Here is a 64,492-nt window from a genome sequence, read left to right on the forward strand (position 1 = left end):
GCCCAATTGAAAGACATGGGTGACATAGACGGGTTCCTCAGCTCCTTTGAGAGGGCCTGTGGACTGCAAAGGGTCCCCCCAGCTGACTGGCTGCAGGAGCTCATCCCCGCACTGAACCAGGAGGCGGCCGGAGTGCTCAGTCAGCTGGAGGACCTACAGCCAGGGGATTACAACCGAGTCAAGGAGGCCCTGCTGCACAAGTTCGGGCTGACCCCCGAGATGTACAGGAAGAGGTTCCGGGGGGTACAGAAAGGGCCACGGGAGACCTATGTGGACCTGGCCTCCCGCCTGTCACAATACGCCGCAAGTGAGTGTCTGGAGTCGGAGCCCAGACCGCAGAGGAGCTGCTCAAGCTGGTCCTGATGGAGCAGTTCTATGAAGCGTGCCCACCCAAACTGAGGCTGTGGCTCAAGGACCGGAGACCAGAGAACCCCCAGGAGGCCGGGAGACTGGCGGATGAGTTCACGGAGAGCCGGTCCGGGTGTGAACGGGAGTCCCGGAGAGAGAGGGAACCGCGCAGAGACCGGATCTCGGCTGAGCGACGGAGGGAGTCAACTACGGGGCGAGACCAAGGAACAGGTCGTCTGCGCCCCAGCGAACCAGCCAGGGCCTGGACAGAGACAGCCCAAAGCCTAACTTGCCAGCGCTGTGGGCAAAAAGGCCACAAGAGGGCTCAGTGCACCAGGTCCCAGGACCGGGGACTTTCCAGGGTTAACTGGCTGGGGCGGGAGGAAGGGCAGGCTGCCCCAGAGGCAGGGGCTGGCAGGCAAACCTCAGCTCAGAGAGAGGGGAAGGATGCTCAGTGCACCGTCCCTGGGAGGTCTGATTCTCAGGAGGCGGATTTCTCCGTGTACCGGGTGGGGGCAGGACGGCCCCTGCGGAGCGAGTGCCTCATACCCCTGGAGGTGGATGGTAGGAAGGTGACGGGCTTCTGGGACACGGGGGCGGAGGTGACTCTGACCCGATCCGACATAGTGACCCCAGAGCGGATACTACCGCACACCCAGCTGACCCTGAAGGGCATAGACGGGTCCCCGTTTAAGGTGCCTGTAGCCAGGGTGCATCTGAAATGGGGGGCGAAGGAAGGCCTCAAGGAAGTGGGGGTGCACCCGCACTTGCCCACCGAGGTGCTGATGGGGAATGACCTAGAGGAGTGGCCCCATGAATCCCAGCGGGCTCTAGTCACTACCCGGAGCCAGAGCCAGCGGGGGGCTGACAACGTGGGTCCAGGGAAGGACTCCCGGCAGAGTCCTCAGGGTCCCATCCCAGTGGACACGGAGTCCAGCCAGAATGGGAATCCGGACCTAGGCAGAGGTGGGGGACAGGTCCCGATCCCTACCTCAGCAGCTGAATTCCAGGCTGAGGTGCAGGCAGACCCCTCCTTGCAGAGGCTGAGGGACCAGGCTGGCCTCCATGCAGCTCAGCCCCGGGGGAGAGGTGGCCAGGAGAGATTCCTGCGGGAGCGTGGGCTCCTGTTCCGTGAGTGGCTTCCCCCCAGGAAGGCGAGGGCATGGAGGGTCCAGCGGCAGCTGGTCGTCCCCCGAAAGTATCGCCTCAAGCTGCTGTATTTGGCCCATGACGTCCCCGTTGGGGGCCACCGGGGGATCCGGAGCACCCGGCTGAAGCTGCTCCAGCACTTCTATTGGCCGGGAATCTTTACAGCCGTGCAGTGGTACTGCCGGTCCTGTGACTCCTGCCAGAGGGGCGGGAAGGCCCAAGACAGGAGGAAAGCGGCTTGGGGGTCTCTACCCCAGATAGACCCTCTGGGCTTGCTGAGAGAGTTATGGGAGGGGAAGTCCTCCCTGGATGGAGCGTCGGGGGTGGAAGCCGCCCTGGCTGTCCAGAGAAGGCTCGCTGGGCTCATGGCCCCGGCCCGAGAGACCCTGGCCAGAGATCAAGGCCAGCGGAAGGGTGGGTGTGACCCCCGAGGACAGGCCTGTGCCAGTCGCCCTGGAGCGGGGCGGCGAGTGGACAGAGGGAACCCAGCTCATGTGGGGCCTCGCCGCGGCCGGCCGAAGTCAAGGGGAGCACCCGTGTCTCCAGGGCGGGTTCCCACGCAGAGGACCCGAACTTCCCTAGGTCACGAGCGGAGTGACCCTGCTCAGTTCGCTCTCGGAGGGGGGAGAACTGTGACGTAGTGGGGGTACCTGGCTGGTTTCTACGCTGCTGGCTCTGGGGTAACCCCCCCTGGCTGCCATGGGTACCACGACCCAGCAAAACAGGATGAGTCACTATGCAAACCAGTGACCAGACACCCCCCATGGAGAGGAACAAAGGAAGGTGGAATGCTGCCCTGGCTGGGGGACAGGGCTGGAAGTGAGAGAGTTGGTGGCTGGCTGTCTGTGAGGATGGAGGAGACAGCCTAGGGAGAGGAGCTGGAGTTTAGGGGCCCAGTCTCCCCCCAACTCAAGGGTACACGGAGAAATCCGCCTCCTGAGAATCAGACCTCCCAGGGGAGGTGCCCTGAGCATCCTTCCCCCCACTCTGAGCTGAGGTTTGCCTGCTGGCCCCTGCCTCTGGGGCAGCCTGCCCTTCCTCCCGCCCCAGCCAGTTAACCCTGGAAAGTCCCCGGTCCTGGGACCTGGTGCACCGAGCCCTCTTGTGGCCTTTTTGCCCACAGCGATGGCAAGTTAGGCTTTGGGCTGTCTCTGTCCAGGCCCTGGCTGGTTCTCTGGGGCGCAGACGACCTGTTCCTTGGTCTCGCCCCGTAGTTGACTCCCTCCGTCGCTCAGCCGAGATCCGGTCTCTGCGCGGTTCCCTTTCTCTCCGGGACTCCCGTTCACACCCGGACCGGCTCTCCGTGAACTCATCCGCCAGCCTCCCGGCCTCCTGGGGGTTCTCTGGTCTCCGGTCCTTGAGCCACAGCCTCAGTTTGGGTGGGCACACTTCATAGAACTGCTCCATCAGGACCAGCTTGAGCAGCTCCTCTGCGGTCTGGGCTCCGACTCCAGACACCCACTTGCGGCAGTATTGCGCCAGGCGGGAGGCCAGGTCCACATAGGTCTCCCGTGGCCCTTTCTGTACCCCCCGGAACTTCTTCCTGTACATCTCGGGGGTCGGCCTGAACATGTGCAGCAGGGCCTCCTTGACTCGGTTGTAATCCCCTGGCTGTAGGTCCTCCAGCTGACTGAGCACTCCGGCCGCCTCCTGGTTCAGTGCGGGGATGAGCTCCTGCAGCCAGTCAGCTGGGGGGACCCGCTGCAGTCCACAGGCCCTCTCAAAGGAGCTGAGGAACCCGTCTATGTCGCTCATGTCCTTCAGTTGGGCCACCACGAGCCTCTCCAAGCATCTGGCAGTCCTGGGTCCCTGGGGCCCATCCACTCTTGGCACAGCCGGTGCCCCGCCGGTTCTCCGCTCTGCCATGGCCAGCTCATGCTGCCGCTGCCTCTCTCGATCTTGGCGATCCCTTTCTCGGTCCTGGAGGTCCCTTTCTCGGTCCTGGCGGTCCCTCTCTCGGTCCTCTACTTCCAATTCCTTGATCCGCAGCTGGATCTCCAGCCGCCGCAGCTCCGCTGGGCTGGCCCCTGCCCTAGATGGGCTGCAGCTTGCAGGCCTCCTAGGGGAAGCTGTCTCATCTCTCCAGTGAGTTCCAGCACTCCTCCCCCTCTCTGAGTCTGACACTGTGACGGCGCGTTGGGGGTTCCCCGTCTCCTGCTCTCCGAAATGGCACAAACAGACTTCACCAGCCGGTGGAATAGAGGAAGTTTATTGCCTCTCTAGGATACAGCACAGCACAGATGTAGTCTGGTCCCAGAGCTGGGCTAGGATGCCTCAGGCCCCCTTGAGATGGGGGAGACTGGGCCCCTAAACTCCAGCCCCTTCTCCTAGGCTCTCCTCCATGCTCTCCCACAGTAACTAACTCAATTCCCTTGCAGCCCTGCCCCCCCAGTCAGGGCCGCATTCCACCTTCCTTTGTTCCTCTCCATGGGGGGTGTCTGGCCACTGGTTCAACCAGTTTGGCCTTACCTCTGCCTAGCGAGGTTTTCCCTGCTGGGTCTTGCTCCAGACAGCAGGGGTCACCACAGCCCAGCAATTACCCCCACTACGTCACAGTTCTCCCCCCTCCGAGAGCGAACTGAGCAGGGTCACTCCGCTCGTGACCTAGGGAAGTTCGGGTCCTCTGCGTGGGAACCCGCCCTGGGGACATGGGTGCTCCCCTTGACTCAGGCCGGCCGTGGCAAGGCCCCACATGAGCTGGCTTCCCTCTGTCCACTCGCCGCCCCGCTCCAGGGCGACTGGCGCAGGCCTGTCCTCGGGGGTCACACCCACCCTTCCGCTGGCCTTGATCTCTGGCCAGGGTCTCTCGGGCCGGGGCCATGAGCCCAGTGAGCCTTCTCTGGACAGCCAGGGCGGCTTCCACCCCCGATGCTCCATCCAGGGAGGACTTCCCCTCCCATAACTCTCTCAGCAAGCCCAGAGGGTCTATCTGGGGTAGAGACCCCCAAGCCGCTTTACTCCTGTCTTGGGCCTTCCCGCCCCTCTGGCAGGAGTCACAGGACCGGCAGTACCGCTGCACAGCTGTAAAGATTCCCGGCCAATAGAAGTGCTGGAGCAGCTCCAGCCGGGTGCTCCGGATCCCCCGGTGGCCCCCAACGGGGACATCGTGGGCCAAATACAGCAGCTTGAGGCGATACTTTCAGGGGACGACCAGCTGCCGCTGGACCCCCCATGGCCTCGCCTTCCTGGGGGGGAGCCACTCACGGAACAGGAGCCCGCGCTCCCGCAGGAATCTCTCCTGGCCACCTCTCCCCCGGGGCTGAGCTGCATGGAGGCCAGCCTGGTCCCTCAGCCTCTGCAAGGAGGGGTCTGCCTGCACCTCAGCCTGGAATTCAGCTGCTGAGGCAGGGATCGGGACCTGTCCCCCACCTCTGCCTAGGTCCGGAGTCCCAGCCTGGCTGGACCCCGTGTCCACTGGGATGGGACCCTGAGGACGCTGCCAGGAGTCCTTCCCTGGACCCACGTTGTCAGCCCCCCGCTGGCTCTGGCTCCGGGTAGTGACTAGAGCCCGCTGGGATTCATGGGGCCACTCCTCTAGGTCATTCCCCATCAGCACCTCGGTGGGCAAGTGCGGGTGCACCCCCACTTCCTTGAGGCCCTCCTTGGCCCCCCATTTCAGATGCACCCTGGCTACAAGCACCTTAAACGGGGACCCGTCTATGCCCTTCAGGGTCAGCTGCGCGTGGGGTAGTATCCGCTCCGGGGCCACTATGTCGGATCGGGCCAGAGTCACCTCCGCCCCTGTGTCCCAGAAGCCCGTCACCTTCCTACCATCCACCTCCAGGGGTATGAGGCACTCGCTCCGCAGGGGCCGTCCTGCCCCCACCCGGTACACGGAGAAATCCGCCTCCTGAGAATCAGACCTCCCAGGGGAGGTGCACTGAGCATCCTTCCCCTCTCTCTGAGCTGAGGTTTGCCTGCCAGCCCCTGCCTCTGGGGCAGCCTGCCCTTCCTCCCGCCCCAGCCAGTTAACCCTGGAAAGTCCCCGGTCCTGGGACCTGGTGCACTGAGCCCTCTTGTGGCCTTTTTGCCCACAGCGATGGCAAGTTAGGCTTTGGGCTGTCTCTGTCCAGGCCCTGGCTGGTTCTCTGGGGCGCAGACGACCTGTTCCTTGGTCTCGCCCCGTAGTTGACTCCCTCCGTCGCTCAGCCGAGATCCGGTCTCTGCGCGGTTCCCTCTCTCTCCGGGACTCCCGTTCACACCCGGACCGGCTCTCCGTGAACTCATCCGCCAGTCTCCCGGCCTCCTGGGGGTTCTCTGGTCTCCGGTCCTTGAGCCACAGCCTCAGTTTGGGTGGGCACGCTTCATAGAACTGCTCCATCATGACCAGCTTGAGCAGCTCCTCTGCGGTCTGGGCTCCGACTCCAGACACCCACTTGCGGCAGTATTGCGCCAGGCGGGAGGCCAGGTCCACATAGGTCTCCCGTGGCCCTTTCTGTACCCCCCGGAACTTCTTCCTGTACATCTCGGGGGTCAGCCCGAACTTATGCAGCAGGGCCTCCTTGACTCGGTTGTAATCCCCTGGCTGTAGGTCCTCCAGCTGACTGAGCACTCCGGCCGCCTCCTGGTTCAGTGCGGGGATGAGCTCCTGCAGCCAGTCAGCTGGGGGGACCCGTTGCAGTCCACAGGCCCTCTCAAAGGCACTGAGGAACCCGTCTATGTCACCCATGTCCTTCAATTGGGCCACCACGAGCCTCTCCAAGCGTCTGGCAGTCCTGGGACCCTGGGGCCCATCCGCACTTGGCGCAGCTGGTGCCCCGCCGGTTCTCCGCTCTGCCATGGCCAGCTCATGCTGTCGCTGCCTCTCTCGATCTTGGCGCTCCTTCTCTCGATCTTGGCGCTCCCTCTCTCGGTCCTCTACTTCCAATTCCCTGATCCGCAGCTGGATCTCCAGCCGCCGCAGCTCCGCTGGGCTGGCCCCTGCCCTAGAGGGGCTATGGCTTGCAGGCCTCCCGGGAGACGCTGTCTCATCTCTCCGTTTGGTTCCAGCGCTCCTCCCCCTCTCTGAGCCTGACACACTCTCAGGGGGGGTCTGGCTGCTTCCCCTGGGGACAAGATCCTGGCCCTGTGGCTGGTCATTCTCTTCCAGCTGGGTAATCAGCTGGGCCTTGGTTGCTTTCCGCACAGGCAAGCCCCTCTCTCTGCACAGCCCCACCAGCTCTGCCTTCAAGAGTCGGGCGTAGGCCATCTGCCCACTGGGCCTCTCGGTGCAGACTCACCAGTCTAGTGCTGCAGCGCCCCACGATTCCCAGGAACCGCTTCGCTCTGTCTCCAGCACGCCTGGCTCCAGGGCTCTTGCTTCTACTGCGCCTTGTCGCTTGCCGCTGGAAGCTCCATCCACGGGGTGCAGTGCATCCCACTTCTGACACCAGTGTGACGGCGCGTTGGGGGTTCCCCGTCTCCTGCACCCTGAAATGGCACAAACAGACTTCACCAGCCGGTGGAATAGAGGAAGTTTATTGCCTCTCCAGGATACAGCACAGCACAGATGTAATCTGGTCACAGAGCTGGGCTAGGATGTCTCAGGCCCCCTTGAGATGGGAGAGACTGGGCCCCTAAACTCCAGCCTCTTTCCCTAGGCTCTCCTCCATCTCCCAGACAGTAACTAACTAAATTCCCTTCCAGCCCTGCCCCCCAGTCAGGGCAGCATCCACCTTCCTTTGTTCCTCTCCATGGGGGGTGTCTGGCCACTGGTTCAACCAGTTTGGCATTAGCTTTGCATAGTGAGGTTTTCCCTGCTGGGTCTTGCTCCAGACAGCAGGGGTCACCACAGCCCAGCAAGTACCCCCACTACGTCACACCAGCTACCCCTCAGGAGGAGGAACAAAGGAAGGTGGATGCTGCCCTGGCCGGGGGGCAGGGCTGGAAGAGCGTTAGTTAGTTTCTGTCTGGGATCATGGAGGAGACAGCCTAGGGAAGGGGGCTGGAATTTAGGGGCCCAGTATCCCCCATCTCAAGGGGGGCTGAGGCATCCTAGGCCTGCCCTGTAACCAGATGACATCTGTGCTGTATCCTGGAGAAGCAATCAACTCCCTCTCTTCTACTGGCTGGGGGAGTCTGTTAGTGCCATTTAGGGGGTGCAGGAGGCAGGGAAACCCCAACACGTCATCACAGCGCAACAAGAACTTTTAAGCCAGCAGCTGTAATATCTCTGCTAGAGCCTGCACCAAGAACTGGGAGATTCGGTGCATGTAACATACTATCCTTTAACAACCTCACTCTCGTGCTTTTCTGTATTGTAGTAATAAACCTTTAGTTTTAGATTCTAAATGATTGGCCCAGCGTGATTTGTGGGTAAGGTCCAGAGGGTAAATTGACCAGGGATCTGTGGCTGGTTTCTTGGAACCGGACAGGACTTGTTCGGGGTAGGTGGGATTGGGTGCTAGGACCCCCCACCTGTATATGAGGCCCGGGGCCATCTGGGGCACGGATATTGCTGGGGTGTCAGAGGGGTTTTGCTCGGGAGGCTTCAGGCAGGCAGCTGAAGCGCTCTGTGGGACTGGTGTGTGGCCTGTTAGGAGAGGTCACCAGTCTGGGGGCTGTAAGGAGCCCCGGATTTGAGCAATTCACCCTGAGCGGACACCCTCAGCTGTGCCCAGACACGGCCCGGTCCGTCACAGCCTCACGCACCACGTCCCCCACCCAGACTCCACCGGCCCGGGGCCGCGAGCATGGAGCCAGCCCAGCACTAGCTCTGCCAAGACCCCTCCCGCCAATGTGCACAGGGCTTGGGCCATTCTCCGCCGGGTGCCACCCTGGGCTGCTTCTTTGCCCCAGATCCGGTCACGTCCAAGGGCCTCATGGGAACGGAGGGACGGCAGCGCCCGGCGGGAGGGGAACGGGGTCCCGGGTCCGGGGAGGGGCAGGGGGCGCAGAGAGACCCGGCCGGGAGATGGGGGAGTCGCAGGGGCCCACACGGAGCTTGGGGGCAGGAACGGCCGCATCCTGCCAGGATCCCTCCCGCTGTGCCAGGGCTCCCTGCCCAGACAGATCCTGACGCCCCCCTCCCTCTCCTAGCCCCTGGGGTGGGAATGTTTCCCCTCGAAAGTCAGACAGGCCCAGCCCCGTCCCTTCCCCCCGCACCTCCGCCGACTCCCCCAGCCCCAGGCTGGGACAGCAGCTTCCCACCCCCCCGCTGACAGCTGCCTACCCCAGACCACACGGGCCAGAGGGGTCCTGTCCGGCATCCCAACCGTCAACCAGCCCAGGGCTGGCAGCTGGGATCGGCCCTGGGGCCCCCTCCCTGCCCGAGCTGGGGCCGCTCCAGGCCAAGGGGTTGTGGGCAGCCCCCTAGGGCCGGATCTGGGCCTGCCCCGGCACTGGGGCGTCACAGCCCTAACCCCACAATCACGGCGGTCCCTGCGGGAGAGGGGGCAGGAGCTGGCACAGAGGGGCTGGGCAGGGCCCCAGAGCCAGGGCCAGTGGGGGGGGCTGGGAACCCGCCCTGGGACCAGCCCCTCCCGGTCGTTATCTGCGGGGTCCAGGCGGGACGGGGGAATAAGAACATGGGAGGGGCCAGGCGGGGTGAGGTCAAAGGTCCAGCCAGCCCGGCCTGTCCCCAATCCCCCTGGGCCTAGCCAGCCCAGCCTGTCTCCAATTCCCCTAGGCCTAGCCAGCCCAGCCTGTCTCCAATTCCCCTAGGCCTAGCCAGCCCCCAATTCCTCTGAACCAAGGCCCCCGATCCCCCTGGGCCCAGCCAGCCCCCGATCCCCCTGGGCCCAGCCAGCCCCCAATTCCTCTGGACCTAGGCCCCTGGGCCCAGCCAGCCCCCGATCCCCCTGGGCCCAGCCAGCCCCCAATTCCTCTGGACCAAGGCCCCCGATCCCCCTGGGCCCAGCCAGCCCCCAATTCCTCTGGACCTAGGCCCCCGATCCCCCTGGGCCCAGCCAGCCCCCGATCCCCCTGGGCCCAGCCAGCCCCCAATTCCTCTGGACCAAGGCCCCCGATCCCCCTGGGTCCAGCCAGCCCCCGATTCCTCTGGACCAAGGCCCCCGATCCCCCTGGGCCCAGCCAGCCCCCGATTCCTCTGGACCAAGGCCCCCGATCCCCCTGGGCCCAACCAGCTTGGCCGCACCCCAGACAGGGGGTCCGGTGCCATTTGCAGTCGCAGGCCGGGCTGGGAACCGCCCGCTGGCTCCGGACGTGCGAGAGAATTTGGGGGGGCTCCCGGAAACGCAGCCACTCCTTGGAGCGGGCCCGTGGCTGCAGGCCGGCGCCCGCGTGAGGAATGCGCAGCCCGGGGCAGGCTGACTCAGCCAGGCAGGCAGGACGCGCGGCGTTCCCGAACACGCTCCGAGCGGGAGATGTTATCTGGTCCCGGGCGGGCAGATCCCTCTCTCCCAAGGGAGAGCTGCCCACGGCGCCCGCCCGCCCGCGTCGCCAGGACTCGCCGTTTGCCCCCCGCGTTAAATCGGGGCATTTCCTGGGGCTCAGTTTTATCCCTTCTCCTGCGCCTGCGACTCGGCCACCCGCGAGGAGGAGCCGGCTCGTGCGCAGATGGCAGCGTGGCCGGCTCACGACCTGGCCCCCAGTTCCGCAGCCGTTTCTGGGGGCCGGAAGCCCAGGGCTGCGGGTGCTTCCTGCTCTCACTCTAGTCCTTGGGGCGGGGGGGAAGCGCCAGGGCAGCCGCCAGGCCCCCGGAGCAGAAGGCGAATGTGAAGAGCAGCCCTTCCGCGCGTCGCCGTCCAGGTGCAGAATAACGGGGTGTGTCGCCGAGAACGGGGCGCCCCCAGCAGCCACGCAAACCTGGCCATGGGCGCGCTGCCCATCAGCTGGGGGGCGTCCCCACCACTCCCCGCGGCCGCAGGGACCCCAGCTGGCCCAAACGCTGCCCCGGGGTTAGGTACACCCCCGCGTGATTGTCAGCCGATCTCCGGAGGTTCGGGGAGCCTGACTGGTGCTTTCTGAACCCTCAGGGCCGGCGATCGGGACCGAAAACGTCTCCGTGTCACGCCCCTTTAGTCCCTGTGACGGCGCGTCGGGGTCCCCCGTCCTGCACCCCGGAGCAGCCAGAACAGACACCCGAGCCAGTGGAACGGGGGGGGGTTCATTGCTCCTCCAGGACACAGCCCAGTGTGACGGCGCGTTGGGGGTCCCCTGTCTCCTGCACCCCCGTAGAGGCAGGAACATACTCCCCCAGCCAGTAGAACAGAGGTGGTTTATTGCTTCTCCAGGACACAGCACAGCACAGATGTCACCAGGTTACAGGGCAGGCCTAGGATGCCTCAGCCCCCCTTGATATGGGGGGGTCTGGGCTTCTAAACCCCCCAGCCTGTTGCTGAGGCTGCTTCCTCCATGCTCCCAGACAGAGACTAACTCCCTCTCCTCCAGCCCTGCCCCCCAGCCGGGGCAGCATCCACCTCCCTTTGTCCCTCTCCATGGGGGGTGGCTGGTCAGACAGCTTGAGACCTTCTTTGCATAGTGACTCATGGCCTGTCCTTCTGGGTGGCGGTACCCACGGCAGCCAGTGGGGTTACCCCAGAGCCAGCAGCATAGAAACCAGCCAGGTACCCCCACTATGTCACACCCGGCACAGACGGGAGGTGGCTGCAGGAGCCAGGGCCAGGACACCTCAGACCCCTCGGGGCAGGGTCCATCCCCCCCAGCCCTCAGCACCCAGCTGAGTCTGTCCCCTCCAGGCTCTCCAGCCAGAAACTGCCCTTCCCCCCACACTCCCTCTGCTCCGTCCCTTCCCTTCTCTGGTAGGGCCGGTTCGGTCCCTGCCATGGGACCCTCCAGGCGCCCCCACCGCCGTGCTTGCAGACAGGGGCCAGGAGGGGTCACCCACCAGCGCGTGGACCTGCTTGGAACCCCCTCTCCCCCCAGCCGAGGTCCCTGGGGCAAGGGCAGCTCACGTCTACGTCAGTGGCTAGAGATTTCGGGGGCCAAGTGTGACGTAGTGGGGCTACCTGGCTGGTTTCTATGCTGCTGGCTCTGGGGGAACCCCCACTGGCTGCCGTGGGTACCACGACCCAGCAAAACAGGATGAGTCACTATGCAAACCAGTGACCAGACACCCCCCATGGAGAGGAACAAAGGAAGGTGGAATGCTGCCTTGGCTGGGGGGCAGGGCTGGAAGTTAGTGAGTTGGTTGGTGGCTGTCTGTGAGGATGGATGAGACAGCCTAGGGAGAGGAGCTGGAGTTTAGGGGCCCAGTCTCCCCCATCTCAAGGGGGCCTGAGGCCTCCTAGCCCAGTTCCTGTGACCAGATTACATCTGTGCTGCGCTGTGCTGGAGGAGCAATAAACCACCCTCAATTCCACTGGCTGGTGCAGTCTGTTTGTGCCATTTCGGGGTGCAGGAGACGGGGAACCCCCAACGCGCCGTCACACTGGTGTCAGGAGCGGGATGCACTGCACCCCGTGGATGGAGCTTCCAGCGGCAAGCGACAAGGCGCAGTAGAAGCAAGAGCCCTGGAGCCAGGCGTGCTGGAGACAGAGCGAAGCGGTTCCTGGGAATCGTGGGGCGCTGCAGCACTAGACTGGTGAGTCTGCACCGAGGGGCCCAGCGGGCAGATGGCCTACGCCCGACTCTTGAAGGCAGAGCTGGTGGGGCTGTGCAGAGAGAGGGGCTTGCCTGTGCGGAAAGCAACCAAGGCCCAGCTGATTGCTCAGCTAGAAGAGAACGACCAGCCACAGGGCCAGGATCTTGTCCCCAGGGGAAGCAGCCAGACCCCCCCTGAGAGTGTGTCAGGCTCAGAGAGGGGGAGGAGCGCTGGAACCCACCGGAGAGATGAGACAGCGTCTCCCGGGAGGCCTGCAAGCCGTAGCCCATCTAGGGCAGGGGCCAGCCCAGCGGAGCTGCGGCGGCTGGAGATCCAGCTGCGGATCAGGGAATTGGAAGTAGAGGACCGAGAGAGGGAGCGCCAGGACCGAGAGAAGGAGCGCCAAGATCGAGAGAGGCAGCGACAGCATGAGCTGGCCATGGCAGAGCGGAGAACCGGCGGGGCACCGGCTGCGCCAAGTGCGGATGGGCCCCAGGGTCCCAGGACTGCCAGACGCTTGGAGAGGCTCGTGGTGGCCCAACTGAAGGACATGGGTGACATAGACGGGTTCCTCAGCTCCTTTGAGAGGGCCTGTGGACTGCAAAGGGTTCCCCCAGCTGACTGGCTGCAGGAGCTCATCCCCGCACTGAACCAGGAGGCGGCCGGAGTGCTCAGTCAGCTGGAGGACCTACAGCCAGGGGATTACAACCGAGTCAAGGAGGCCCTGCTGCACAAGTTCGGGCTGACCCCCGAGATGTACAGGAAGAAGTTCCGGGGGGTACAGAAAGGGCCACGGGAGACCTATGTGGACCTGGCCTCCCGCCTGGCGCAATACTGCCGCAAGTGGGTGTCTGGAGTCGGAGCCCAGACCGCAGAGGAGCTGCTCAAGCTGGTCATGATGGAGCAGTTCTATGAAGCGTGCCCACCCAAACTGAGGCTGTGGCTCAAGGACCGGAGACCAGAGAACCCCCAGGAGGCCGGGAGACTGGCGGATGAGTTCACGGAGAGCCGGTCCGGGTGTGAACGGGAGTCCCGGAGAGAGAGGGAACCGCGCAGAGACCGGATCTCGGCTGAGCGACGGAGGGAGTCAACTACGGGGCGAGACCAAGGAACAGGTCGTCTGCGCCCCAGAGAACCAGCCAGGGCCTGGACAGAGACAGCCCAAAGCCTAACTTGCCAGCGCTGTGGGCAAAAAGGCCACAAGAGGGCTCAGTGCACCAGGTCCCGGGACCGGGGACTTTCCAGGGTTAACTGGCTGGGGCGGGAGGAAGGGCAGGCTGCCCCAGAGGCAGGGGCTGGCAGGCAAACCTCAGCTCAGAGAGAGGGGAAGGATGCTCAGTGCACCTCCCCTGGGAGGTCTGATTCTCAGGAGGCGGATTTCTCCGTGTACCGGGTGGGGGCAGGACGGCCCCTGCGGAGTGAGTGCCTCATACCCCTGGAGGTGGATGGTAGGAAGGTGACGGGCTTCTGGGACACGGGGGCGGAGGTGACTCTGGCCAGATCCGACATAGTGGCCCCAGGGCGGATACTACCCCACGCGCAGCTGACCCTGAAGGGCATAGACGGGTCCCCGTTTAAGGTGCCTGTAGCCAGGGTGCATCTGAAATGGGGGGTGAAGAAAGGCCTCAAGGAAGTGGGGGTGCACCCGCACTTGCCCACCGAGGTGCTGATGGGGAATGACCTAGAGGAGTGGCCCCATGAATCCCAGCGGGCTCTAGTCACTACCCGGAGCCAGAGCCAGCGGGGGGCTGACAACGTGGGTCCAGGGAAGGACTCCTGGCAGCATCCTCAGGGTCCCATCCCAGTGGACACGGGGTCCAGCCAGGCTGGGACTCCGGACCTAGGCAGAGGTGGGGGACAGGTCCCGATCCCTGCCTCAGCAGCTGAATTCCAGGCTGAGGTGCAGGCAGACCCCTCCTTGCAGAGGCTGAGGGACCAGGCTGGCCTCCATGCAGCTCAGCCCCGTGGGAGAGGTGGCCAGGAGAGATTCCTGCGGGAGCGCGGGCTCCTGTTCCGTGAGTGGCTCCCCCCCAGGAAGGCGAGGGCATGGAGGGTAGAGCGGCAGCTGGTCGTCCCCCGAAAGTATCGCCTCAAGCTGCTGTATTTGGCCCACGATTCCCCCATTGGGGGCCACCGGGGGATCCGGAGCACCCGGCTGAAGCTGCTCCAGCACTTCTATTGGCCGGGAATCTTTACAACCGTGCAGCGGTACTGCCGGTCCTGTGACTCCTGCCAGAGGGGCGGGAAGGCCCAAGACAGGAGGAACGCGGCTTGGGGGTCTCTACCCCAGATAGAGGACTCTCTGGGCTTGCTGAGAGAGTTATGGGAGGGGAAGTCCTCCCTGGATGGAGCATCGGGGGTGGAAGCCGCCCTGGCTGTCCAGAGAAGGCTCACTGGGCTCATGGCCCCGGCCCGAGAGACCCCGGCCAGAGATCAAGGCCAGCGGAAGGGTGGGTGTGACCCCCGAGGACAGGCCTGGGCCAGTCACCCTGGAGCGGGGCGGCGAGTGGACAGAGGGAAGCCAATTCATGTGGGGCCTCGCCACGGCCGGCCCGAGTCAAGGGGAGCACCCATGTCCCCAGGGCGGGTTCCCACGCAGAGGACCCGAACTTCCCCAGGTCACGAGCGGAGTGACCCTGCTCAGTTCGCTCTCGGAGGGGGGAGAACTGTGACGTAGTGGGGGTACCTGGCTGGTTTCTATGCTGCTGGCTCTGGGGGAACCCCCACTGGCTGCCGTGGGTACCACGACCCAGCAAAACAGGATGAGTCACTATGCAAACCAGTGGCCAGACACCCCCCATAGAGAGGAACAAAGGAAGGTGGAATGCTGCCTTGGCTGGGGGGCAGGGCTGGAAGTTAGGGTATGTCTACACTACAAAGTTAGTTCGAACTAACTTAGTTCGAATTAGTTAATTCGAACTAAGCTAGTTCGAACTAACGCGTCTAGAACTAAAAACTAGTTCGAACTAGCGTTTTGCTAGTTCGAACTAGCAAGTCCACATTGAGTGGACTCTGAACAGGGCTTAAGGATGGCCGGAAGCAGTGCCGGCAGGGCATAAAAGGAGGACTTAGAGCATGGAGATGCTGTCTCAGGCTAGCCGAGGGCTGCGCTTAAAGGGTCCCGACCCCCACCCCGGACACACAGTTCTAAGGGGTGCCCCGCTTGCAAAGAAGTTCTGGCTTGGAGTGCCCTGAGTGCCCACACTGGGCACATCACACCACTCGGCCATCAGCCCAGCTGCACTTGCCGCAGGCTGCCATCTGGGGAGAGGGAGTAATTGGGGGGCTGCAGGAGAGCTTCCACCCCCAGAAGCCCGCAGAGCCAGCCCAGTCCTCCCCATCGGGGGCTCATACCCCATTCCTCCCTCACCTCCTTCCACTTACCCTTCCTTAGCCCCCCTTCTTATTGATGTACAAAATAAAAATAACGTTTCTTCCAACATTGACTCTGTCTTTATTGAAAAAAAACTGGGGGAGACTGGGAAAAGGAGGTGGGAGAGGGGAAGAGAAAGGCTGGGAGAGGGGAGGGCAACTAACATGATCAGGGGTTGGGAACAGGTCCCAGATGAAGAGAGGCTACAGAGACTGGGACTGTTCAGCTTAGAAAAGAGGAGACGGAGGGGGGACAGGATAGAGGTCTCTAAAAGCAGGGGTTGGGTGGAGAGGGTGCATTCAGAAAGTTCTTCCTGAGTTCCCATAAAGAAGGACTAGAGGACACCAAAGGAAAGGAATGGGTATCAGGCTTCAAACTAGTAAGAGAAAGTTGTTGTTGTTGACAAAGCAAATAGTTAACCTGTGGAACTCCTTGCTGCAGGAGGCTGTGAAGGCTACAACTAGAACAGAGTTTAAAGGGAAGTGAGATAAAGTGATGGAGGTTGGGTCCATGGAGTGGTATTAGCCAGGGGGTAGGAGTGGTGTCCCTGCCCAAAGTTTGTGGAAGGCTGGAGAGGGATGGCACGAGACAAATGGCTTGGTCATTGTCTTCGGTCCATCCCCTCCAGGGTCCCTAGGGTTGGCCTCTGTCGGCAGACAGGCTACTGGGCTAGATGGACCTTTGGTCTGACCCAGGACGGCCATTGTAAGCTCAGGGCTCAGTGTCGGGGGTCTCAGTGGACCCCCTTGATTTTCATGCACACCTGGTCCTGGGTGGCCAGGCTGGCAGCTCTCCTGCCCTAGACGGCCACTTTCCTGTGCCTAGTGCGGAGATCGTGGACAAGGTCCACGATGTCCGCACTAGCCCAGGAAGGTGCCCGCCTCTTGCGGTCCAGGGCAAGCTCCCGGGAGCCGCCAGCCTGGTCCCGGCAAGAGGGGGTGGGCTGGGGGGCATCGGGTGGGTGGCTCTGTGCCGTGCCAGGTGCAGGGTCTGCTAGCTGGGTGCTGGCAGGCTTGCACCTGGCACGGGCACCGTAGCCAGCCCGTGCCCCTTTAAGGGGTCCGGGGCCGGGAGGGGGGCATAGAGTTTCCCTGGTGTTGGCCAGAGTGGCCACCAGGGAAACCTGGGGAGGGCTAGCCTCCCACTAGTTCGAACTAAAGGGCTACACAGCCCTTAGTTCGAACTAGCTAGTTCGAACTAGGCGTTAGTCCTCGTAAAATGAGGTTTTCCTAGTTCGAACTAAGCGCTCTGCTAGTTCGATTCAAATTCGAACTAGCGGAGCGCTAGTGTAGCACCTATTAAAGTTAGTTCGAACTAACGTCCGTTAGTTCGAACTAACTTTGTAGTGTAGACATACCCTTAGTGAGTTGGTTGGTGGCTGTCTGTGAGGATGGATGAGACAGCCTAGGGAGAGGAGCTGGAGTTTAGGGGCCCAGTCTCCCCCATCTCAAGGGGGCCTGAGGCCTCCTAGCCCAGTTCCTGTAACCAGATTACATCTGTGCTGTGCTGTGCTGTGCTGGAGGAGCAATAAACCACCCTCAATTCCACTGGCTGGTGCAGTCTGTTTGTGCCATTTCGGGGTGCAGGAGACGGGGAACCCCCAACGCGCCGTCACACAAGTACCCCACGGGCCCCCATCGGGGTTACCCCCCCCGATCCGGAATGGCCCCCCTGCGCGCTGCCCGGGCCTGCTAGGGTGGGACGTGTGGGGTGCCTGTGGGGCAGGGCGGGCAGCTTTCGCCAGGACTGTTGGGGAACCAGGCGCTGCTTTGCCAACCGGGGCCAGGCCTGGGGCACGGCTGGGAGTAAGACGGAAACGTTTACACCCCCGGCGGGTAGGGGTGGAGCAGGATGGGGGTCCTGGCACGGTGAGGCCAGTCCTGCCCCCAAGTGCCATGTGGGCCCCGTGGGCCTCTGCGACTCCCCATCTCCTCCCCGCCAGACCTCCATGTGCCCCCCCGCCCGTCCCCCTGCCCTTCCCCGGGACCCCGTTCCCCTCCCGCCGGGCCTCCCTTCCCCCCTGCCCTTCCCCGGGACCCCGTTCCCCTCCTGCCGGGCCTCCCTGCCCCTCTGCCCTTCCCCGGAACCCCGTTCCCCTCCCGCCGGGCCTCCCTGCCCCCCTGCCCTTCCCCGGGACCCCGTTCCCCTCCCGCCGGACCTCCCTGCCCCCCTGCCCTTCCCCGGGACCCCGTTCCCCTCCCGCCGGGCCTCCCTGCCCCCCTGCCCTTCCCCGGGACCCCGTTCCCCTCCCGCCGGACCTCCCTGCTCCCCTGCCCTTCCCCGGGACCCCGTTCCCCTCCCGCCGGGCCTCCCTGCCCCCCTGCCCTTCCCCGGGACCCCGTTCCCCTCCCGCCGGGCCTCCCTGCCCCCCTGCCCTTCCCCGGGACCCCGTTCCCCTCCCGCCGGGCCTCCCTGCCCCCCTGCCCTTCCCCGAGACCCCGTTCCCCTCCCGCCGGGCCTCCCTGCCCCCCTGCCCTTCCCCGGGACCCCATTCCCCTCCCGCCGGACCTCCCTGCCCCCCTGCCCTTCCCCGGGACCCCGTTCCCCTCCCGCCGGGCCTCCCTGCCCCCCTGCCCTTCCCCGGGACCCCGTTCCCCTCCCGCCGGGCCTCCCTGCCCCCCTGCCCTTCCCCGGGACCCCGTTCCCCTCCCGCCGGGCCTCCCTGCCCCCCTGCCCTTCCCCGGGACCCCGTTCCCCTCCCGCCGGACCTCCCTGCTCCCCTATCCTTCCCCGGGACCCCGTTCCCCTCCCGCCGGGCCTCCCTGCCCCCCTGCCCTTCCCCGGGACCCCGTTCCCCTCCCGCCGGACCTCCCTGCTCCCCTGCCCTTCCCCGGGACCCCGTTCCCCTCCCGCCAGGCCTCCCTGCTCCCCTGCCCTTCCCCGGGACCCCGTTCCCCTCCCGCCGGGCCTCCCTGCTCCCAGCCTGCATAACCACAAGCTGCCACTTGCTCTTAGTGTGCGCACACACACACCTCCACACACAAACCACACACCCCACACACAAACCCCACACACTACACACACGCACACCACACACACCCCCATCGCACACACACTGCATACACACACACCACATACACAAGACCCACATGCTACACACACACACCACACCCACACTGCACACACACACACCACATACACAAGACCCACACACTACACACACACACCACACACACACCCCTCCCCTCTCGGCCTGCATGGTGCTGCAGTCCCTCTGTGGACGGGCAGAGGCCGGGAGCCAGGCCAGGCTGGCCAGAGACGGGTCACTAAGGTGCCAGGTGTCCAGTTTTGAACCAGACGGTCCAGTATTTGAGCTTTCTGTGCGGGAACAGAACAGTGACAATGGAACGGCAACAATGGAACGGCGACAATGGAACGGCGACAATGGAACGGCGACAATGGAACGGCGACAATGGAACGGAGACAATGGAACGGAGACAATGGAACGGTGACAATGGAACGGCGACAATGGAACAGCGACAATGGAACAGCGACAATGGAACGGAGACAATGGAACAGTGACAATGGAACGGAGACAATGGAACGGAGACAATGGAACGGCGACAATGGAACGGTGACAATGGAACAGCGACAATGGAACCGTCGGGTATCGTCCAGGTCCGAGGGGCTGTCGATTGCGCCGTAGCGCCCAGTGTGTCCGGGACTGTTGGTGACACCGTCTGGCAGCCCCACGGGTCACCCGCTAAGCACCCGGCTCCGTCCAGCCCCTGGAGCCGCCTGGCACCGGCTGCTGGCAGAGCTGGACCACCGGGCCCTGGTGCTGCCCCGGGGCGGCTGCTGTGGAACACCAGGGACCTGCCCGCCAGCCCCGTCTCCATGTGGCCTTCCCAGACCCCAGCTCCCCCTCCGGGCCCCGCCCCGGGAGCAGGGCGGGGGCTAAAACAAGCCCTGGTAGCGCAGGGCTGGGGTGGGGCCTGAGGGCTGAGCGCTGTCTCTCCCGGGGCCCCTTGGGGTCCCCTCGCTCTGGGCCCCGGGCCCCACGCCCAGAGGGAACCGCGCAGCCCTGGGCTCCAGCCGGGAGCGACTCCCAGCCGGCCTCACACGGGGGTTTACGGAGCCTGGAGCCCAGCCCAGGAGCCCTTCGGCCGGTCGAGATGGGTCTCCGGGCACCAGTCGCTGGGTCCCGAGCTCTGTGCTGGTCCCTGCCACAGCCAGCTCCCCCTTGTAACGCCAGCGAGCCCCAGCACACCGAGTGCCCCTGCAGGCGGCCGCCGCGAGCCCCCCGCCCTCACGTCGGCCCAGCGCGGACAGGCGGCCCCAGGGTCCGAGGTGGGTTGCTGAGATCAGAGCCCACAGACTAGGTAAGGGGGAGCTCGCTGCGTCGGAGCACCGGGCCCGCCTGTGCAGAAAGGTGACTTTCGAGGGGCTGCCTTTGCCCGGCCCGGGGCTGTGGGACCCCACGGACGGAGCCGGCCACACGTGGAGCCTGACTCGGGCCCTGTGGCGCTGGGGGTTCGCTGCGGGGCCGGCTCCCTGCACAGAGCCAGGATGGCCCATGGGGCGCGCGCACACACAGCTCCCGCACAGAGCCAGGCCACGCCGGCAAACTTGGACCCCGGCACCCTGCACCCAGCACGGGCGGGGTCACCTGGCACCCGGCGCCCAGCACCCAGCACGGGCAGGCTCACCTGGCATCTGGCGCCCAGCACCCAGCACCCAGCACAAGCAGGGGCACCCGGCATGCGGCACCCAGCATAGGCGGAGTCACCCGGCACCCAGCACCCAGCACCCAGCACGGGCGGGGTCACCCGGCATCCAGCACCCAGCACGGGCGGGGTCACCCGACACCCAGCGCCCAGCACGGGCGGGGTCACCCGGCATCCAGTGCCCAGCACGGGCAGGGTCACCCGGCATCCAGTGCCCAGCACAGGCGGAGTCACCCGACACCCAGCGCCCAGCACAGACGGGGTCACCCGGCATCCAGTGCCCAGCACGGGCAGGGTCACCCGGCATCCAGTGCCCAGCACAGGCGGAGTCACCCGACACCCAGCGCCCAGCACGGGCGGGGTCACCCGGCATCCAGTGCCCAGCACGGGCAGGGTCACCCGGCATCCAGTGCCCAGCACGGGCGGGGTCACCCGACACCCAGCACCCAGCACGGGCGGAGTCACCCGGCATCCAGCGCCCAGCACGGGCAGGGTCACCCGGCATCCAGTGCCCAGCACAGGCGGAGTCACCCGACACCCAGCACCCAGCACGGGCGGAGTCACCCGGCATCCAGCGCCCAGCACGGGCAGGGTCACCCGGCACCCAGCGCCCAGCACGGGCGGGGTCACCCGGCATCCAGCGCCCAGCACGGGCGGGGTCACCCGGCATCCAGCGCCCAGCACGGGCGGGGTCACCCGGTATCCAGCGCCCAGCACGGGCAGGGTCACCCGGTATCCAGCGCCCAGCACGGGCAGGGTCACCCAGTATCCAGCGCCCAGCACGGGCGGGGTCACCCGGTATCCAGCGCCCAGCAGGGGCAGGGTCACCCGGTATCCAGCGCCCAGCAGGGGCGGGGTCACCCGGTATCCACCAGGGGCAGGGTCACCCGGTATCCAGCGCCCAGCAGGGGCAGGGTCACCCGGCATCCAGCGCCCAGCAGGGGCGGGGTCACCCGGTATCCAGCGCCCAGCACAGGCGGGGTCACCCGGTATCCAGCGCCCAGCAGGGGCGGGGTCACCCGGTATCCAGCGCCCAGCACAGGCGGGGTCACCCGGTATCCAGCGCCCAGCACGGGCAGGGTCACCCAGTATCCAGCGCCCAGCACGGGCGGGGTCACCCGGTATCCAGCGCCCAGCAGGGGCAGGGTCACCCGGTATCCAGCGCCCAGCAGGGGCGGGGTCACCCGGTATCCACCAGGGGCAGGGTCACCCGGTATCCAGCGCCCAGCACAGGCGGGGTCACCCGGTATCCAGCGCCCAGCACGGGCAGGGTCACCCAGTATCCAGCGCCCAGCACGGGCGGGGTCACCCGGTATCCAGCGCCCAGCAGGGGCAGGGTCACCCGGCATCCAGCGCCCAGCAGGGGCAGGGTCACCCGACACCCAGCGCCCAGCAGGGGCAGGGTCACCCGGCATCCAGCGCCCAGCAGGGGCAGGGTCACCCGACACCCAGCGCCCAGCAGGGGCAGGGTCACCCGGTATCCAGCGCCCAGCACGGGCAGGGTCACCCGGCATCCAGCGCCCAGCAGGGGCAGGGTCACCCGGCATCCAGCGCCCAGCAGGGGCAGGGTCACCCGGCATCCAGCGCCCAGCAGGGGCGGGGTCACCCGGTATCCACCAGGGGCAGGGTCACCCGGCATCCAGCGCCCAGCAGGGGCAGGGTCACCCTCACACCAGGGACCAGCTGACAGCAGCGGCTGGGCAGGACCTGACCCGGCGTCGGCCCAGCTGAGCCCAGAGGGAGCCCAGCTGCCCGGTTCCTGCCCTGAGCAGTTTTTTCCTCCCGCCCTCCCCAGCGTTTGCTGCCGCGCCCAGGCGGGCCGGCACCCTCCCGTCAGACACCGGCCATGCTGGGGTGCGTCTGCTGGGGCACGGTCAGGGTGCGCCTCAGTGTCCCCATGACACCCCCTCCTCCGCCGCCCATCCCCCTCCCCCCATCCCCAAGACACGGACTCTGTGGTTGCCAGGAAAGGGTTTTATTGCAGGAAGCAGCGCGGGAACCAAACTCAGCGAGAGCTTCCCAGGCCCTGCCTGAGACCATCTTCGCCCCACGCCCTGCCCCCCAGGCCCCACAGGTGAGGGACGGGAGGGGGTGGCTGGGCTGGGTCACGGGCCCCAGGCCAGGCAGGCGCTGGGCTCAGGCGGAGGGTCTCGGGGCCAGGGACGATGCAGGAGCGGCCCCAGCGAGAGGCTGCCCCGGAGCGAAGGGAGAGGCAGGACTCCCGGCTCCCGGCCGGCGCCCGGCACTACAGGACCCTCTCGAAATGCACAGGCAGCCGATTGCGACAGCCCACGCGGATCCGGCGGTTCAGGACCCGGCCGCGGTAGGAGCAGCGCCCCGGGCGGGAGCCGGGCGCTATGCGGCAGATGGTGAGGGAGAAGGCCGCGTTACTGTCGCAGAAGTTGCGCCCGTGGCACCGCCCCGCCCCGGTGCACACGGCCTGCACCTGGCCGGTGGGCGCGTGGATGAAGGTGTTGGTGGGTTTGCAGACGGGGCGGGTCAGGCCCCGGCGCGCCATCATGCGGTTGCAGTAGGTGCGGCTGTTGGGGGCGCCGGTCTTGGGGAAGTCGATGTGGCGGGTCACGAAGTTGCGGTAGCTCCCTTCGCAGAGCTGGGCCAGGCAGGCGGCCAGCAGGGCCAGGGTCAGCAGGGGCAAGGGGCGGAGTCCCCGGGGGGCCATGGCGTGTCTCGCGTCTGTCCGGATCCACCTGCACGGAGGAGAGGGGGAGACCTAGCCACGGAGGGGAGGGAGCCGGGAGAGGAACGGAGGCGGCGCCGCGGGAGTGGGAGCAGGGAGGGGCTCAGCTCTGCCAGGTGAAGCAGAAAACCTGCGGAGGGACTAAGTGTGGTTTGCGACCTGCCCTGGCCGGGGCTGGGCGAGAGCGAGCGTGAGGCCAGCACTGGGCGGGCGCGAGAGGCGATCCCGGCGCTCACAGGCCGGGCAGGGCCGGGCGCGGTGCTGGAGCCTCTGGCACCGCAGAGAATGGCCGGGCAGGGCCGGGCGCGGTGCTGGAGCCTCTGGCACCGCAGAGAATGGCCGGGCAGGGCCGGGCACGGTGCTGGAGCCTCTGGCACCGCAGAGAATGGCCGGGCAGGGCCAGGCGCGGTGCTGGAGCCTCTGGCACCGCAGAGAATGGCCGGGCAGGGCCGGGCGCGGTGCTGGAGCCTCTGGCACCGCAGAGAATGGCCGGGCAGGGCCAGGCACGGTGCTGGAGCCTCTGGCACCGCAGAGAATGGCCGGGCAGGGCCGGGCACGGTGCTGGAGCCTCTGGCACCGCAGAGAATGGCCGGGCAGGGCCGGGCACGGTGCTGGAGCCTCTGGCACCGCAGAGAATGGCCGGGCAGGGCCGGGCGCGGTGCTGGAGCCTCTGGCACCGCAGAGAATGGCCGGGCAGGGCCCCGTGGGGCTGGAGCCTCTGGTACCGCAGAGAATGGCCGGGCAGGGCCCCGTGGGGCTGGAGCCTCTGGCACCGCAGAGAATGGCCGGGCAGGGCCCCGTGGGGCCGGGCGTCCCCGACGCAGCAGGACAGGCTGGCCGAGCTCGGGCGGGGCGGGACGGGAGGGGTCCCCGGGGCTGGCCTGCCGCTTTGGGGGGCTTTGCTCGCCTCCTCTGCAGAAACCGGGGAATGTCCCCAGAGCTCCCAGCCCCCGTGGAAACCCGCGAGCAAAGCTGCCAGCCCCAGTCCGACCCCCCCACGGTGCCGCTGTGCTCGGCCCCTTCCTGCCCCCTCCCCCGCCGGGTCTGTTCTCAGCTCACCCGCGTCCTGCCCGTCAGAGATGGAGCCAAGCGCCGGCACCGCTGAGCATCCTGCGTCCCCTTCCCCTCCTGGCCCTTATGTAGAGAGAGTTGGGCACTCGAGGGGGTGGAGTGGGCCGGCTCCGCCCACTGAGGGGCCCAGAGGGTCCGTGAGGGGCAGGGCAGTGGGGGGAGGGAGGCCCAGGGCAGGGGTCTGACACACGGAGAACAGCTCTGCCCCGGGCCCCTGCTCCGGGGCCCCTCGGCACAGCACTTCCCCAAAAGAGCAGGAGCCCTGGCCCTCGGCCCCGCCCCCGCCCTGCTTCCTGCTCCATCCCAGCCCACCCCACGGCCCCCCAGCACCGGGACTGAGCCCTGAGCCCCCTACGGGGAGAACCGGGTGCCCCAGGGACCCCGCGCAGCCCCCAGCCCGCCAGGCAACCCGCGCCCTGCCCCCAGCCCCCAGCCCCCAGCCCCCAGCCCGCCAGGCAACCCGCGCCCTGCCCCCAGCCCCCAGCCCCCAGCCCACCAGAAAACCCGCGCCCTGCCCCCTGCCCCCAGCCCCCAGCCCACCAGAAAACCCGCGCCCTGCCCCCAGCCCCCAGCCCACCAGAAAACCCGCGCCCTGCCCCCAGCCCCCCGCGCCCTGCCCCCAGCCCCCAGCCCCCAACCAACCAGGCTCCCCGCTAGCTGGAATGAGGGTCTCTGATTGGAACTCCCTACTCGGTGCCGTGTGGAGCCGCGGGCAGGGAGTTTGGACAAAGGGGGATTTAAAAATGGCGGCGCCTGGGAACATGCAAAGCAAGCCTGGGATAGTGAACTCCCGGCTTCATTTGTAACTCCGCTTGCCCTGATTCCCCTGCCGAGCTCGAACTAACGAGCTAGTGTAGACGTACCCTAACACGGCTAATCTGCTCAGACACCCCAGTGCTCCCTGTGCCCCCCAGCCCCCCTTACACAGGGGAGAGGTTATAACCCATCCCCCACCTCCCCTCAGACACCCCAGTGCTCCCTGTGCCCCCCAGCCCCCCTCACACAGGGGAGAGGTTATAACCCATCCCCCACCTCCCCTCAGACACCCCAGTGCTCCCTGTGCCCCCCAGCCCCCCTTACACAGGGGAGAGGTTATAACCCATCCCCCACCTCCCCTCAGACACCCCAGTGCTCCCTGTGCCCCCCAGCCCCCCTCACACAGGGGAGAGGTTCTAACCCATCCCCCACCTCCCCTCAGACACCCCAGTGCTCCCTGTGCCCCCCAGCCCCCCTCACACAGGGGAGAGGTTATAACCCATCCCCCCTCCCCTCAGACACCCCAGTGCTCCCTGTGCCCCCCAGCCCCCCTCACACAGGGGAGAGGTTATAACCCATCCCCCACCTCCCCTCAGACACCCCAGTGCTCCCTGTGCCCCCCAGCCCCCCTCACACAGGGGAGAGGTTCTAACCCATCCCCCACCTCCCAACAGGCTCTCCCCGTCCCAAAGGAGCAGCCAGGCGTGCAGGCCGGTTTGCAAAGGGCTCGTGGGGCCCGCCGGCCCGCGCCTGGCAGGGAAGGGGGGCGCGGCGAGAAGCGGGGAGAGGCTGGGACGAGCGGCGCTACAGGAAGAAGTTGACACGCACCAGTTGCCAAGTCCCTGGTGCAGGCGAGCGGCAGAGCTGGGCAAGCTGCTGGCGTCGTGCCTGGGGCGCGTCCTGCGCTCGGCTGGGCCTCCGTCCCCCCGGGTGCCCCTGCAGCGCTGGGCGGGAGAGCAGAGAAACCGGAGGAGCCGCCGGGGCCCAACTGCCCACGTGGGACGATCCCATTGTTCTCTGCGCCACCGCCCCTCCCGCCCTGGACGTCACACACAGCAGGCGCCTGCCCGCGCCCCCTCGAGGCAGCCAGCTCGGCACCGCCCGCGGCCCATTGCCAGCCCCACGGCCATTCCCGCCCCTACCCCTTGTGCGCTAGGCGGGCGCGGCCGGGCGCTGTCGTCCCGGAGCAGACCCCTGAACCACCGGCCCGGGGCCCCACGCGCCACGTCCCCCGCCCAGACCCCGCCGGCCCGGAGCCCCACGCGCCACGTCCCCTGCCCAGACCCCGCCGGCCCGGAGCCCCACACGCCACGTCCCCCGCCCAGACCCCGCCGGCCCGGAGCCCCACACGCCACGTCCCCCGCCCAGACCCCGCCGGCCCGGAGCCCCACGCGCCACGTCCCCCGCCCAGACCCCGCCGGCCCGGAGCCCCACACGCCACGTCCCCCGCCCAGACCCCGCCGGCCCGGAGCCCCACGCGCCACGTCCCCCGCCCAGACCCCGCCGGCCCGGAGCCCCACGCGCCACGTCCCCCGCCCAGACCCCGCCGGCCCGGAGCCCCACACGCCACGTCCCCCGCCCAGACCCCGCCGGCCCGGAGCCCCACGCGCCACGTCCCCCGCCCAGACCCCGCCGGGCCGGAGCCCCACGCGCCACGTCCCCCGCCCAGACCCCGCCGGCCCGGAGCCCCACGCGCCACGTCCCCCGCCCAGACCCCGCCGGCCCGGAGCCCCACGCGCCACGTCCCCCGCCCAGACCCCGCCAGCCCGGAGCCCCACGCGCCACGTCCCCCGCCCAGACCCCGCCGGCCCGGAGCCCCACGCGCCACGTCCCCCGCCCAGACCCCGCCGGCCCGGAGCCCCACACGCCACGTCCCCCACCCAGACCCCGCCGGCCCGGGGCCGCACACGCCACGTCCCCCGCCCAGACCCCGCCGGCCCGGAGCCCCACACGCCACGTCCCCCGCCCAGACCCCGCCGGCCCGGAGCCCCACACGCCACGTCCCCCGCCCAGACCCCGCCAGCCCGGAGCCCCACGCGCCACGTCCCCCGCCCAGACCCCGCCGGCCCGGAGCCCCACGCGCCACGTCCCCCGCCCAGACCCCGCCGGCCCGGAGCCCCACGCGCCACGTCCCCCGCCCAGACCCCGCCGGCCCGGAGCCCCACGCGCCACGTCCCCCGCCCAGACCCCGCCGGCCCGGAGCCCCACACGCCACGTCCCCCGCCCAGACCCCGCCAGCCCGGAGCCCCACGCGCCACGTCCCCCGCCCAGACCCCGCCGGCCCGGAGCCCCACGCGCCACGTCCCCCGCCCAGACCCCGCCGGCCCGGAGCCCCACGCGCCACGTCCCCCACCCAGACCCCGCCAGCCCGGGGCCGCACACGCCACGTCCCCCGCCCAGACCCCGCCGGCCCGGAGCCCCACACGCCACGTCCCCCGCCCAGACCCCGCCGGCCCGGAGCCCCACACGCCACGTCCCCCGCCCAGACCCCGCCAGCCCGGAGCCCCACGCGCCACGTCCCCCGCCCAGACCCCGCCGGCCCGGAGCCCCACGCGACACGTCCCCCGCCCAGACCCCGCCAGCCCGGAGCCCCACGTCCCCCGCCCAGACCCCGCCGGCCCGGAGCCCCACGCGCCACATCCCCCGCCCAGACCCCGCCAGCCCGGAGCCCCACGCGCCACGACCCCCGCCCAGACCCTGCCGGCCCGGAGCCCCACGCGCCACGTCCCCCGCCCAGACCCCGCCGGCCCGGAGCCCCACGCGCCACGACCCCCGCCCGGACCCCGCCAGCCCGGAGCCATGAGCACAGAGTCAGCCCCGCACCAGCCCTGCCTAGACCCCTCCCGCCAAGGTGCACGGGGCTTGGGCCGCACTCTGCCGGGTGCCACCCTGGGCTGATTCTTCGCCCCGGAATCAGTCACATCCCACCCTCCCGGGGCTGCCCACGGCTCCTCGGCCTGGAGCAGCCCAGCCAGGGCAGGGAGGGGGCCCCAGGGCCTGTCCCAGCTGCCAGCCCCTCGGCTCCCCGGGCCGGGTGGCGGTTGGGATGTCGCAGGCGTCGGACACGATCCCCCTGGCCCTTGTGGTCTGGGGCAGGCAACTGTCACCAGGAGGTTGGGAAACACCCGCCCAGGGGAAGCTGCTGTCCCAACCCAGAGCCGGGGCCTGCAGCTGGGGAAGTCGGTGCCGGGACGGGTTGGGGGAGGTGGTGCTCGAAGAGGAAAGGTTATTTTTTGAGGAGTAACGTTAGTTCGGACTAAGGGCTTTAGTCCGAACTAACGCGTCCCGGCACGCGCTGGCGAGATCATGTTAATGAAGCGCGGGATATTTAAATCCCCGCTTCATTAACTACTTCGGTCGTCTCCATTTGCATCCCCAGTCCGAACTGGGAGTGTAGACACACCTGGAGCTCCGTGCTTAAAGGGACCCGACCCCCACCCCGGACAGACAGTTCTCAGGGTTCCCTGCTTGCTTGTCTCCCTCGATGAGGGACAGCAAAGCAGTCCTGGCTTGGAGTGCCCTGAGCGCCCGCACTCGGGACACCACAGCACTCGGCCACATGGAGCCAGAGCTGCCCCTGGGCACGATGGTGCATCTCATGGGGTCATTGCCATCAGCCCGGCTGCACTTGCTGCAGGCTGCCATCTGGGGGTCCATTGGGGGGCTGTCAGGATCCAGGAGGCCCTGAGGGAGAGCGTCCACCCCGAGGAGCCTTCAGAGCCTCCCTGGCCCTCCCCAGTGGGGTCTCGTGCCCCATTCCTCCCTCACGTCCTCCCACTGACCCCTCCCTAGCCCCCCTTCCTGATGTCAAATAAGAGACACGTATGTTCAAAAATAGAAACTGGGTTTATTGAACAAAACGGGGGGGGATGAACTTCTGGGGAGACTGGGAAAAAGAGGTGGGAGAGGGGAAGAGAGAGGGTGGGAGAGGGGAGGGGGAAGCAAGGGGAAGAAGCGGGAGGGGAAGCTCAGGGCTCAGGGTTGGGTGTCTCGCCAGAGCAAGGTGATTTTCATGCAAACCTGCTCCTGGGTTCGCATGTGGCCTTTGGTGGCCAGGCTGGCAGCTATCCTGCCATAGACGGGCGTGTTCCTCCGTCTAGTGCGGAGATCATGGACATTGGGGGCATCGCCCCAAACCTGAATAAGGTCCTTGATCTCCACCCTGGACCAGGAAGGCCCCCGCCTTCTCCAGCCCGTCAGGCTCCTGGGAGCTGGCAGACTGCTCCTGGGGAGCGGTGGAGGGCTGGCTGCCAGGGGCTTGCTGGCTCATGGTTTGGGGTCCCTGGGTCAGGGGCCCCGGTGGCCACTGCTGGCTCTGGGCTGGCAGGCTTGGAGCTGGCACAGGCACTGTGGCCAGGGTCTACCCCTTTAGAGTGTGTCTAGACTACAGGGTTTTGTCGACAAAACTATACCTGCATCCACACTGCTTTTGAGTTATGTCGACATAACATCGACAAAACTCAGGAGTTTTGTTGATGGCTGTAAACCTCATTCTACGAGGAATAACGCCTTTTGTCGACAGAGCTCTGTCCATAGAAGGCGTTATTGCATCTGCACTGTCTTTGCGTCCACACTGTCATGTCGACAAAGCGGCTTGCTTTGGCGACAGAACTGGCTGTCGTCTAGACGCTCTTTGTCGACAGAAGCTTTGTCGACAGTTATCCATCGACAAAACCCTGTAGTCTAGATATGCCCTTAATGTCTCCAGGGCTGGGGGAGAGGAGAGTAAGTTTTCCTGGTTGTGCCCAGAGTGGCTGTTGTACCAATAAAAGCAAGCAGGCTCTCATGAGGGGGATAAGGCAAAAGCCACATTTATTGTAAAGATAATAATAAAGAATAAAGAAAAGATTGAAGCAAACAACGTTGTTTAACTACTTAACCCTTATGCATATAAACATTCATCCATCCATTCGCTCAGGTTCTGTGTATTTGTTATAGTTCCCAGCCTGGAAGTTGCTTGTGACCGAATACTGGCCAGGTATTCTGTACACAAGTGATGGGAGTGGGGAGCGAAGTCCTGATCGGATGCGCATCTCAAGCTCCTGATGGGCTGGCAGCAGAACCTTGGACTCTGACTCCATAGTCTTTTAGTCCAGTTCTTATAGGAATTTCTTCCGATGCCAGTCTATGGGAATTGCTGCATCATGCTGATGTCCAGGGTGGCTGCCAGGTGCTCGTCAGTGATCTCACCGGGTGGATCTCCAGTACTTGGTTTTCTCCACTTGACACCTTTTGGTTGCACTGGCACCTGACACCTTCTTCAGCCCTTTGTTGCTGCATTCTCAGGCTGGCACCTCTCAGAACCATTCATTCATCATCCAAGCACTCTCTCTCTTACGTACATTCCCTAATTAATGTTTCCCAGACAGTATTTTTGTATAATAATAACTTTACATATCTCAGAGTTGTAGTTACAAAGGTTTCTGGGTGGTTTTGCTTAAAACATTCTCTGAGTGCTGAGTAAAGTTACAATGTTTTAAAGAGAACAGGCTCAATTAAGTAACAATGCCCTTGGTCAATTACAGGGCTTGGCTGGCATAGCAGTTAGTGGCTTGACAATGCATTGTTACAATGTATCTCTGCAATGTCAATTTCAAGCAGCCCCTTGCACAAGCTTGAGCATGCCCTGGGGCGGAGGGGGGGGGAGTCACTTCCATTTGGGGGAATCATTTTAAATACGTTAATATATTATCCCTACATACTCCCCCTTTTGACACTACGATATCTGGTATACTCCTAGTGTCACTTTCTATTTAATCTGTTTAAGAGAAGGTATTGTGAGGCAACATGTGTTTGTGATTGTAATGTAACAAATATTCTCTTTATCCAGGTCAGGTGACTTTCGAGAGAAAATAGTGACTTTATCCAGGGCAGCTTGGGCAACAGTCTGAAACCCAATTAACAGTGCATGAATGTGTGTGCTCTCATCTCACATAGTGTAGGCATCTTTGCATTTAGCCCTGAAAACAAAATTGGTGGTGTGCCTCAGTTTCCCTTTTCACATCACACATCAATTTTGGATTCCCCTTTCTCAGGTGAGAAGCTCCAACACTAATTACAAGTATTAACAGTAAAATACCAGTGTCACAAGGCTTTTGAACATACACTGTGTCCTTGGGTACATTTCTTAACCATTTCCAGGGTTTTGGTATAAAATCCTGCACATTGAACATTGTTACATTCTTAGTAACTGCAGTACAGTGGTCATGAAAGTTAGCATAAGTAGCAGGAACAAATCCATCCCAAGTGTACACTGACAGTTTTGGGTTTGTAGGTTGAAAAATCTGCAGCCTTCCTTGGCCACATAGGTCTTGCCCCATTGCCCTGTGGTTTCAAATGCAAAACTCCCTCTTCCAAAGACAAAAGGCCTGGCTGGATGTGCCTCTTCTGAAACAACCCTCAGTCCCTCTGGGTATGTCTACACTACCCCGCTAGTTCGAACTAGGAGGGTAATGTAGGCATACCGCACTTGCAAATGAAGCCCGGGTTTTGAATTTCCCGGGCTTCATTTGCATAAGCGGGGCGCCGCCATTTTTAAAACCCCGCTGGTTCGAACCCCGTGCAGCGCGGCTACACGGGGCTCGAACTAGGTAGTTCGGACTAGGCTTCCTATTCCGAACTACCAGTACACCTCGTGGAACTTTAAGAAAAAGGACCAGGAGGTGTGGGGTTAGTGAACAAGGCCACCCTCCTTGCTAAACTGGTAATGGGACAAAGCCTGTGTCCATGGAAAAGGGCCATTCAGCCGAAAGAACCAGGATCAGGCCCAGACAAGCAGGCAGGCAAAAGACAGATTGAAGGCCTTGTGGTAGAACTAAGGAAAAGCAGTAAGTACAGGTACTGGAAATCTAAATTCTTAAAACAATACTTACAAGAAGTAATATCTGAAGCAAGGCCAGTTTTCATTTTAAGAAATAAGAAAGTGTTTAAAAAAACCACTGAGAAGTTAACTCTACAGAGTATGGAAGGAACTGAGCAGTTATGAAAATGCTAAAATGTTATAGGAAAAGAATTCTTGGTTTCTTTGCAGCCATTCTGAAGGAAAAAGGGGCCCTTTTCCAAAAGAGTGTCTGTAAATAATCCAGGCAAATTTGACTAAAGAACTTCAAGGGGGTTCTATTGGGAACTTAACTACCCCCAAATGAATAAAAGTGAATGTAATCTTTGTACAGGTATGTAAAAATAGTGTTAGAAATATTCAGAGAATATATGCATGTATGTGTGTGTAAATAGGAGGTGAGGTTTTTAAGATCCAAAACACAAATATTTACCTATAGGAGTAATTGTAAGCAAAGAGAAATGAAAGCATATTTGTAAGAAAAAAAATGTATGTAAATAATAATGTGCCACCCCCAAAGGGGTGGGAAGTATGTTCTTGACCAGGGCTCCCTGGGAAGGCCGGTGGCCCCCTCCACAGCGCTGCGTTCCAAATAGCTATTTCCAATTTGGCGTTACCCCTCGTACAATGAGGTTTACCTACTTCGAATAAGGGCTCCGCTAGTTTGAATTTATCCGAAAGAGCGGTTTGGCTGTGCAGACGCGATTCCAGTGAATCCGAACTCACGGCTGTTTCAAATTAACTTTGTAGTGTAGACAGACCTAGGCGGGTGGGGAAGCGCTGGGCTGGGTTCCCTAGGGAAGTAGTGGAGTCTCCATCCCTAGAGGTGTTTAAGTCTCAGCTTGACAAAGCCCTGGCCGGGTTGATTTAGTTGGGATTGGTCCTGCCTAGAGCGGGGGGCTGGACTTGACCTTCTGAGGTCTCTTCCAGCTCTATGATACTCTCAGTGCGTCCATGTGTGGCTGTGTGGCGCTGTCAGTGTGTGTGCGGTTGTGTTGTGCTCACACTGTGGCTGTGTGGTGCTGTCAGTGTGTGTGCGGTTGTGTTGTGCTCCCAGTGTGGCTGTGTGGCGCTATCAGTGTGTGTGCGGTTGTGTTGTGCTCCCAGTGTGGCTGTGTGGCGCTGTCAGTGTGTGTGCGGTTGTGTTGTGCTCCCAGTGTGGCTGTGTGGCGCTATCAGTGTGTGTGCGGTTGTGTTGTGCTCCCAGTGTGGCTGTGTAGCGCTGTCAGTGTGTGTGCGGTTGTGTTGTGCTCCCAGTGTGGCTGTGTGGCGCTGTCAGTGTGTGTGCGGTTGTGTTGTGCTCCCAGTGTGGCTGTGTGGTGCTGTCAGTGTGTGTGCGGTTGTGTTGTGCTCCCAGTGTGGCTGTGTGGCGCTATCAGTGTGTGTGCGGTTGTGTTGTGCTCCCAGTGTGGCTGTGTGGTGCTGTCAGTGTGTGTGCGGTTGTATTGTGCTCCCAGTGTATCTGTGTGTGGCTGTGTGGCGCTGTCAGTGTGTGTGCGGTTGTGTTGTGCTCTCAGTGTGTCAGTGTGTGGCTCTGTGGCGCTGTCAGTGTGTGTGCAGTTGTGTTGTGCTCCCACTGTGTCCATGTGTGGCTGTGTGGCGCTGCCGGTGTTTGTGCGGTTGTGTTGTGCTCCCAGTGTGTCCATGTGTGGCTGTGTGGCACTGCCTGTATGTGTGCGGTTGTGTTGTGCTCCCAGTGTGGCTGTGTGGCTCTGCCAGTGTGTGTGCGGTTGTGTTGTGCTCACACTGTGGCTGTGTGGCTCTGCCAGTGTGTGTGCGGTTGTGTGGTGCTCCCAGTGTGTCTGTGTGTGGCTGTGTGGCGCTGCCAGTGTGTGTGCGGTTGTGTTGTGCTCACACTGTGGCTGTGTGGCTCTGCCAGTGTGTGTGTGGTTGTGTTGTGCTCACACTGTGGCTGTGTGGCTCTGCCAGTGTGTGTGCGGTTGTGTTGTGCTCACACTGTGGCTGTGTGGCTCTGCCAGTGTGTGTGCGGTTGTGTTGTGCTCACACTGTGGCTGTGTGGCTCTGCCAGTGTGTGTGCGGTTGTGTGGTGCTCCCAGTGTGTCCGTGTGTGGCTGTGTGGCGCTGCCAGTGTGTGTGCGGTTGTGTTGTGCTCACACTGTGGCTGTGTGGCTCTGCCAGTGTGTGTGCGGTTGTGTTGTGCTCCCAGTGTGTCCGTGTGTGGCTGTGTGGCGCTGCCAGTGTGTGTGCGCGGTTGTGTTGTGCTCACACTGTGGCTGTGTGGCTCTGCCAGTGTGTGTGCGGTTGTGTGGTGCTCCCAGTGTGTCCGTGTGTGGTTGTGTGGTGCTGTCAGTGTATTTGTGTCCACACTAGTCAGGTGCAGCCTGTTGGTGTCTCCCAAAAGCCGCCGGCTTCCCCGCACACAGACCCACCCGGCTGGTGCGCGACACAACCCAGCCAGGCCCCCTCGCTCTCCCCGCGCAGGCTGGGCAGACACACGCCAGCGGGTGCAGCGGTGTTGTGTGTCTTCGCAGCGAAATACCAATGTGTTGTGGGAGCTGGCTGGGTCCAGGGGGATCGGGGGCAGGCCGGGCTGGCTGGGCCATGGGGGATCGGGGGCAGGCCGGGCTGGCTGTGCCCAGGGGGATCGGGGGCAGGGTGAGCTGGCTGGGCCCAGGGGGATCGGGGGCAGGCCGGGCTGGCTGGGCCCAGGGGGATCGGGGGCAGGCCAGGCTGGCTGGGCCATGGGGGATCGGGGGCAGGCCGGTCTGGCTGGGCCCAGGGGGATCGGGGGCAGGGTGAGCTGGCTGGGCCCAGGGGGATCGGGGGCAGGCCGGTCTGGCTGGGCCCAGGGGGATCGGGGGCAGGCCGGTCTGGCTGGGCCCAGGGGGATCGGGGGCAGGGTGAGCTGGCTGGGCCCAGGGGGATCGGGGGCAGGCGGGGCTGGCTGGGCCCAGAGGAATCGGGGGGCAGGCCGGGGGCCCAGGAGGATCGGGGGCAGGGTGAGCTGGCTGGGCCCAGGGGGATTGGGAGCAGGCCAGGCTGGGTGGGTCCAGGGGAATCCAGGGCAGGGTGAGCTGTCTGGGCCCAGGGGGATCAGGGGCAGGCTGGGCTGGCTGATCCCAGGGGGATCGGGGGCAGGCCGGTCTGGCTGGTCCCAGGGGGTTCGGGAGCAGGACAGGCTGGCTGGGCCCAGGGGGATCGGGAGCAGGCCAGGCTGGTTGGGTCTAGGGGGATCGGGAGCAGGCTGGGCTGGCTGGTCCCAGGGGGATCGGGGGCAGGCCGGTCTGGCTGGTCCCAGGGAGTTCGGGAGCAGGACAGGCTGGCTGGGCCCAGGGGGATCGGGAGCAGGCCAGGCTGGTTGGGTCTAGGGGGATCGGGAGCAGGCTGGGCTGGCTGGGCCCAGGGGGATCAGGGGCAGGACGGGCTGGTTGGGTCTAGGGGGATCGGGAGCAGGCTGGGCTGGCTGGTCCCAGGGGGATCGGGGGCAGGCCGGTCTGGCTGGGCCCAGGGGGATCGGGAGCACGGTGGGCTGGCTGGGCCCAGGGGGATCGGGGGCAGGCCGGTCTGGCTTGGCCCAGGGGGATCGGGAGCAGGCTGGGCTGGCTGATCCCAGGGGGATCGGGAGCAGGCTGGGCTGGCTGGTCCCAGGGGGATCGGGGGCAGGCCGGTCTGGCTGGGCCCAGGGGGATCGGGAGCAGGGTGAGCTGGCTGGGCCCGGGGGATCGGGGACAGGCCGGTCTGGCTGGGCCCAGGGGGATCGGGGGCAGGCCAGGCTGGCTGGGCCCAGGGGGATTGGGAGCATGGTGGGCTGGCTGGGCCCAGGGGGATCGGGGGCAGGCCGGGCTGGCTGGGCCCAGGGGGATCGGGGGCAGGCCGGGCTGGCTGGGCCCAGGGGGATTGGGGGCAGGCCGGTCTGGCTGGGCCCAGGGGGATCGGGAGCAGGGTGAGCTGGCTGGGCCCAGGGGGATCGGGGGCAGGCCGGTCTGGCTGGGCCCAGGGGGATCGGGGACAGGCCAGGCTGGCTGGGCCCAGGGGGATCGGGGGCAGGCCGGTCTGGCTGGGCCCAGGGGGATCGGGGGCAGGCCGGTCTGGCTGGGCCCAGGGGGATCGGGAGCAGGGTGAGCTGGCTGGGCCCAGGGGGATCGGGGGCAGGCCGGTCTGGCTGGGCCCAGGGAGATCGGGGGCAGGGTGAGCTGGCTGGGCCCAGGGGGATCGGGGGCAGGCCGGTCTGGCTGGGCCCAGGGGGATCGGGGACAGGCCAGGCTGGCTGGGCCCAGGGGGATCGGGGACAGGCCGGGCTGGCTGGGCCCAGGGGGATCGGGGGCAGGCCGGTCTGGCTGGGCCCAGGGGGATCGGGGACAGGCCGGGCTGGCTGGGCCCAGGGGGATCGGGGGCAGGCCGGGCTGGCTGGGCCCAGGGGGATCGGGGGCAGGCCGGGCTGGCTGGGCCCAGGGGGATCGGGAGCAGGCCAAGCTGGTGCATAAGCTGCTCTGTCTGACAGTGTTTCTTCCCCTCCGTTAGAGCTGCCAGCCCCTCGGCTCCCCAGGCCGGTTGGCGGTTGGGATTTCTCAGGCGTCGGACACGACCCCTCTGGCCCCTGTGGTCTGGGGCAGGCAACTGCCAGCGGGAGGTTGGGAAAGCCCTGGCGGTGGAAGCTGCTGTCCCAACCCAGAGCCGGGGGCTGCAGCTGGGGAAGTGGGGGTGGACGGGGAAGTCAGGGCCGGGCCGGGGCGTCTGGCACGTTACTGGAGGCCACGGGGAGCAGCCAAGCCGTTGTGCACCCATGGCGGGGCCGGCCTGTCCTAAGGGGCCGTGCGAGGGGTCGCGTGGAAGCGCCTGTCCTGCTGATGCCGGGTCTGGCTCGTGTGGGGTGAGGGACGCGGGCCCTGGGCGGACACTGGGCATGTTCTGTCCGGGGCAGAGCGAGGGGCCGGTGTAACGAGCCACCCTGCAGTCCCGGGCTGTGCTAATTAGCCGGCTCCAGGGACAATGGCTGCCTGGGCGCCTGAGGAATGCGTCTGCCACCCGGCCAGGGCACAGCGCCTGCCGGCACGTGAACCGGAGAGAGGGCCCCACCATGCGCCCTGCTCTGGCCAGGAGCACGCCAGGAGAGGTCTATACGGCCAGGAGGTGACTCCATCTTGCCTTCTGCTCCGGATCCCAGAGGCAGCCGCGCCAGGGACAGAGCCGGGCAGGGTGGCCGACCCGTCCTGCCGTAGGAGGGGCACCAGAGACGGCTAAGCCGGCAGCTTGGAACATCCCTGCTAGAGCCTGAGTCGAGAACCGGGGGATTCGGTGCATGTCACATATTCTCCCTAACGACCTCACTCGCCACCTTTTCTCTCTTCTGTTAATAAACTTTTAGCTGGTAGATTCTAAGGGACGGGCCCGGCGTGGCCTTGTGGGTCAGGTCCAGAGTGTGAACTGACCAGGGATCCGGGGCTGGTTCTCTGGGACCGGGGACCCGTTCGGGGGAGGTGAGGTCGGGTTCTCTAACCCCTCACCTGTGTGCAGGCCCGGGGCTGACTGTGGCGCAGGGAGAGCTGGGGTGTCCGAGGGGTTTTGCTCGTGGGGGTTCCTGCCGGCCAGGGGGTTCCTGGGGAAGGTTTCCAGTCCGGGGCTGTACGGAGCCCTGGGTTTGAGCCATTCGCCCGGAGCGGACGCCCCCGGCGGTGCCCAGACCCGGCCCATCGCGGTGTTCAAAGGGGAAAGGTCCCTGCGACAGCCTGGAGGGGATGGTGGGGAGATGGAAACGCCCAGTGTGGGGCCAGGCAGCCAGCCAGAGCCGGGGGGTCACCTGGAGCCGGCTCCCTCCCGCAGCCTGTGTGCCGAGTCGCCGGGGCACGGCTCAGGGCTGGCAGTGGGGACGGGGCGCACGCTGCCCTTGGGCCCAGGGGCCGGCGATGGGGGACACCAGGAAGCTAGCAGGGCCTGTCCCAATCCCACAGGGCAGTTTTGAGGGCTTGGGGGGTTGCATGCAGGGGCGCTCGGTGCCCGGAGGTTACCGGTTCAACGTGACAAGGGGGGGAGTTGGTTGTTGCAGAGAACAGCCCAGAACTGGAGCCCCGGTGCCCCCGGCCCCGCCCAGAGGACACGGCCGGTCTGGCCAGACGCCAGACAAGGGGCGGCAGAGGGGGGACCCCGACCGGCCCAGCGGGTCCCAGCAAGGGGAGAACGCTGGATGGGGAGGGGAGGGGGAAGAGGGGCCCAGGCGAGCCGGTTACCTGCAGACACGGCCGGGGAGGGGCTGTTGCTGGGGGCTGGGGGCTGGGCTGGGACACGGGGGTCACCTTATTGGATTGTGACGTGAGCAGCCAGATCTCTGCTGCGCCCCCGGGGGGGGTTGCCCCAAGTTCTGCGCCAGGGGCCCATGGGAGGCGTGGAAGGCTCACGCCCTGCTGGGCCGTGCGTGACGCCTGCACGAGTGTGATGCCAGCGTGCGGCGTTATGCACGAGGGCGCTGCTCGGGCTGGGGGGAGCCACGGGCCTGGCTGCTGTGGGGAAGGGGCGCTCAGTGGCTGGCTGGGCTGCCTGGCCCTGCGCCTGGGACAACACACGCCTGCGGGATGCGTCTGGGCGCCTGCAGACCAGCCAGCGCCTCGTGGCTGCCGGCCTGGGACACACGGACAGGCCACACGCTCACGTGGCCCGCTCCGGTTTGGGGAGCACCGGGAACGTGCAAGTGCCACGAGGGCGTCTCCATCTTGCTTTTCACCCTGCTCCGGATCCCAGAGGCAGGCGCGCGAGGGACAGAGCCGGGCAGGGTGGCCGACCCGTCCTGCCGCAGGACGGGCACCAGAGACGGCCAAGCCGGCCGTTTGCAGCATCTCTGCTAGGGCCTGCGTCCAGCACTGGGGGTCGGTGCGTGGGACGAATTCTCAACAGCCTCACTCGCCGCCTTCTCTTCCCCTGTTAATAAACCTTCCACTGTCGATTCTCCAGGACGGGCCGGCGTGGCCTTGTGGGGAAGGTCCAGAGTGTGACGGACCCGGGGCCTGGGGCTGGTTCTGTGGGACCCGTTGGGGGTGGGTGAGGTCGGGTTCTCTCACCCCCCACCCGGGGCTGATTGGGGCGCAGGGAGAGCTGGGGTGTCCGGGGGGTTTTCCTCGGGAGGCTCCGGATGGCAGCTGGAGCGCTCGGTGGGACTGGCGTGCGGCCCGTTTGGGAAGGTCTCCAGCCCGGGAGGGGCCCTACGGAGCCCTGGTTTTAAGCAGACACCCAGCGGTGCCCAGACCCAGCCCGGGGCTGTTCCTGGGGGAGAGAGCGGAGGAGGCAGGACTCACTGGGCTGCAGGGGAGACGTGTGGGCAGGGCCCAGGCCGACCGGCCTGAGGGATCCGTTGCTGGGTTCACAGCCCCGTAGCCCTCCCGTTGGTGCTGCTGGGGGTCGCTCTGAGCTGGACAACAGGCTGCGCTATCCCCTCTGGGAGGGGACCCCCGAGGGCTCACGGTGGAGGCAGGCGGCAGGAGGTCCTGAGAGGCGCCGTCCTGGAGGTGGAGGGTCGCCGCACTGGAGTGTCCCCTGCATTGGGGCTGCCGCACTGGAGAGGGGGGGTCCTGCCCGGGGACGGACGGGCCGAGCGTGGGCCCGACCTGAGAGCCAGGACAGACCTGGAGCCCCCGACACACGGACGCTGCGGCAGCCGGGAAAGGGTTTTATTGCAGGAAGCGACGCGGGAACCAAACTCAGCGCGGGAACCAAACTCCCTGAGAACCTCCCAGGCCCACCAGGGCCGTCTTCTCCCCACACTGGGCTCAGGCGGGGGGTCTCGGTGCCAGCCGGGGGGTGGGCGCCCGGAGCATCGCTGGGGGGGCTGGGAACCGGGCCCCAGTGCGGGAACGCCCTCCGCCCCGAGCTGCGGGTTTGTGGGGCGAGGGGGAGGCGGGATGTCCCGGGGGGCAGGGACGGCCCCATGCCAGAGGCCGGCCGGGCGCTACAGGAGTCGGAGGATGCGCACGGGCTCCCGGAGCCGGTTGCAGGCCAGGCGCAGGCGCCGGGTCTGGTCCCTCTCCTGGTAGAGGCAGCGCAGCGGGAGGTGGCCGGCGAAGAGCAGCCGGCAGGTGGTGAGGGGGTAGGGGACCCGGCTGTCGCACTCCCAGGGCTGGCGGCAGGTCTCGGGGCGGCTGCAGACGGGCCGGAGCCGGCCGGGGGGCACGTGCAGGAAGGTGTGGCTGGCCGGGCAGGGCAGGCCCAGGCTACGGACCATGAACTCGCAGTAGCCCTGGCCGGGCCGGGGGCTGCTCTTGGGGCTGTCGATGTGCTCACGCACGAAGCGCAGGAACTCCACCGACGGGGCCACGCGCTGGGCCCGCCCGGCCGCCAGCAGGGCCAGGAGCAGCAGGAGCGCGGGGCGGGGTCCCCCCGGGGCCATGTCGTGCGCCTGGATCCACCTGCCGTGGGGAGAGGGGGGATGGATGGAGACAGCGCGGGGTGGATCTGCCCCTCCACGGAACCGCCTGAGCCCAAACCCCGTCCCCTGCCCCGATGCCTGAACACCCAGACCCACCCCAGGGTCCCCGTGGGGCCGGGGAGCCCAGACCCACCCCAGGGTCCCCGTGGGGCCGGGGAGCCCAGACCCACCCCAGGGTCCCCGTGGGGACGGGGAGCCCAGACCCACCCCAGGGTCCCCGTGGGGCCGGGGAGCCCAGACCCACCCCAGGGTCCCCGTGGGGACGGGGAGCCCAGACCCACCCCAGGGTCCCCGTGGGGCCGGGGAGCCCAGACCCACCCCAGGGTCCCCGTGGGGCCGGGCGCTGCTCTGTCGGTGGCCTGTGCATTGTCCCTTCACTCCCTTTCCTGGGACCTGGTCACTGCTGCCCCAGCTCCCTGCAGAGTCACCCCTGAGTGAAGTGGGGTCTCGGCTCCATCCAGCCCCCAAGATCCCCCCCACTTGCCCCGGCTGGGTCTGCTCGCAGCTCACCCCAGTGCTGGCCCCGCAGAGAAGGATCCGGCTGCCGGCAGAGCTGAGCCCCGAGTCTCCTTCCCCGCCAGTCGGGTTATCTAGAGCCGGGCCGGGGCCTGTCGAGCTGGGGGGCAGGGAAATAGGGGCAGGAATGGGAGTGGGGCCCAGGAGTCCTGGCCAGCGGCCTCAGGCCACCTGCCCAGCCACAGGGGTAGCCAGGGCGCTCTGGGTACCCCCAGCCGGGCCAGTCGCTCCAGGGCTCCCCGCCCCGTCCCGGGCCATGGCTGGGGCTACCAGCAGGGGAGGGGCAGGTGGCCTTTGAGGTCATAACCCCCAGCCCTCCCCCCGTGTCCCAGGGCCGGGCGAGGGCTGGAGAGGACACAGGGGGCAGGGACTGGCCGGGGCTGGCCTCGTCTCTCCTGGGTGCATGTCCCGCCCCCGCTGTGTGCATGTGTGAGAGTGGGTGTGCATGTGCAAGTGTGTGTGTGAGTACATGTGCAAATGCGAGTGTGTGCGCATGTGTGCAAATGTGTGGGTGTGGGCGAGTGTGCGTGCAAATGTGTGTACAAGTGCATGTGCAAGTGCGCGCGAGAGTGTGTGTGTGTGTGTACACGTGAGAGTGTGTGCGGGTGTGTGTGAGTGAGAGAGAGTGTGAGGGTGTGTGCGCACAAGAGTGTGTGTGTGTGTGTACACGTGAGAGTGTGTGTGTGTGTGTGTACATGCGGGTGTGTGTACACGTGAGAGTGTGTGTGCGGGTGTGTGCATGTGGGTCTGCCCTGCGCGGCCCCGACCCCGCCCTGGGGTGTGACGAAGCCCCCCTCCCAGGCTCAGCGGGGTCCAGTGCAGGAAGGTGCGGGTGCAGCAAGTCCTGGGGTGGGTTAGCTCTGGGGCCGGGCCTGCCCTGCCCAGAGTGCTGCAGGGCACAGAGCCAGGCTGCCGGCGAGGGTGCACGAGGGCAGGGTGCACGGGGATGCACGGGGGCAGGGTGCACGGGGGTGCATGAGGGCAGGGTGCACGGGGGCAGGGTGCACGGGGGTGCATGAGGGCAGGGTGCACGGGGGCAGGGTGCACGGGGGTGCATGAGGGCAGGGTGCACGGGGGCAGGGTGCACGGGGGCACGGTGCACGGGGGCAGGGTGCACAGGGATGCACGGTGCACGGGGGCAGGGTGCACGGGGGTCCGTGCTGGCTCCTTGTTACGGGGAGGCCCGTGGCTCTGGCCATCCAGATCTCGTGCCCCCGACACACGGACGCGGCAGCTGCCAGGAAAGGGTTTTATTGCAGGAAGCAGCGCGGGAACCAAACTCCATGAGAGCCTCACCCCCCCCCAGGCCCTTCTTCTCCCCTGCCCCCCAGTCAGGGGCCCTCAGCCAGGCGGGCGCTGGGCTCAGGCGGGGGTCTCGGTGCCAGCCTGGGGAGGAAGCCCGGAGCGTCGCTGGGGGGCCGGCACCGGGTCCCGGCATGGGAACCCCCGAGCTGCCGGCCCGTGGGGGAAGGGGGAGAGGCTGCCCGGGGCGAGGGGGGTGCGGGGGCCCTACAGGATCTCGTCCAGGCGCACGGGCCCCCAGTGGCCACAGGCGAGGCGGACGCGGCGGGTGTAGGACCGGCCGTGGTAGCTGCAGCGGGCGGGGCGGGAGCCCACGAGGGCCTGGCAGGTGGTGAGGGGGAAGGCGTGCCGGCTGGCGCAGCGGCGCCGGTGGCAGGTCCCCGCGTGGGCGCAGACGGCCCGGAGCTGGCGGGCGGGGGCGTGGATGAAGGTGTGGGTGGGCTTGCAGAAGGGCAGGGTCAGGTTGCGGCGCGCCATCAGGGCGTTGCAGTAGCGCTGGGCGTCGGGGGCGCGGCTCCGGGGGAAGTCCACGTGCTCCCGCAGGAAGCGCCGGGAGCGGCCGCGGGCCGGGATCCGCAGGGCCAGGCCGGCGGCCAGGAGGGCCAGGGCGAGCGCCAGGCAAGCTCCCCGCGGGGCCATGGCGAGCGTCACCGCAGCCACCTGCCTGGGCAGAGGGGGAGATGGGTGGGGGTGCAGGGCGCCCGACGGCTCGTCTGCCTAGAGCAGGGAGCGCGCCACAGCCCTGGGGGCGCCCAACTCCCATGGACACAGCCCTGGGGGTGCCCAACTCCCAGGGACACCGCCCTGGGGGCGCCCAACTCCCATGGACACTGCCCTGGGGGCACCCAACTCCCATGGACACAGCTCTGGGGTGCCCAACTCCCATGGACACATCGTTGGGGCGCCCAACTCCCATGGACACCGCCCTGGGGCGCCCAACTCCCATGGACACATCGTTAGGGGCACCCAACTCCCATGGACACAGCCCTGGGGCGCCCAACTCCCATGGACACATCATTGGGGCGCCCAACTCCCATGGACACAGCCCTGGGGGTGCCCAATTCCCATGGACACAGCCCTGGGGGCGCCCAACTCCCATGGACACATCGTTAGGGGTGCCCAACTCCCATGGACACCGCCCTGGGGGTACCCAACTCCCATGGACACATCGTTGGGGCGCCCAACTCCCATGGACACAGCCCTGGGGGTGGCCTGTGTACTCGGGGGGGGATCCTCATGAAGAGAAAGGGCGTGAACCCCCAAGACCCCTAAACCCCTTGGGCAACCGGCCTGGCAGGGCAGCCGGCCAGGACCTGAGCCGTCAGCGTCATGCTCTATGGGTGATGTGTGTGTTGTCCCGGCTCCTAGCCCCCAGCTTTAACCACTAGACCCCACTGCCCTCCCAGAGCCGGGGCGAGAACCCAGGAGTCCGGGCTCCAGCTGCCCCCCATGTTCCATTCACCCCGGCCGAGGGGCCATGTGGAGTCGCCCAAGTGAAATGGGGTCCCGGCCCCATTCTGCCCACAGCCCCTGGGGTCAACCCACAGCCCCCCCTTCACCCCAGGTCTGCCCTCAGCTCACCCCAGTCCTGGCCTCGTGGAGAAGGATCTGAGCCCCAAGTCTCCTTCCCCACCAGGCTGGTTATATAGACCGGCCGGGGGGGCAGGGCAGCTCCGCCCCTGGTAGGCCAGGACTGGTGGGGGGCAGGGAGATGGGGGAGGAAGGCACCAGGCTGGGCCCTTAAACCCTGAGACTGAGCCCCCAGCCCTGGGCCTGGCCCTGTGACCCGCACCCAGGGTCTCCCCAAGGGTGGGAAGGGGACGCAGGCGTCCGGGCCCCCAGCCCACCTGCTCTAACCCACTAGACCCCACTCCGGGGGCAGGTCGGGCCAGCTGGGCCCAGGGGGATCGGGGGCAGGTCAGGGGGATCGGGGGCAGGTCAGGGGGATCGGGGGCAGGTCGGGCCAGCTGGGCCCAGGGGGATCGGGGGCAGGTCAGGGGGATCGGGGGCAGGTCAGGGGGATCGGGGGCAGGTTGGCCCAGCTGGGCCCAGGGGGCTCGGGGGCAGGTCAGGGGGATCAGGGGCAGGTCGGGCCAGCTGGGCCCAGGAGGATCGGGGGCAGTGTGACGTAGTGGGGGTACCTTGCTGGTTGCTGTGCTGGGCAGTGGGCTGTGGGTGACCCCCACTGGCTGTAGCACGGCCCAGCAGGGCAGGGGTGAGTCATTCTGCAAACGGGTCTCTCAACCTGTCCGACCAGCCACCCCCATGGGGAGAAACAAAGGGAGGTGGATGCTGCCCTGGCTGTGGGGCAGGGATGGAGGAGGGTTAGTTTCTGGCTGGGATCATGGAGGAAGCAGCCTAGGGAAAGGGGCTGGGATTTAGGGGCCCAGTATCCCCCTTATCAAGGGGGGCTGAGGCATCCTAGGCCTGCCCTATAACCAGATGACACCTGTGCTGTATCCTGGAGAAGCAATAAACCACCTCTGTTCTACTGGCTGGGGGAGTCTGTTCGTGCCATTACGGGGGTGCAGGAGACGGGGGACCCCAACACGTCGTCACAGGCAGGTCGGCGCAGCTGGGCCCAGGGGGATCGGGGGCAGGTCGGCGCAGCTGGGCCCAGGGGGATCGGGGGCAGCCTGTCCCGGTTCCCAGCCCCCCTCCACACTGGAACCAGCTCTGGGGCCCTGCCCGGCCCCTCTGTGCCGGCTCCTGCCCTCCCCCCCCCCACAGTGACCCCGGTGCTCACGGGCTCGGGCCGTGACACCCCATGTGGGGCAGGCCCAGCTCCGGCCCTAGGGGGCTGCCCTCAGCCCCGCCCAGCCCCGCGGCTCCCCAGGCCCGTGGGCTGGGCCCTGGCTGGGTCCCTGCCTGTGGCTGGGGCAGGCTGCTCCGCCCGTGCCGGGGGTGGGGCGTTTCCCAAAGTGGGATGGGGCAATGGGCAAACGGTTGGTGACTCCGCAGGCCCGTGCAAGGGGCCCACGGCTGCCCCTGCCCCCCTGGGCCCCGCAGAGCCCTGCCCCCGCCGCTGTCGCTGGGGGGGTCTCAGAGAGAAGCAGGGGCTAGTGGTTAGAGCGGGGAGGGGCCGGGCGCCTGGGTTCTTTCCCCAGTCCTCGAAGGGCAGCGGAGGCTAGTGGTTAGAGCAGGGGGGGGGCCAGGCACCTGGGTTCTTTCCCCAGTCCTCGAAGGGCAGCGGAGGCTAGTGGTTAGAGCAGGGGGGGGCAGGTGCCTGGGTTCTTTCCCCAGTCCTCGAAGGGCAGCGGAGGCTAGTGGTTAGAGCAGGGGAGGGGCCGGGCGCCTGGGTTCTTTCCCCAGTCCTCGAAGGGCAGCGGAGGCTAGTGGTTAGAGCAGGGGGGGGGCGGGCGCCTGGGTTCTTTCCCCAGTCCTCGAAGGGCAGCGGAGGCTAGTGGTTAGAGCAGGGGGGGGCAGGTGCCTGGGTTCTTTCCCCAGTCCTCGAAGGGCAGCGGAGGCTAGTGGTTAGAGCATGGGGGGGCCAGGCACCTGGGTTCTTTCCCCAGTCCTCGAAGGGCAGCGGAGGCTAGTGGTTAGAGCGGGGGGGGGCCGGGCGCCTGGGTTCTTTCCCCAGTCCTCGAAGGGCAGCGGAGGCTAGTGGTTAGAGCAGGGGGGGGGGGCCGGGCGCCTGGGTTCTTTCCCCAGTCCTCGAAGGGCAGCGGAGGCTAGTGGTTAGAGCGGGGGGGGGCGGGCGCCTGGGTTCTTTCTCCAGTCCTCGAAGGCAGCGGAGGCTAGTGGTTAGAGCAGGGGGGGGCCGGGCGCCTGGGTTCTTTCCCCAGTCCTCGAAGGGCAGCGGAGGCTAGTGGTTAGAGGGGGGGGGCGGGCGCCTGGGTTCTTTCCCCAGTCCTCGAAGGGCAGCGGAGGCTAGTGGTTAGAGCAGGGGGGGGGGGCCGGGAGCCTGGGTTCTTTCCCCAGTCCTCGAAGGGCAGCGGAGGCTAGTGGTTAGAGCGGGGGGGGGCCGGGCGCCTGGGTTCTTTCCCCAGTCCTCGAAGGGCAGCGGAGGCTAGTGGTTAGAGCAGAGGGGGGGCGGGCGCCTGGGTTCTTTCCCCAGTCCTCGAAGGGCAGCGGAGGCTAGTGGTTAGAGCAGGGGGGGGGGCCGGGCGCCTGGGTTCTTTCCCCAGTCCTCGAAGGGCAGCGGAGGCTAGTGGTTAGAGCAGAGGGGGGGCGGGCACCTGGGTTCTTTCCCCAGTCCTCGAAGGGCAGCGGAGGCTAGTGGTTAGAGCGGGGGGGGGCGGGCGCCTGGGTTCTTTCCCCAGTCCTCGAAGGGCAGCGGAGGCTAGTGGTTAGAGCAGAGGGGGGGCGGGCACCTGGGTTCTTTCCCCAGTCCTCGAAGGGCAGCGGAGGCTAGTGGTTAGAGCAGAGGGGGGGCGGGCACCTGGGTTCTTTCTCCAGTCCTCGAAGGGCAGCGGAGGCTAGTGGTTAGAGCGGGGGGGGGCGGGCGCCTGGGTTCTTTCCCCAGTCCTCGAAGGGCAGCGGAGGCTAGTGGTTAGAGCGGGGGGGGGGCCGGGCGCCTGGGTTCTTTCCCCAGACCTCGAAGGGCAGCGGAGGCTAGTGGTTAGAGCGGGGGGGGCCGGGCGCCTGGGTTCTTTCCCCAGTCCTCGAAGGGCAGCGGAGGCTAGTGGTTAGAGCAGGGGGGGGGGCCGGGCGCCTGGGTTCTTTCCCCAGTCCTCGAAGGGCAGCGGAGGCTAGTGGTTAGAGCAGGGGGGGGCCGGGCGCCTGGGTTCTTTCCCCAGTCCTCGAAGGGCAGCGGAGGCTAGTGGTTAGAGCAGGGGGGGGGCTGAGCGCCTGGGTTCTTTCCCCAGTCCTCGAAGGGCAGCGGAGGCTAGTGGTTAGAGCTGGGGGGGGGGCTGAGCGCCTGGGTTCTTTCCCCAGTCCTCGAAGGGCAGCGGAGGCTAGTGGTTAGAGCGGGGGGGGGCGGGCACCTGGGTTCTTTCCCCAGTCCTCGAAGGGCAGCGGAGGCTAGTGGTTAGAGCAGGGGGGGGCCGGGCGCCTGGGTTCTTTCCCCAGTCCTCGAAGGGCAGCGGAGGCTAGTGGTTAGAGCATGGCGGGGGGCCGGGCGCCTGGGTTCTTTCCCCAGTCCTCGAAGGGCAGCGGAAGCTAGTGGTTAGAGCAGGGGGGGGCCGGGCGCCTGGGTTCTTTCCCCAGTCTTCGAAGGGCAGCGGAGGATAGTGGTTAGAGCAGGGGGGGCTGGGCGCCTGGGTTCTTTCCCCAGTCCTCGAAGGGCAGCGGAGGCTAGTGGTTAGAGCGGGGGGGGCCGGGCGCCTGGGTTCTTTCCCCAGTCCTCGAAGGGCAGCGGAGGCTAGTGGTTAGAGCAGGGGGGGCCGGGCGCCTGGGTTCTTTCCCCAGTCCTCGAAGGGCAGCGGAGGCTAGTGGTTAGAGCAGAGGGGAGGGGCCGGGCGCCTGGGTTCTTTCCCCAGTCCTCGAAGGGCAGCGGAGGCTAGTGGTTAGAGCAGGGGGGGCCGGGCGCCTGGGTTCTTTCCCCAGTCCTCGAAGAGCAGCGGAGGCTAGTGGTTAGAGCGGGGGGGGGCCGGGCGCCTGGGTTCTTTCCCCAGTCCTCGAAGGGCAGCGGAGGCTAGTGGTTAGAGCAGGGGGGGCCGGGCGCCTGGGTTCTTTCCCCAGTCCTCGAAGAGCAGCGGAGGCTAGTGGTTAGAGCGCGGGGGGGCCGGGCGCCTAGGTTCTTTCCCCAGTCCTCGAAGGGCAGCGGAGGCTAGTGGTTAGAGCAGGGGGGGGGCCGAGCGCCTGGGTTCTTTCCCCAGTCCTCGAAGGGCAGCGGAGGCTAGTGGTTAGAGCAGGGGGGGGGGGCGGGCGCCTGGGTTCTTTCCCCAGACCTCGAAGGGCAGCGGAGGCTAGTGGTTAGAGCGGGGGGGGGGCCGGGCGCCTGGGTTCTTTCCCCAGTCCTCGAAGGGCAGCGGAGGCTAGTGGTTAGAGCGGGGGGGGGCCGGGCGCCTGGGTTCTTTCCCCAGTCCTCGAAGGGCAGCGGAGGCTAGTGGTTAGAGCGGGGGGGGGGCCGGGCGCCTGGGTTCTTTCCCCAGTCCTCGAAGGGCAGCGGAGGCTAGTGGTTAGAGCAGGGGGGGGCCGGGCGCCTGGGTTCTTTCCCCAGTCCTCGAAGGGCAGCGGAGGCTAGTGGTTAGAGCGGGGGGGGGCCCAGGGCGCCTGGGTTCTGTAGCTGGTTCGGGGGGGCTCAGGGTCCTCGCGTGGGGAGGCGGGGCTGGCAGACAAGTCACTTGCGCATCTTACTGGGAGTTCAGCAGCCGGCCTAAGCCGGCCCGTGCCTCAGTTTCCCCATGTGGAAAGGGGGGGGCTAACACCCTTTCTCTGTCTGCCTGGCCCCCGATTGGCAGCGGGCCTGGGACGCAGACACTCCCCTCTCCCGACTCCCAGCGGCCCCGCGCTCCGCTGAGGCTGCCGTGGCAAAGCGGCGCCGAGCAAGCGCCGACGGGCGGGGGCGTCCCGGCGTGTACGGCCCGGGGCTGCCCCGCCCCAGACAGGCGAGCACCGGGCCGGGCCCAGACCTGCCCCCAGCGCCCCCCTTCCCGCGGGGGAGCGAGCAGGCAGCTGGCGCAAGCGGCCGCCGAGGGGCCCAGGGTGCGAGGCGCCGGGGGCCGGATACCTGCTCCCCGGAGACTTGGCCGAGCTCCCAGCTCGGGGGGGCGGTGCCCGCGGGGGGGCTCTCGCAGGCAGGGCGGGGAGGGAAGGAGGCCAGGACCAAGTGGGGGCCGAATTCGCCTGTTGGGGCGCAAGCCCCGCGCTGCCCCGCTGGGTCCCTGGCGCCCCAGAGCCCCCCGGCGCCCCTGCCGGCTGGCGGCCCCCGGCTGGGGTGGGGGCGGGCCCAGGGCGCCTCCCCCCGGGGACAGGGGCGCGCCCGGCTCAGGGGTCCCGCTGCCCCTCGGGGGCTGGACCCAGCAGCCTGGCCGCCCCTGCCCCGGGCCCGGCTCTGGCTGCCGACGGAGAGGGGCCCGGGGCTGGAGCAGACAAGTAGGGACTGGCCGAGGGCGGGCCCCCCGCCTGCTATAAGTACCGGCCCCCTGGGCGCCGCGCCACAGACAGCTCGTCCTGCTCACGGAGGGGTAGGTGCCCCCCGGCCCGCGGCACCGAGCCCCAGGGGCGTCGGGCAGCGGGCCACCGACCTCGGCCCTCACCCGGGGGAAGGGGAGATCTGGGGGGATCCTGAGGCAATGGGGGGAGGGCGGGGGAGGGGAGGAGGGGCCCCTGGAAGATGGATCCTGAGGGAGGGGAGGGGGTCCCCAGGGATGGGAGGAGGGGCCCCTGGAAGATGGATCCTGAGGGAGGGGAGGGGGCCCTGAGGGGGAGAAGGAAGAGGGGTCTGGGGAGAGGCGGAGGGGAGCCCTGCGGGGAGGCGAAAGGGGGGCCCTGGGGGACCCTGAGGGGAGGGGCTCCTGGGGGAAGGGGAGCCCTGGGGAGGGGGACCCTGAGGGGAGGAGGAGGGGGACCCTCGGAGAAAGGACCCAGGGAACCCCGAAGGGGTGGGGACCAGGGCCGGGCCCTTCGCACGGGCCGCCCAGGGTGTGGTGCTGGGGGGTGAATTGGGGCCTGCTAAGCCGGAGGGAGAACCCAGCAGCCAGCCCGGCCCGGCCCGGCTCAGGGAGCGCAGAGCCCCCCACCACCACCACCCGCGCGTGTCCCAGGCAGCCCCTCTGGTCTAGCAGGGGCCCGGGGGCTCCCCGGGGCAGGGGCCCCTGCAGAAGCCCTGTGGGGAGTGGGGGGCGGGTGGTGCTGGAAGAGGCTGGGGTAGGTGGGGGTTGCAGGGGTGTGTGAGTGTAACGGTGCAAGTACACTACAGCCTAAACTCAAACCTGAATTTTGAAACAGCTTCTTTCGAAAGGTGGCGCCTCCCCACGGCACCACGTTTCGAAATCGCGCGTTTGGAGCCACCCTCATCCCTCGTGCAGTGAGGCTTGCCGGGGGGCGAGACAGCGCACCTGTTATTTCGAAATGTATTTCATGTGTGTGTGCACGTGCGTATGTGTGTGGGTGTGTGTATGTGTGTGGGTGTGTGTATGTGTGTGCGTGTGCGTGTGTGTGTGCGTGTGCGTATGTGTGTGGGTGTGCGTATGTGTGTGGGTGTGTGTATGTGTGTGGGTGTGCGTATGTGTGTGCGTGTGTGTGCACGTAAGTGCATGAGTGTGCGCACGAGTGTCTGTGCGACTTGCCTGCCTGGTGCGAAGCGTGCGGCTGTCCCGCGGCGCCGAGCCAGGCGGGTGCGGAGCCGGGAGGAGCCGGGGGCGCAGGGCAGAGCCGTGCCCCACCCACAGGGAAGGAGGCGTAAGGTTCTGGAGGCCAAAGCTGGGTGGCCAGGCCAGAGATTGAAATCCGGCCCCATGGGAGCGTCCTTGGAAACGCTCCTGTCCCACGCACAGGGCCCAGGGTCTCAGGGTGCGGGCGGGGTGATGGAGCCAGGCCCGGGCAGGGGGCCGGGGTCTCAGGGCGCGGGGGGGGCCAGGGCTCAGGGTGCGGGCGGGGTGATGGAGCCAGGCCCGGGGGGGGGGCAGGGTCTCAGGGTGCGGGCGGGGTGATGGAGCCAGGCCCGGGGGGGGGGGCGCCAGGGTCTCAGGGCGAGGGCCCAGGGCCCGGGGGGGGGGCAGGGCCCAGGGTCTCAGGGCGCGATGGCGCAGGGCAGAGGGTTTCGAGGGCTTAGGAACTGGGGAAACGTTAGGGAAAGGGGGAGCCTTTCAGGGACCCTTACCTGTCTCTGGCCAGGGGCTTCCAGAGCTCGGGGCTGCCCGGTTGCACCCCAACGGGGTGTGCGGGGGAGGGCCCAGGGCAGCCCGTCTGCCCGTCCTGGGCTCCTGCACTCCGGGGCCGGGCCCCTCACTAGGGTGCGCCTGTGAGATGCCTACGGGAACAGCGCTCCGGCCACCCTCAGGACAGGCCCGTTGTGTCTTCCAGAGCCGCACACCATGCCTGCCGTAGTGCCCAAGAGCCATGCCCCGGGGGTGGACTTCTGCGGGGTGAATGCCTATTACTACATCGTCCGCTCCGACCTGGGCTGCTACATGAGGTCGACCAACTTCAAGGAAGGCAAGGACCTGACCGTGTACAGCCTGCACCCCTCCTGCCAGGGCGGGGCCCACTACCTGGCCCACCAGGACGACCTCTTCTACATCCTCAAGGGCAGCGCTTACCGCCGGGTGTCCAACATGAACACGGACGAGAGCTCTGTGGTCTACAGCCTCCACCCCAACTGCCAGGGCGGGGACCACTACCTCTCCGCCTTCGGCTACTTCTACATCATCTTCCAGAGCCGGGGCGTCTACCGCCGGGTCACCAACATGAACAGCGACGCCGACGCCGTGGAGTACACCCTGCACCCGGCCTGCAGACACGGCCTCTACTACTGGGGCATCAAGGACTATTACTACTTCGTCAAGCCCCACGACGAATGGGGCGTCCAGTACCACCGCACCACCAACTTCCACGAGAACACGGACGCCGACACCTACTCCTTCCACCCCGACGTGGTCAACTTCCTGCCGGGCGGGCTGGCCCTGACCCAGGGCGCGGCCTTCGGCACCTGGGAGGCCATCAAGACCATCTCCAACGACTCCAACACGCCCGTGGCCTGGAACAAGAAGCTCACCCGCAAGGTGGGCTACGCCAAGGAGAAGATGAGCAGTGTGGAGCACAACTGGAGCGTGAGCATCTCGGCCTCCTACCAGTCCGGGGCCCTGACCGAAGCCATCGCTAAGTACCAGTTCTCCCTCAGCGCGCAGTACGGCGGGATAGATTGGATATTAGGAAAAACTATTTTACTAGGAGGGTAGTGAAGCATTGGAATGGGTTACCTAGGGAAGTAGTGGAGTCTCCATCCCTAGAGGTGTTTAAGTCTCGGCTTGACAAAGCCCTGGCCGGGTTGATTTAGATGGGATTGGTCCTGCCTAGAGCGGAGGGCTGGACTTGACGACCTTCTGAGGTCTCTTCCAGTTCTGATTCTATGATAAGGGGATGGTTGGATGAAATAACATGATCTTGTTAACTAATTGACCATTCATTTCCAGTTGGAAATAGGTCAATGGAGGGATGATAGGAGTTGCTATAGGGAACTTTCTGGGTGTCTGGCTGGTGAGTCTTGCCCACATGCTCAGGGTTTAGCTGATCGCCATATTTGGGGTCAGGAAGGAATTTTCCTCCAGGGTAGATTGGCAGAGGCCCTGGAGGTTTTTCGCCTTCCTCTGTAGCATTGGGCACAGATCACAGCTGAAGGACTCTCTGCATGTTGGGGCCTTCAAAGTATTGGAAGGCTTCAATATCTGAGACATAGGTGAGAGGATTATTCTAAGAGGGGTGGGCGAGATTCTGTGGCCTGCACGGTGCAGGGGGTCAGACTAGATGATCATAATGGTCCCTTCTGACCTTAAAGTCTATGAGTCTATGAGTCTATGGGAGGAGCGTCAGCACGGAGCAGGAGAACTGGAGCGAGGCCACGGACGTGGAGGAGTCCGTCAGCCTGACCCTGCCGCCCAAGGAGAAGATCTACATCTGGCAGTACCAGCTGGGCCTGGGCAAGAAAAGCGTCTTGTTCTGCCGCGACATGAAATTCACCAACAACCCCGCCCCGCCCACCGAGGTCCCCCTGCCGCCTGCCAAGCAGTGACCGGAGGGGGGAGCCCCTGGGCCGGCGTGGGGCAGGCGTGGAGGGTCTGTGGCGCAGGGGGAGCCCGTAGACCCCTACTCCCTCGTGGGCAGCGTCTAGAGCAGTGTTACTTAAACCGCCTTCCATGCGCGCCGGTGTGCCGCGGAGAACAACGCAATTCAAAACGGCCGCCCTTAAAGGGGCAGGTGACCTTTTTTTTCTCAATAACTTTCCCCCGACCTTTTTTCCCCTCAATAACTTCTCCCCCCCCCCCCGACCCTTCCTCTCCCTCCACCCCCCACGCCCCTGACCTTTTTTCCTTTCTTTTTTGGCTCAACCAATAATCCTTGGCCCACGAAAGCTCATCATCTAATAAACCATCTTGTTAGTCTTTAAAGTGCTACATAGTCCTGTATTTTGCTTCAGCTACCCCAGACTAACACGGCTCCATTTCTATCAATAATCCTTGGTGTTCCCCTGTTTAAGAAGCCCTGCTCCAGTGTTAGCCCACGACTCCGCCATGTGCCGTACTCCTCGCAAGGCGGCTTTGCCAGCGGGTTTGCACTCACCTGGCTGGCAAAGCGTTTCCCCGACCTGAGCGTTTTCTCCTTCCTCGACTAGCGGTGTCAAAGCCGGCCGGCCGGCGAGCCGAGTTCACACCCTGACCCCTCGGGCCATCTCACGCCAGAGTGGCCCAGAGAAACGAGACCGTGGGGGGCGGGGGGGCTGGGTTCTGTCCAGTTGGCGACAGCGCTCAGGGCGCCTGAGTAAGGGACCACGAAGCCTGTCGCCTCCAGGGCCCCAGGCGAGTTCCTGGTCGGGGAAAGGGCCCCGGAAGAGCGACGGAGCCTGCGCCTCTCGGGCACCGCGAGCTGGGCCCACTGAGGAGGTGCTGGCTGGGGGGCGTGAGCAGCTCGGACCCCCCTCTCCCTGCCTGCGCTAGGGCTAACCCCGCGGGGCTAAGGGCAATTCGCCAAGCCGGCAGCCACGGCCCGTTAACAGGAACGGGGCCTCGCCCCGAAGGGCCTTGGTCCAGGCGCCCTGCTCGCAGGCCCCACCGGGACAGCCCCAGCCCCCCACGCCCCAACCCCCGCCGGGACAGCCCCAGCCCCCCACTCCCCAGTACCCGCCACCCCAACCCCCGCCGGGACAGCCCCAGCCCCCCACACCCTAGTACCCGCCGCCCCAACCCCCGCCGGGACAGCCCCAGCCCCCCACGCCCCAGTACCAGCCGCCCCAAACCCCGCCGGGACAGCCCCAGCCCCCCACGTCCCAGTACCCGCCACCCCAACCCCCGCCGGGACAGCCCCAGCCCCCCACGCCCCAGTACCCGCCGCGCCAACCCCCGCCGGGACAGCCCCAGCCCCCCACGCCCCAGTACCCGCCGCCCCAACCCCCGCCGGGACAGCCCCAGCCCCCCACGCCCCAGTACCAGCCGCCCCAAACCCCGCCGGGACAGCCCCAGCCCCCCACGCCCCAGTACCAGCCGCCCCAAACCCCGCCGGGACAGCCCCAGCCCCCCACGCCCCAGTACCAGCCGCCCCAACCCCCGCCGGGACAGCCCCAGCCCCCCACTCCCCAGTACCCGCCACCCCAACCCCCGCCGGGACAGCCCCAGCCCCCCACGCCCCAGTACCCGCCGCGCCAACCCCCGCCGGGACAGCCCCAGCCCCCCACGCCCCAGTACCCGCCGCCCCAACCCCCGCCGGGACAGCCCCAGCCCCCCACGCCCCAGTACCAGCCGCCCCAAACCCCGCCGGGACAGCCCCAGCCCCTCACGCCCCAGTACCCGCCGCGCCAAACCCTGCCGGGACAGCCCCAGCCCCCCACGCCCCAGTACCCGCCGCCCCAACCCCCGCCGGGACAGCCCCAGCCCCCCACGCCCCAGTACCCGCCGCGCCAAACCCTGCCGGGACAGCCCCAGCCCCCCACGCCCCAGTACCAGCCGCCCCAACCCCCGCCGGGACAGCCCCAGCCCCCCACGCCCCAGTACCAGCCGCCCCAAACCCCGCCGGGACAGCCCCAGCCCCCCACGCCCCAGTACCAGCCGCCCCAACCCCCGCCGGGACAGCCCCAGCCCCCCACGCCCCAGTACCCGCCACCCCAACCCCCGCCGGGACAGCCCCAGCCGCGCTGCCTCGCAAAGCGTCCGCGCAGCCCGCTGGAGCCATGGCTTACAAAGCCCAGGGGGGCCGCGAATGGGGCTGTGGGTCGTGGCAGGGGTGGGGCTGCCCGTGGGGGTGCACGCTGGGGGGTGGGAGACCCGCAGCAGCTTCCCAGGGCTCCGGCTGCAGCAAGACTGGCTCCTCCGAGGGGCAGGGTGGGTGAGGGGGGTGCAGAAGTGCTCCTCTGCCAGTCGGGTTGGGTGTCTCCTCCCCCCACGAGCTGCAGGGAGGGGGTGCCAGGCACTGGGGGGGATTCAGCAAAGGGGCGGAGCGGGGGGCCAGGAGGGAAGCGCCTCGCTCCCCGGAACCCCCGGGCCAGTGGCCCAGTGTGGACCCGGAGCCCTATGGGGTGTGCTTTGGCAGGGGGGCGGAGCCAGCGCCCCAGTGTGGTGCCAGGGGGCGGGATGGGGGCTCGGGAAGGCTGCTCCCTGCCCCACGCTGCTGCTTGTGCATTTCCCCGCCAAGCCCCTGCCCCCGGCTGCGTCCCCGCCCCGGGAAATCCGCCCCGGTGCCCTGCGGAGGGAGCGTCCTGGCCCGCACTGGGACTCCCCCTGCTCCCGGGGGGGGACGGGCCCCGGTGCGCGGCGAGGGGCAGGTGGCCACAGGAAACGAGCAGAGTGTCCCGGGCGCCACGTGGAGCCAAACTTCCCCTTTCGTGGGGCGTCGCTGCTTCGGGTGGGCGGGACTGAGAAACACCAAGAGCCAGACGCGTCTCACACCAGCTCCCTCCCCTGCAGCTCGGCCTGCTGTGCTGACAGACTCCCCGGGATCTATGTCGGGGAGAAGGCAACACCCACATGTATTGATCACACGGAATAATCCACACGTCTCATATGCACGACACATCACACTCACGCACTCGCACACACGCACACACACTCACGCACGCACTCACACACACGCACACACACTCACACACGCGCACACACACTCACACACGCACACACGCACTCACTCACGCACTCACACACACGCACATACGCACTCACACACACGCACATACGCACTCACGCACTCACACACACGCACATACGCACTCACGCACTCACACGCACACACACTCACACGCACATACGCACTCACGCACTCACACACACGCACATACGCACTCACACACACGCACATACGCACTCACACGCACACACACGCACACACGCACTCACACACACGCACATGCACTCACACACGCACACGCACTCTCACACACGCACACATGCACTCACACACACGCACATACGCACTCACACGCTCACACACGCACACACGCACTCACACGCACGCACTCTCACACACGCACACATGCACTCACACACACGCACATACGCACTCACACACACGCACACGCACTCACACACGCGCACACGCACTCACACGCGCACACGCACTCACACACGCACACACACGCACATACGCACTCACACACACGCACACACACGCACACACGCACTCACACACACGCACACGCACTCTCACACACGCACACATGCACTCACACACACGCACACGCACTCTCACATACGCACACACGCACTCACACACACGCACACGCACTCACACACGCACTCTCATACACACACACGCACTCACACACGCACATACGCGCGCACACACTCACACTCGCTCTCTCACACACGCACATACGCACTCACACACGCGCGCACACTCACACTCGCACTCTCACACACGCACATACGCACTCTCACACGCACACACACACTCACACGCACACATGCACTCTCACACACGCACACGCACTGTCACGCACTCTCACACGCACACACACGCACTCACACTCGCACTCTCACACATGCATATACGCACTCACACACGCGCGCACACACTCACACGCGCACTCTCACACATGCACATACGCACTCTCACACACGCACACACACACTCACACGCACACACGCACTCTCACACACGCACACGCACTCTCACGCACTCTCACATGCACACACACACTCACGCACTCACACGCACTCTCACACACACACTCTCATGCACTCTCACATGCACTCTCACGCACGCACACACTCACGCACTCTCACACACGCACTCTCACACGCACTCGCAATCACACATGCACACACACACTCACGCACTCACACACGCACTCTCACACACGCACACGCACTCTCACGCACTCTCACACGCACACACACACTCACGCACTCACACACGCACACGCACTCTCACACACTCTCACACGCACACTCACACACGCACACGCACTCTCACGCACTCTCACACACACACACGCACTCCATCTCATTGTTACCAAAAGTTGCTCCCCTCACTGCACTGGCCAGGTGAGTTAGATGGGGGAGGGGTGGAGCCGGGCTTCTGCCGATCCGGATCGATGCTCCGATGTCGACAAGACGAAAACCCGGGAACCCTCTGCAAGACGCCTCCTATTTCTCCCTCTCATGCAGCCAGTTCGTCATCACCTCGCCTTTCCTAATGCTGCTCCAGAGAGAGTCCTTCCAAGGGCCGGCACCTGCTGCTGGACCCCCACGGCCTCTGTCTGTCCACTCCTTTTAATGAGCTCACTTTGCAGAGATTGGCTTGGGTCTGGCTCCCAGACCTTCCCCACCCTGGCACCTGCTGCCGGGGGGGGGGGGCGATATCCACGTGGGTCGGCCTGGGCTGCTTCAGCCTCGCCCTCCGCTTGCTCCGTCTCCCGGCAGCGGGATTCCACCGGGACATTTCACGCTCCGGGGGATTCCGGTCGGAAACGTCGCGGCGGGATAACGGCAGGGTCCTGAGCCAACGAGGAGCGGGGGGGGCTGCAAGGTTATGGGAGGGGGGTCATGGGACCCCCGCCCTTCTGTGCTACTGGTGGCGGCGCTGCCCTCCGCGCTGGGCGGCTGGAGAGCCGTGGCTGCTGGCCGGGACCCGGCTCAGAGCCTGTGCAGAAGGGTGGGAGCCCCCCATAGCCCTGCCACCCCACGGTGACCCCTTTGGGGTCAAGGCCCATCGAGGCTGCTCCCCACTCTGGCCCTCCGAGTGCAGAAGGGCGGGGGGGCCGCAAGAGACTTTAAACCCCCTGCCACAACAGGCTTGTGCTAAAGCCCCCCAGGTCACAGACCCCCGTCCTGGGATGGGTATCGCTGCCCCCCACATGCACAGCCCCTTTGAGAGCCCCAGCAGGTGCCTAGGGCATGTCTCCCCGTGCGGCGCCCCCCAGGCTCTTTAACCCGCTGTGACAGGGCACCTGCCCTGCACTGGCCCTTTAAGGCCAGGACTCAGGCCCTGAGCCGGGGCTAGAAAGAAAGAGGCAGCTGGAGCGGTTTGGGCCAGGGAGAGCCCAGCTGGCAGGTACCTAGGGCAGCACCATTGGCTTGTGGAAGCCAGCTGGGCCCATTGGGGGAGTGCGAGCCCAGCTGGCAGGTACCTAGGGCAGCACCGTTGGCTTGTGGAAGCCAGCTGAGCCCATTGGGGGAGTGAGAGCCCAGCTGGCGGGTACCTAGGGCAGCACCGTTGGCTTGTGGAAGCCAGCTGAGCCCATTGGGGGAGTGAGAGCCCAGCTGGCGGGTACCTAGGGCAGCACCGTTGGCTTGTGGAAGCCAGCTGAGCCCATTGGGGGAGTGAGAGCCCAGCTGGCAGGTACCTAGGGCAGCACCATTGGCTTGTGGAAGCCAGCTGAGCCCATTGGGGGAGTGAGAGCCCAGCTGGCAGGTACCTAGGGCAGCACCATTGGCTTGTGGAAGCCAGCTGAGCCCATTGGGGGAGTGAGAGCCCAGCTGGCAGGTACCTAGGGCAGCACCATTGGCTTGTGGAAGCCAGCTGAGCCCATGAGGGGAGTGAGAGCCCAGCTGGCAGGTACCTAGGGCAGCACCGTTGGCTTGTGGAAGCCAGCTGAGCCCATGAGGGGAGTGAGAGCCCAGCTGGCAGGTACCTAGGGCAGCACCATTGGCTTGTGGAAGCCAGCTGAGCCCATGAGGGGAGTGAGAGCCCAGCTGGCAGGTACCTAGGGCAGCACCATTGGCTTGTGGAAGCCAGCTGAGCCCATTGGGGGAGTGAGAGCCCAGCTGGCAGGTACCTAGGGCAGCACCGTTGGCTTGTGGAAGCCAGCTGAGCCCATTGGGGGAGTGAGAGCCCAGCTGTCAGGTACCTAGGGCAGCACCATTGGCTTGTGGAAGCCAGCTGAGCCCATTGGGGAGTGAGAGCCCAGCTGGCAGGTACCTAGGGCAGCACCGTTGGCTTGTGGAAGCCAGCTGAGCCCATTGGGGGAGTGAGAGCCCAGCTGGCAGGTACCTAGGGCAGCACCATTGGCTTGTGGAAGCCAGCTGAGCCCATTGGGGGAGTGAGAGCCCAGCTGGCAGGTACCTAGGGCAGCACCGTTGGCTTGTGGAAGCCAGCTGAGCCCATTGGGGGAGTGAGAGCCCAGCTGGCAGGTACCTAGGGCAGCACCATTGGTTTGTGGAAGCCAGCTGAGCCCATTGGGGGAGTGAGAGCCCAGCTGGCAGGTACCTAGGGCAGCACCATTGGCTTGTGGAAGCCAGCTGAGCCCATTGGGGGAGTGAGAGCCCAGCTGGCAGGTACCTAGGGCAGCACCATTGGCTTGTGGCAGCCAGCTGAGCCCATGAGGGGAGTGAGAGCCCAGCTGGCAGGTACCTAGGGCAGCACCATTGGCTTGTGGAAGCCAGCTGAGCCCATTGGGGGAGTGAGAGCCCAGCTGGCAGGTACCTAGGGCAGCACCATTGGCTTGTGGAAGCCAGCTGAGCCCATTGGGGGAGTGAGAGCCCAGCTGGCAGGTACCTAGGGCAGCACCATTGGCTTGTGGAAGCCAGCTGAGCCCATGAGGGGAGTGAGAGCCCAGCTGGCAGGTACCTAGGGCAGCACCATTGGCTTGTGGAAGCCAGCTGAGCCCATTGGGGGAGTGAGAGCCCAGCTGGCAGGTACCTAGGGCAGCACCGTTGGCTTGTGGAAGCCAGCTGAGCCCATTGGGGGAGTGAGAGCCCAGCTGGCAGGTACCTAGGGCAGCACCATTGGCTTGTGGAAGCCAGCTGAGCCCATTGGGGGAGTGAGAGCCCAGCTGGCAGGTACCTAGGGCAGCACCGTTGGCTTGTGGAAGCCAGCTGAGCCCATGAGGGGAGTGAGAGCCCAGCTGGCAGGTACCTAGGGCAGCACCGTTGGCTTGTGGAAGCCAGCTGAGCCCATTGGGGGAGTGAGAGCCCAGCTGGCAGGTACCTAGGGCAGCACCATTGGCTTGTGGAAGCCAGCTGAGCCCATTGGGGGAGTGAGAGCCCAGCTGGCAGGTACCTAGGGCAGCACCGTTGGCTTGTGGAAGCCAGCTGAGCCCATTGGGGGAGTGAGAGCCCAGCTGGCAGGTACCTACGGCAGCACCATTGGCTTGTGGAAGCCAGCTGAGCCCATTGGGGGAGTGAGAGCCCAGCTGGCAGGTACCTAGGGCAGCACCATTGGCTTGTGGCAGCCAGCTGAGCCCATGAGGGGAGTGAGAGCCCAGCTGGCAGGTACCTAGGGCAGCACCATTGGCTTGTGGAAGCCAGCTGAGCCCATTGGGGGAGTGAGAGCCCAGCTGGCAACCACCTAGGGCAGCACCATTGGCTTGTGGAAGCCAGCTGAGCCCATTGGGGGAGTGAGAGCCCAGCTGGCAACCACCTAGGGCAGCACCGTTGGCTTGTGGAAGCCAGCTGAGCCCATTGGGGGAGTGAGAGCCCAGCTGGCAGGTACCTAGGGCAGCACCATTGGCTTGTGGAAGCCAGCTGAGCCCATTGGGGGAGTGAGAGCCCAGCTGGCAGGTACCTAGGGCAGCACCATTGGCTTGTGGAAGCCAGCTGAGCCCATTGGGGGAGTGAGAGCCCAGCTGGCAGGTACCTAGGGCAGCACCATTGGCTTGTGGAAGCCAGCTGAGCCCATGAGGGGAGTGAGAGCCCAGCTGGCAGGTACCTAGGGCAGCACCATTGGCTTGTGGAAGCCAGCTGAGCCCATTGGGGGAGTGAGAGCCCAGCTGGCAGGTACCTAGGGCAGCACCATTGGCTTGTGGAAGCCAGCTGAGCCCATTGGGGGAGTGAGAGCCCAGCTGGCAGGTACCTAGGGCAGCACCATTGGCTTGTGGAAGCCAGCTGAGCCCATTGGGGGAGTGAGAGCCCAGCTGGCAGGTACCTAGTGCAGCACCATTGGCTTGTGGAAGCCAGCTGAGCCCATGAGGGGAGTGAGAGCCCAGCTGGCAGGTACCTAGGGCAGCACCATTGGCTTGTGGAAGCCAGCTGAGCCCATTGGGGGAGTGAGAGCCCAGCTGGCAGGTACCTAGGGCAGCACCATTGGCTTGTGGAAGCCAGCTGAGCCCATTGGGGGAGTGAGAGCCCAGCTGGCAGGTACCTAGGGCAGCACCATTGGCTTGTGGAAGCCAGCTGAGCCCATTGGGGAGTGAGAGCCCAGCTGGCAGGTATCTAGGGCAGCACCATTGGCTTGTGGAAGCCAGCTGAGCCCATTGGGGGAGTGAGAGCCCAGCTGGCAGGTACCTAGGGCAGCACCATTGGCTTGTGGAAGCCAGCTGAGCCCATTGGGGGAGTGAGAGCCCAGCTGGCAGGTACCTAGGGCAGCACCATTGGCTTGTGGAAGCCAGCTGAGCCCATTGGGGGAGTGAGAGCCCAGCTGGCAGGTACCTAGGGCAGCACCATTGGCTTGTGGAAGCCAGCTGAGCCCATTGGGGGAGTGAGAGCCCAGCTGGCAGGTACCTAGGGCAGCACCATTGGCTTGTGGAAGCCAGCTGAGCCCATTGGGGAGTGAGAGCCCAGCTGGCAGGTACCTAGGGCAGCACCATTGGCTTGTGGAAGCCAGCTGAGCCCATGAGGGGAGTGAGAGCCCAGCTGGCAGGTACCTAGGGCAGCACCATTGGCTTGTGGAAGCCAGCTGAGCCCATTGGGGGAGTGAGAGCCCAGCTGGCAGGTACCTAGGGCAGCACCATTGGCTTGTGGAAGCCAGCTGAGCCCATTGGGGGAGTGAGAGCCCAGCTGGCAGGTACCTAGGGCAGCACCATTGGCTTGTGGAAGCCAGCTGAGCCCATTGGGGGAGTGAGAGCCCAGCTGGCAGGTACCTAGGGCAGCACCGTTGGCTTGTGGAAGCCAGCTGAGCCCATTGGGGGAGTGAGAGCCCAGCTGGCAGGTACCTAGGGCAGCACCGTTGGCTTGTGGAAGCCAGCTGAGCCCATTGGGGGAGTGAGAGCCCAGCTGGCAGGTACCTAGGGCAGCACCGTTGGCTTGTGGAAGCCAGCTGAGCCCATTGGGGGAGTGAGAGCCCAGCTGGCAGGTACCTAGGGCAGCACCGTTGGCTTGTGGAAGCCAGCTGAGCCCATTGGGGGAGTGAGAGCCCAGCTGGCAGGTACCTAGGGCAGCACCGTTGGCTTGTGGAAGCCAGCTGAGCCCATTGGGGGAGTGAGAGCCCAGCTGGCAGGTACCTAGGGCAGCACCATTGGCTTGTGGAAGCCAGCTGAGCCCATTGGGGGAGTGAGAGCCCAGCTGGCAGGTACCTAGGGCAGCACCATTGGCTTGTGGCAGCCAGCTGAGCCCATGAGGGGAGTGAGAGCCCAGCTGGCAGGTACCTAGGGCAGCACCGTTGGCTTGTGGAAGCCAGCTGAGCCCATTGGGGGAGTGAGAGCCCAGCTGGCAGGTACCTAGGGCAGCACCGTTGGCTTGTGGAAGCCAGCTGAGCCCATGAGGGGAGTGAGAGCCCAGCTGGCAGGTACCTAGGGCAGCACCGTTGGCTTGTGGAAGCCAGCTGAGCCCATTGGGGGAGTGAGAGCCCAGCTGGCAGGTACCTAGGGCAGCACCGTTGGCTTGTGGAAGCCAGCTGAGCCCATTGGGGGAGTGAGAGCCCAGCTGGCAGGTACCTAGGGCAGCACCGTTGGCTTGTGGAAGCCAGCTGAGCCCATGAGGGGAGTGAGAGCCCAGCTGGCAGGTACCTAGGGCAGCACCGTTGGCTTGTGGAAGCCAGCTGAGCCCATTGGGGGAGTGAGAGCCCAGCTGGCAGGTACTTAGGGCAGCACCATTGGCTTGTGGAAGCCAGCTGAGCCCATTGGGGGAGTGAGAGCCCAGCTGGCAGGTACTTAGGGCAGCACCATTGGCTTGTGGAAGCCAGCTGAGCCCATTGGGGGAGTGAGAGCCCAGCTGGCAGGTACCTAGGGCAGCACCATTGGCTTGTGGAAGCCAGCTGAGCCCATTGGGGGAGTGAGAGCCCAGCTGGCAGGTACCTAGGGCAGCACCGTTGGCTTGTGGAAGCCAGCTGAGCCCATTGGGGGAGTGAGAGCCCAGCTGGCAGGTACCTAGGGCAGCACCGTTGGCTTGTGGAAGCCAGCTGAGCCCATTGGGGGAGTGAGAGCCCAGCTGGCGGGTACCTAGGGCAGCACCGTTGGCTTGTGGAAGCCAGCTGAGCCCATTGGGGGAGTGAGAGCCCAGCTGGCAGGTACCTAGGGCAGCACCATTGGCTTGTGGAAGCCAGCTGAGCCCATTGGGGGAGTGAGAGCCCAGCTGGCAGGTACCTAGGGCAGCACCATTGGCTTGTGGAAGCCAGCTGAGCCCATGAGGGGAGTGAGAGCCCAGCTGGCAGGTACCTAGGGCAGCACCGTTGGCTTGTGGAAGCCAGCTGAGCCCATTGGGGGAGTGAGAGCCCAGCTGGCAGGTACCTAGGGCAGCACCATTGGCTTGTGGAAGCCAGCTGAGCCCATTGGGGGAGTGAGAGCCCAGCTGGCAGGTACCTAGGGCAGCACCATTGGCTTGTGGAAGCCAGCTGAGCCCATTGGGGGAGTGAGAGCCCAGCTGGCAGGTACCTAGGGCAGCACCATTGGCTTGTGGAAGCCAGCTGAGCCCATTGGGGGAGTGAGAGCCCAGCTGGCAGGTACCTAGGGCAGCACCATTGGCTTGTGGAAGCCAGCTGGGCCCATTGGGGGAGTGAGAGCCCAGCTGGCAGGTACCTAGGGCAGCACCGTTGGCTTGTGGAAGCCAGCTGAGCCCATTGGGGGAGTGAGAGCCCAGCTGGCAGGTACCTAGGGCAGCACCGTTGGCTTGTGGAAGCCAGCTGAGCCCATGAGGGGAGTGAGAGCCCAGCTGGCAGGTACCTAGGGCAGCACCGTTGGCTTGTGGAAGCCAGCTGAGCCCATTGGGGGAGTGAGAGCCCAGCTGGCAGGTACCTAGGGCAGCACCATTGGCTTGTGGAAGCCAGCTGAGCCCATTGGGGGAGTGAGAGCCCAGCTGGCAGGTACCTAGGGCAGCACCGTTGGCTTGTGGAAGCCAGCTGAGCCCATGAGGGGAGTGAGAGCCCAGCTGGCAGGTACCTAGGGCAGCACCGTTGGCTTGTGGAAGCCAGCTGAGCCCATTGGGGGAGTGAGAGCCCAGCTGGCAGGTACCTAGGGCAGCACCATTGGCTTGTGGAAGCCAGCTGAGCCCATTGGGGGAGTGAGAGCCCAGCTGGCAGGTACCTAGGGCAGCACCGTTGGCTTGTGGAAGCCAGCTGAGCCCATTGGGGGAGTGAGAGCCCAGCTGGCAGGTACCTACGGCAGCACCATTGGCTTGTGGAAGCCAGCTGAGCCCATTGGGGGAGTGAGAGCCCAGCTGGCAGGTACCTAGGGCAGCACCATTGGCTTGTGGCAGCCAGCTGAGCCCATGAGGGGAGTGAGAGCCCAGCTGGCAGGTACCTAGGGCAGCACCATTGGCTTGTGGAAGCCAGCTGAGCCCATTGGGGGAGTGAGAGCCCAGCTGGCAACCACCTAGGGCAGCACCATTGGCTTGTGGAAGCCAGCTGAGCCCATTGGGGGAGTGAGAGCCCAGCTGGCAACCACCTAGGGCAGCACCGTTGGCTTGTGGAAGCCAGCTGAGCCCATTGGGGGAGTGAGAGCCCAGCTGGCAGGTACCTAGGGCAGCACCATTGGCTTGTGGAAGCCAGCTGAGCCCATTGGGGGAGTGAGAGCCCAGCTGGCAGGTACCTAGGGCAGCACCATTGGCTTGTGGAAGCCAGCTGAGCCCATGAGGGGAGTGAGAGCCCAGCTGGCAGGTACCTAGGGCAGCACCATTGGCTTGTGGAAGCCAGCTGAGCCCATTGGGGGAGTGAGAGCCCAGCTGGCAGGTACCTAGGGCAGCACCATTGGCTTGTGGAAGCCAGCTGAGCCCATTGGGGGAGTGAGAGCCCAGCTGG

General features: G+C 65.9%; 2 protein-coding genes and 2 pseudogenes across 4 annotated transcripts; 1 reads left to right on the forward strand and 3 right to left on the reverse strand.

The window, feature by feature from the left end:
* Positions 1 to 21,979: 21,979 nt before the first annotated feature.
* LOC142825348 (ribonuclease pseudogene) lies at positions 21,980 to 25,530 on the reverse strand (annotated as a pseudogene). Of its 2 annotated transcripts, XR_016348095.1 has the most exons (3): positions 25,374 to 25,526; positions 23,778 to 23,852; positions 21,980 to 22,728 (listed from the first exon to the last, which is right to left on the reverse strand). The product of XR_016348095.1 is annotated as a ribonuclease pseudogene, transcript variant X1 (transcript). The 2 variants fall into 2 exon arrangements; XR_016348096.1 differs by lacking the exon at positions 23,778 to 23,852 and having other exon boundaries at positions 25,374 to 25,530.
* Positions 25,531 to 38,994: 13,464 nt separating this feature from the next.
* LOC142825349 (ribonuclease-like) lies at positions 38,995 to 40,851 on the reverse strand. Its single transcript, XM_075917325.2, has 2 exons — positions 40,265 to 40,851; positions 38,995 to 39,734 (listed from the first exon to the last, which is right to left on the reverse strand). The coding sequence occupies exon 2, from the start codon at positions 39,713 to 39,715 to the stop codon at positions 39,278 to 39,280; it is 438 nt and encodes a 145-aa protein (XP_075773440.2). The 5' UTR covers positions 39,716 to 39,734; positions 40,265 to 40,851; the 3' UTR covers positions 38,995 to 39,277.
* Positions 40,852 to 41,616: 765 nt separating this feature from the next.
* Positions 41,617 to 42,405, reverse strand: LOC142825351 (ribonuclease pseudogene; annotated as a pseudogene).
* A 7,284-nt stretch (positions 42,406 to 49,689) lies between these two features.
* Positions 49,690 to 52,569, forward strand: LOC106732124 (uncharacterized). The gene is made up of 3 exons (XM_089774435.1): positions 49,690 to 49,711; positions 50,489 to 51,317; positions 51,980 to 52,569. Exons 1-3 carry the CDS (start codon positions 49,690 to 49,692, stop codon positions 52,191 to 52,193), a joined length of 1,065 nt encoding a protein of 354 aa, XP_089630561.1. The 3' UTR covers positions 52,194 to 52,569.
* Positions 52,570 to 64,492: the final 11,923 nt, after the last annotated feature.

This window comes from Pelodiscus sinensis, chromosome 30 (genome assembly GCF_052426305.1).
Source record: "Pelodiscus sinensis isolate ZL-2025 chromosome 30, ASM5242630v1, whole genome shotgun sequence".
NCBI classification, from domain to species: Eukaryota; Metazoa; Chordata; order Testudines; family Trionychidae; genus Pelodiscus; species Pelodiscus sinensis.

Coding starts and splice junctions, on each gene's coding strand:
- LOC142825349 (XM_075917325.2), bottom strand. CDS start 39,715: ATGGCCCCGGGGGGACCCCGCCCCGCGCTCCTGCTGCTCCTGGCCCTG.
- LOC106732124 (XM_089774435.1), top strand. CDS start 49,690: ATGTGTGTGCGTGTGTGTGCAC. Junction 49,712..50,488: donor GTGTGTGCGTGTGTGTGCAC/GTAAGTGCATGA, acceptor TGTGTCTTCCAG/AGCCGCACACCATGCCTGCC. Junction 51,318..51,979: donor TCCCTCAGCGCGCAGTACGG/CGGGATAGATTG, acceptor TCTATGAGTCTA/TGGGAGGAGCGTCAGCACGG.